General features: G+C 30.4%; 2 protein-coding genes across 2 annotated transcripts; one reads left to right on the top strand and one right to left on the bottom strand.

Moving 5' to 3' along the window:
* Positions 1 to 42,232: 42,232 nt before the first annotated feature.
* Positions 42,233 to 48,151, top strand: LOC108332469 (cyclic nucleotide-gated ion channel 4). The gene is made up of 7 exons (XM_017567746.2): positions 42,233 to 42,859; positions 43,997 to 44,212; positions 45,547 to 45,860; positions 46,665 to 46,773; positions 46,899 to 47,135; positions 47,285 to 47,371; positions 47,506 to 48,151. Exons 1-7 carry the CDS (start codon positions 42,314 to 42,316, stop codon positions 48,019 to 48,021), a joined length of 2,025 nt encoding a protein of 674 aa, XP_017423235.1. The 5' UTR covers positions 42,233 to 42,313; the 3' UTR covers positions 48,022 to 48,151.
* Positions 48,152 to 62,778: 14,627 nt separating this feature from the next.
* Positions 62,779 to 63,473, bottom strand: LOC108333783 (uncharacterized). The gene is made up of 2 exons (XM_017569256.2): positions 63,415 to 63,473; positions 62,779 to 63,344 (listed from the first exon to the last, which is right to left on the bottom strand). Exons 1-2 carry the CDS (start codon positions 63,447 to 63,449, stop codon positions 62,897 to 62,899), a joined length of 483 nt encoding a protein of 160 aa, XP_017424745.1. The 5' UTR covers positions 63,450 to 63,473; the 3' UTR covers positions 62,779 to 62,896.
* Between the last annotated feature and the right edge of the window lie 8,616 nt (positions 63,474 to 72,089).

Here is a 72,089-nt window from a genome sequence, read left to right as displayed (position 1 = left end):
TGTAACTCAGAAAGGAACGTTTAGAGTTTGAGAACTTACCGGTTACAAAACTCTAAAGCGTTCGGTTCCAGTGAGAGCTCACGACGCCGTGAATGATCCTACGGTTTCTGAAATGGAATCGGAGAGGTTGGTGGTGAGTTATCTTAGAGAGAAGATGGAGCGGTTTTAGAGAGAAGGTAGAGAATTTGAAATCAGAAATCAGGGAAGAAGGTGAAGCATGCAGAAAAGTGGAGAAGGGTTTTCCAGAAAACCATTTCCCTTCCCACGCAGGACGAACGTCCATTCTCATCATGCCACTTGTCTTCCACTACCGTTTTTAGAATGATCCAGCCGTGACACTTGGCAAACGCATGCAGAGTGGGTGTGAGAGGGTTTTGACGTGGCACGGCGCATTTAATGGTGATCAGAGTGTGGGATTTGGTGCGTTAAATATTCAGGGTTTCACACAAACAAAATACACAAATTATCTATTTATCTAATAAGAAGTTGTAGAGGAAAGAAATGCAAATATATCCACCCATTCATAACGATAACGAAAACTTTGAAAATACAAATATGCACAAATTTAAAATGATGACAAAGTAGTCAATATCAATAAAAATATTAAATATTAAATTGATCCTACATGATCTATCAAAGAAAATAAACAACATGAATAACAATTAATAAAACATGACAAAACGATTTTATTAATTTAGACAAAATCTCACATGAAAACTTCATTTTAATGTTTAGTTTTTTTTATTATACACTCTTTTTTTCTTGTTAAAAGTACACCAATTTATTTCTTTATTTTTTGCTATTATTTCCGTGCATGAGAGAAATTTAAGGAAGAAAAATAGAATATTATTATCTTAACTTGATATTTATAAAAAACAAATATCATAATTTTTTTAACAAATTACATTATTGCATACTACTTTGCTTAATCTCTTTCTAACATATCTTTTATTCTCTTGCTTTTATGTCCCTCGTCTGTTTCAATCAAACCACACCCATATTTATACAAAGTTGTAGTGGATAACGCTACTTTTAATAAAGCCAGCTAAAAGAGAAAACTAAAGGCCATAAATATCTATGAAAAACATATTAAATAATGAATTATATAATTTATTTATTAAAAATAAAATTTAATATTAATTTAAAATATTAATGGACTGGAGGATTAAAAGTATAAATTAGTTATAATTATCTTGTGGCAAAAGATAGAAGGTCTGCAGTATTTGAAAATTTTATTTGTATGTTTTAAAATTTTCAGTCTCTAATGAAATTAAACTGGTTACAAGATATATACAACATCTCTACACAAAAGTATTCATAAACTTTAGGACCAGTCATTTAAATATTCCTTCATCATTAGAAAATAGACAATAGACGTATTGCTTCGTTTTCAACTAGAAAATAGACTATACAGTAATAAATTCTGTCGATGACAGTTTATAGGATTTTTCATACCTATACCTATAATCATATAAAGATGATTTAGAGATAAAGTAGGTAAAGAATGAGACAGATCGGAAGTTCAATTTCTTCCATTAACAATTTAGAGATCCGTGAATTTGGAAGAAAAAGTTCTGGATTCAATTTTTCCACTATTAATATAAACAAACTAATTACCAATAAAATAATATAAAACAAAATTAAATTTAAATTTTATTTAAATTTAACTTAAAATATAAATTATATTTTCATTTTAATTTTTTACATATAAATAAAAATAATATAATACCTGATTTACTTATATATATAATATTAAATTATCTGTTATTCACTATTTTTAAATATTCGTTTAAATATTCACTTATTAAATGAATTTTATATATAGGTACTTATGGATATAAACATTTTTTTTAGAAGTTTCACGTCGACTAGAAATAAAACCAGTTTATAATATATAAGTGAGGTGCAAACCTTATCTTATAAGCCAGTTTTGTGAAAATGAGTTAGACTTAAAACTCACTTTCTAATATTTTTATCATTTTTGAGAAAATAAATTAAATCTTATAAATATAATCAGTTTACCATTATATATATATATATATATATATATATATATATATATATATATATATATATATATATATATATATATATATATATATATATATATATATATGAGAACAAACTATATTTCATAGGCTTATTTTATAAAATTAAGTTATATTTATAATTCATTTCTTAATATTATTTTAATTGAATACAACACTTTTTTCACAAATTGATTTTAAAAAATTATATTACATTTTTTTTATCATAATTATCAATCGTTTCTAACGATAAAATGGTCAATTAAGATATTTAATTAACACAAATTAAATTATTGAATAAAGAATAGTGAAAGTTGAGTGATTGTACATAACAATGCACAGATATAAACATATATGAGAAGTCTTGTATTATTACAAAGCTACATATTGAAGAGTATGAATGTGACCTTCAACTTGAGCTGGCATATATGAAAAACACTGTTGTTTATAAATTATACAGGGTAATGAGTAGTAGAGTAGGGATGAAAACAACACAACTAATGAAGAAACAAACAAAAGATGAAGTTGCTCCGAACCTCAGTCTGTCGAACTTATCTGTGAATGTGCTCAACCCTTTTCAAACGTAACTACCACTGTCCTTTCATCACTCACAACTTAATTTCTTTCTGGTGGGGTCATTATCCAAAGTTAAATATCCCTTTTTTATTCGCTAATCATTTTTATCTACTTAATAAGATGGAAACACCTCAAGTACTATATGTTTACACTAATTAATATACATATTCCAAATGAGATTGCCATAAACACAGAAAAAACGTGCATAATGTGTTTGCCAACAGTGAAAGATGGTTGCTAGAACTTTCAAACTAGCTTTTTCTGTTTGTTTCCTCTTGATAAGCATTAATTAACCTGATCAGTAAGAAAAGGTTACTATGGAGGATTTTCTCAGTGAAACTGCTACCTCTCTTTTTTATATTCTGAAAAGAAATTATTAGATACAAAGTTTGCAGTTTAGGCAGAACGCTAACTAAATTCAACTCTCATTTTGATGATGGCCAATTATGAACATGATGAAAATGGTAGAGTGATGAATTATTAATGTGGCTGGACCCCTTTGGTAGTAAGAATCTTTTGATTAAACATGTAACTTTTACTTTTTTAAATTATTTGGTGGGGGAGAATGAAAAAATCACAACAGACTTCGAGTGATGATTTTCATGAATTGAAGTGGAAAAAGTTTATTTTGATGGATTCTCATGAACTAATTGGCAGCACTTTTTTGGTCAGGATTTACTTTTAGGGCTGTTCAGTAAAAGTGATGAAACTCTGTTTTTCATCATAAAAAAAAGTTAAGCATGTAATGTAATCAATTATATTACTTAAATAATATATATTTTTAAATATATTCTTATGTAATTAGTTATATATATATATATATATATTTTTTTTCTCTGGTATACTCTAATTTCAAGATACTCATATTTAATATTAACTTTGATATTTAATTGAAGAGAAGCCAAATAAAAACTTAAACATGGTGTTAAAGAACAATAGAATAAGCATGGGGTTGAATAAGTGTGGAATGAAATTGAAAATGAAGTGAAAACAGAACGTGTTAAACAAAGGTAAACAAAAAAGAAGAGAAAAAAAAAAACTATATTGGACGTCTTCATTTTCACTTCCTTTTGAATCTCATCTCATGTTTGTTCTCATTTTGTTATTCAATCTCACGCTTCTTTTTTATTCTTTTAATATTGTATTTAGGTTTTTATATTATTTTTCTCACTATCATAATACAAATCACTTATTATGTTAACCACAAAACTCGTTTCATATTAACAACACAAAATAAAATGTGGAGACAACTAAGGTAATATATATGGCAAGATAATAGTCATATCATCTAGTCAACAAAGAAATTAAAAGATAAATACTCAATTAAAAATATAAATTTTTTAAATACTTAATAGACAAAAAGGAATTAATAAAGACTCAATTAAAAATACTTAAATTTATTAAGAACTTGAAACTTAATTAAACCTTCAATAAACCAAATATATTTTCTATTATTTAATTTAATTTTCCAGATGTAAAAGTGTATTACATATTTTATTTTATATCTACTTAATATTTTTATCTTAAACTTTTATTGACTCAAATGGAAGGTCTTTTGTAGTTGAACTTTTCTTTAGTCTTCAATAATCTAATTGAAGTCTATCTTTAAGGAGTCTACAAAGTTCCGAAAGTAATTTTTATTCTTCTCACACCTCATTTAAATGATTCTTATTTGATAAAAACATTTAGTTCCATCTCACTTATGGTTTTTATTAGAAGTCAAATTACCATTTTTCTTTCTTTCTCAATTAATAACCTAAAAATACAAATACAAAACTTTTTCCTAAAGTAAGGAAATAATCCAAAATTAAATAACAAACATGAAAAAAAAACTTGGGAAAATTATCAAATTTAGGTACAACTCACACAAAAATTAGAGTTTGTTCAACAACATGAGACTAAGGTACATGGTCTACATGACTAGCTAAATGAACTCATTTTTTTATCAACAAACAAAAACTAATAACAATCATTAGAGTCTTGATCCTTGAAAAATCAAGCAATGAATTCGAAGTTTGAGAAGATATTCACACCTAGAAGTAGACCATTGACCACACCGTTGTCCAACTGAAGGAACAATCCACAGCAGTATCAACCCCTTAATAAACAACTTCACAAAGAAAATTATTGATAGGTATTATTCTTTCACTCTCGAGGGCTTGATCATTAACCTTCCACCCAAGTGGAAGTGTCTCAAAATTGAGTTGTACAATGACTCTAAATGTACATTTAAAGGCATAGTTAACCAAGTTCAATCTAATTTTTTGAACCCGTTGTACATTGCATAATCTTTCCAACCACAATAATAGGACTAGCTTTGTAATGGTATTGCACCTTGCTACAAAATTTAATAGATTCATTTGAGATATTATGTGCAATATTTACAACAAAAATTGTAGTTGATAAGCTAATGGAAACTAACATGGTGGCATTGGAAAACAGTAAACAAAAAGAAATAAAGTTACTCTAATAGAAGAAGGACCACTTTGTAATCATCAACCTTCATCTAGCCATCACCACATACACAATACTAACAATCATACGTCAAACTCCTTTCTTGAACAACTTGTTTGCCAACCTACCAAAAGATAAAGACAATATACGAGAATGAGCAATGAGGCACATGACTATAGAAGATAATCTCAAGATGAGAAATAAATTGAGAAAGAATGCCCGATCCCTCTCTTCAAATGCACAAAAATTTGGTAGAGTCAAAACAACAATGAACGATGAGATACAAAATTATTCCACTCAACATAAATTGAGACGCCATCATACAAGAAAAGTTCAACCTTAAGCTACTACCAATTCCTTAAGTCTCCCTTCTCCCATAAATGTCAACTCAACAAGAGATGCAAATGCCATCAAAACATCAAGCACATAACCAAATAATGTTACAAGGTCAGAGATATAATTGCATACACCATGCACTCTAGAGATCTTGTTCATTTTGTACAAAATGGAAACAATGCAGTAGGTTAAGGATAGGGATAATGAAGTAGAAGACATGACATATGGTATAATGTTGGATTATAAGGTAGAAGTTGTAGAAAACATCAAGATGACAATAGGAATAACCCCAACTAAGAGTAGAACCAACATGCTGATCAAATTTACTAAAATCCTAGAGAGTTCAAAGGGGTCCTCAGCAACATATATGATGGATTATGTACGGAGGGGAATTCAAACCTCAAAAGGAGGAGACACCTCCAAAGCAAAAATAAGATCGATCTGGTCACCAATATCTTTTCACTAAATCGCATTTTCAAGTAAATATTTCAATAGTTTTATTATTTTATCCATTACAATATATAATTACTTTTTTATCACCACATATTAAAGGTCTCACAATTTTTTATATAACTATTTAAAATTAGGGGTGTGAAAGTGAGTCAATTCAAACCAACTCCACATGAGTTGGCTCACTATAGATTAGACTAAAAATGAATCAACTCAACCTAACTTAATTTTTGGTAAGTCAAAATTTTGTAACTCACTAGACACACTATAAGTGATGGGTTAATAGATTGACTTACTTAAAAATATTTTGTTCTTTCAATTTATTTAACATATTTATTTTAGTATAATCAAAATGGATTGACTTAACTTATTATTTTCTAACACTACGATTAAAGTGTTTATCTATTTTATCAAACATTATTATAAAGTTAGTAATTTAAAAATTAAAGTCTCAATCTAATAACTTTGACAAATGAATAAATCAAAAATCAAAAAAATATTCAAACGTTATTAAACAATATTTCTGTATTTAAAAAGATTAAATTGTCAATTCATATATTTAAAAATAATAAATAATTATAATAAAAGCTTTTACTGACTAAAAACCATTTAACCTGCAAATTAAATGAATTGGTTGAATTTGACCCACATGTAAATAAAAACTATTTTTCCCCCTTCTAGTTTAAACATGTGATTATTTTTACATCTCTATTTAAAATGCTTTAATATTATTTAACAATCAAGTTTTTAATTTAATATAATAATAAAACTTATTGCCTTTAATATCTTTAATATATAACTTATAATTATTCATATAAAATAATAATGTTAAATTAAAGATCGAACAACTATATCCAAGGGTTTTCTATAACATTTTTGAACTATTATATTTTCTACTCAAATGAAAAATATATAATTTCATACTAATTAAAATACCACTTAAATTTATTTGATTTCTTATACCACACAAAACAATATCTACATATATATATATATATATATATATATATATATATATATATATAGATTTTCAAATTGAATTATTATATATATTTTTCTCATGTTTTAGTGTAATAATTAAGCACATAAATCATTTAATATTTGATGCAAATATCACTAGATGTTTATAGAAGGCCAACAAAATTAATATCTTATATTACATGCAATCAGAGTTGATTGATGATTTTGAAAAAGAAAAATAGATTGATTGATTTAATGCTTTACAAAGATGCTACACCTTTAAACAATGCTTCACACAATCACAAAAGCCAAGAATATCATGTTAAATAATGCTTCACATTCGACAAAAATATATCCTACTCCCAAGTTCAATCTCATAAAGCAAAATATTATCTTCAATCTCATTAACCACACTACAGAACAAACACTTGTATCATCATGGCAAAATCTATTATCACAAAAAAGTACAACCTTCAACACATAAGACAAATTCTTTTTAATTGGGAATAACCTTAAAAGATTTAGGTTGTATCAGCGTATTACTTTTTTTCTAGTTATCATCACCCTCTTCTTGATTGACCAGTGGTTAATAATGAATATTTTATAGTGAAAGTAATTACTTTTTTAGAAAGTGATAAGTGCATGTGATTAGATATATAAATAATTTGATAATAGATTGATAGTAAATAACATCATAGAACCAACCACTCTCATTAATATAGATTCTAATATTATTATATTAAAAAACAAATTTAAACTTTCATTTTCATCTACTCAAAGTCAAAATGAAAATTGTTTTCAATAAATTTATGTTATTGTTAGTTTAATTGTAGCCTTCAACGATCTCTTTTATGCAAGAGATCATTTAGGTATGTTAGGTTAATGATTAATGTGCAACTACGTATTTTTATTTTATTTTTAGAAAAATAGATAAAAGTCTCATGCAACCACGTGTGCACAACAATTCAGTCAAACATTAGTGAATGCTAATATTCTTCTAAACTTTGGTGGTTTTTAATTGTATTTATAAAAAATTGTAAAGTTACTTTTTAGTTTTTACAAAAAGAAAAAATTGTAATTTAAGATGATTTTTGGTTCTAAGAATTAGTTTTTTCTTCTAATTTTAGTTTTAAAATAAATTAGATTCAAGATTCGCTTTCATGTTTGAATTAATTTAATTATATATTGTATAAATGATATAGTGTTAAAAACCATAATAATACTGATGATAGTAATGATCCTGTTTGAAATTATAGGAATAAATAACAATAATATTAACATGATAGTAATAAGATGGGAATAATAAAACTGATAATAGGAGAATGAAAATATTTTTTATTAAATATAGCTAGAGTATTTTTTAACATCCCAAAATATATAGTATAAACTATATAATTAGTAGTCAACATCATAATATGATAGAATAGCTAAAGATTTGCAAATAAGGAGTTAATCTTACAGTCATCCAAAATGACTATAAAATTTAAAATTTTATCTACAATAGAGTATTTCAAAACTATACAAAACAACTAGAAGATCCTCACTAAACTAAACAGCAGCGTCATCACCCTCCAAGGCCTGCTCCAAAGGAACCTCATCTACCTTTGCTCACATCCAAATGGATGATCATTGCAAAAGAAAACACCACACGAGCAACATAGAAACACAAGCAGAAGGGTGAGCTAGATATTCAAAGATCATACAATTATAATAACATATAACATACAAAGTTCACTCCAACAACGTATACTAGTTCACACATCCTAACATGTTATATTTTAGACACGACTCGTCCAGACTTAGAATGATTGTCGAGCTATGGCGGGTCGTGCACTCGTGGTGGTCTCTACTGCTTTGCAAAGCCATTGCCAATGGGTTTCACCCTACCACACTCACGAAGTTAGTCTATTCCGGGCCTTGAGGCATACTGGAAGCCCCCAAGACTAAGACCTCCTGCTACTCTTTACAACATGGTTCAATCCTCTCTACTTGAGAATGATTGACCATTGGAGTTTCAGGATGACCCCCAAGACTGAGCTCCTGCATTCATTCTAAACAACCTAGAATCTCACCAAGAGATTCTACCATGAAACTTACTTTCACCACTTTGAATCACATACTTTTATTTGGAATTGAATTCATAATCATACTCAACTATATACTAACATCCACCTTCAAACATAATTCACAATACATACTACAATTAGTTTAATCAAACTCAATACAAAGTAATTAAATAACAACTGATTTAAACCTTTCGCCCTGCGCACCCAATTCGCAAGGCAAAACCAGGAGTCCCTCACATAGCGACTTGTCTCGCTATGCGAATTAACTCGCAGAGGTACCAGACCTCAACCTCTCGCATAACGGCTCCAAGTCGTCATGCGAAAGTCCAAACAGAGACCAACCTTCCCAACTCACTCGCTATTCGACCTTTTTCGCCCTTCGAATAAAATCAGGAATAACTCCAGACCCCAACCAGGCGCACAACGACCTGATTCGTCATGCGAATCACTAGATAGAGAGTAACTCACCCAACCATTTGCACAACGCCTAAACTCGTTGTGCGGATGTCCAAACAGAGAGCAATCTCTCAAGTCATTCGCACAGCGCACCAACTCGTTGTGCGAATGCCCTTGGCAGAGAGTAGCTCGCCATAGCGACTCGCTATCCGAAACTATTCGCACAACGAGTCTGCATAATCTGCAGAACGTAATTTTGCAGATTTATGCAACTTAAACACCAATTACCTATTCTAACTATTTTCCTCAACTTCTAACACTCCTAGATTGTATTATACACCTAATTAGACTTGTCTAAGTGATTCTAAACATGTCTACCACCTATCTAAAGAGATTATGAACCAATTCCTACTCTAAAACATTCAATTCCACAACTTAGAGACCCAAATTCAATTATACCCCTTTGCACAGGTTTTTGACCATTTACAAGACTCACACAAGTCACAAATGACTTACCCAAAATGCCTAAACAGACCAAATTAACTCCTAATCTCTAATTCTCAAATTCACTACCTCACTTCCTCTAAAATGACCTAAAACACTACCAATTCACTGAACTTTCTCTCTAATAGCTACTATAACAAAATACAATCATCTAACTTACTCAATTACAGTTGCACCACACATCTAATCAATTCACAAACAACATTTCACAGTTTCCTCAATAAACATTTCAAATAATACCTTATTTAAACTACACAAGAACAACGTTTCAACTCAAACAGCAACAAAATGCAGAGTTCATTACACACACCTATCAAACTACTAATTCAAACAGAAATCTAGCTCTCCTTACCTCAAAGATCACAGCACAGCTCACCGGATCACCTCTACAGTACCTTGCACCGCAAGGAAACTCAACAGAACCCTACAAATCACCAATTTGTGATCAAGAACAGCTCTAAGAGCTAGAATTGGATAGAGAATGGACGAGAAAACGCACAAAACACATGCAACCAGCAGAGATTGCATAGATTAGGTTCAGAAACAGCGGAGAAATAGGGATGAACAACTTACCCGCTAGAATTGAGAAATTGATCGGTCAGTTATGAAGCACTCTACGCCGTAGACGTTTGGGCACCTCCTGATCGTCAATCCAACATCTTAGTGAGGAGAAAAGCTAGAGAGAAGGCAGAGAACGGAGGTTGTAGAAAGATGAAGTGATTTAGATAATGAACTGAGCTTTAGTAAGTTATATCTATATTATACGACTATTTTAAAATCAAGAAACTCGTCTCATTATTTTAATCAACTTATATACTCTATTTTCCAGGTTCTTACAATTTTTAAATTAAAAATAAATTATAATCAACACGTATTTTTTTCTATTTCACATTTCACAGTTTTTATTTTTATTTATAGAAATCAATGAATTAAGAACAAATTCATATAAAATACTACATCTTTTATCTAAAACTTTAAATTTATAGATTTTTTTATACATTGTTTACTTTTTCTTTTTTGTTCACCATTTAGATCCTGATATCAAATTTAAAATTAAAATTAATTCTTCCTGCATATTCGACTGACCTATTTGTGGGACTGAGTTAGGATTCTGCCTATAACATGTTTTTCACCTTTTATGTCTATGTGTGCAGCTTTTAAATAGTTTGTTTGATATGTGAGAAATTTATCATTCTTAACTTATTGTATGACATTATCACAAATAATTTGATAGGGAAGTGCAATTGTTATACTTTAGTTAGACAGTTTTTATAAGAAAATTAATATATATAATCTACTACGTAACTCAACATATTCATTTCCACTTTTTTATTATTCTACTATTATTATTCCATTTGAGATTGCTAAAGCATTAATTAATCATTATTTACATGTTTAAGCTTATAATATTTTTGTAAAAATTATTTACTCTTCAATGTGACAAGCAATTCCTATTCCAGTCATTTTCTTTTTGTCTATTGTTATTTAGAATATATTGTAATTTTTTCATTTAAGTTTGTTTAAAAATGGTTGAATGCTAGATGGAATCATCTCAGTTAATTTTTATTTAATTTTTAAATTTTTAAATTTTTATTTTATTTGTTAATAAACCTTTTAGTTAAAAAAATAGTTTTAATTGAATTTATGTTTAATTTGCATAAAATATACATTATTTTATTTCTATTATATTTAAAAAAATCTAATAACATGCCAACCTTAATATTATGGTAATCAAACAGGGAATGTGTTAACGTAAAATCCTAATAACAACATATATGAGTCTATGATTTAGTTATACATATGGATATTGTTCTTGCTTTCGAGAATTTAATGTAAAAAAGTACTTTATATATATATATATATATATATATATATATATATATATATATATATATATATACTTTTTTTTATCTACTTTATATCATAAAATATAATATATAATTTGGAGACGGAAACATTTATTATATAAACATATGAACTATATTACATCAAAGACAAAAATAAAAAAAATTGAGAAGATATATTTAAACGCCTGAGTCTTCAAAACTCCACGTAAAGTAAGTTGGGGATAGGGTTATAGTAGATTTGACCCTTCAAAGCTAAATTAGTGTATTTTTAATTATTCATTTCACATGTTTTATAATAATAGTTTCTGCATGATATTTTTCTAATATTTTTTTAAAATATAAATAGATAAATATTGATTTTATAACAAGCTATTCAAAATAATATTTTAATTATAATCATATTTTAGATATATCATTTCATTATTTTAAAAAGTTGAAAATATAATACATGTTAAATTTTAACCTTAAAATAAGGTAATTTTAAAAGAAAAATATATTTAAAATAAGTTTTTTTTATAAGCCCAAAAATTACTTATATTTGAATACAAGTAAAAACACATTTTCTTTTAAATCTTTTGTTTTAGAAATATTTTATAAATTTATTTTAATAAACTATTTAAAAAAGATTATATATAAATGAACTTTTAACTTATTTTTAGTTTTCACATCTAAAATAATAATAAGTACATTTCATTTTTAAAAAAATGGTTTTTTCTCAAAAGAATCATGAATAAAAAAATATCAAATAAGTTATTATTTTTATAAAACAATGTTAATATAACAAACATTTTTATATATCAAAATTGAATAAAAGTACATACAATTTTATAAAATTAAAAAACATAAGAAACTAAATATTAATACAATTATAAAATTTGATCTAGGAACACATAACTAACGGATATGATTGAGTTACAACATCCACTGGATCAATAGGTTAACTTAATAAATATTATTAGGAATATATTATTAGAAATAAAATAGTCAACATGTTAAAAGAAGGTCCATTTCTAGCGCCTGGCACCCCTTTCCAAGCATTGGGCGTCCTTTTTTAGGTTTTTGGGTTTTTCAATTTTAGATTGTTCAGTGATTTCTGATGCAATATTTTGAATCTTTTGATGTGTGTGTAATGGTTTCATGTGAGTTATATTGTGATACATGAAGATTTATGTGTGTGTATATATATATATATATATATATATATATATATATATATATATATATATATATATATATATATAAGGTCCATTTCTGGCGCCTAGCACCCCTTTCCAAGCATTGGGCGCCCTTTTTTAGGCTTTTTGGGTTTTCCAGTTTTAGATTGTTCAGTGATTTCTGATGCACTATTTTGAATCTTTTGATGTGTGTGTAATGGTTTCATGTGGGTTATGTTGTGAGAGGTTTTTGAGTTCATAGAATATGTTAAAGAACACGCAGAACCAGTGAACGGGGCATATTTTTGCCCTTGTGTTCGTTGTCTCAATCAAGTATATCAAGACTGTGACAACATCCGTGATCATCTGTTCATCTATGGAAGAATGAGAAGTTATACAATTTGGACTTAGCATGGGGAAGTATTACATAAGCAAACAACGTTATGTCAACGAATGGATGAGTGATCATTTAGACAAAATGGTACGTGACGTTGGTGAAGAAAATTTGGGAAGAGCTCATTTATACGATAGTCTTAAGAACAATTTAGAGCAAGAGTTGTATCCAGGATGCATCAAATTTACAAGGTCATCGGCTACTTTGAAATTGTTTTGTTTGAAAGCAAGAAACGAATGAACTGAAAAAAGTTTCATGGAATTGTTGGAGTTGCTGAAGGAGATGCTTCCAGAAAATAACACGTTACCTATTCGTAATTACGACGCGAAGAAAATTGTATGTCCAATGGGTTTGGAATACCAAAAGATACATGCATGTCCCAATGACTGTGTATTGTATAGAGATCAGTATACTTCAATGAAGGTGTGTCCTACGTGTAGTTCGTCACGATTTAAGAAGAAACTTCATGGAAATAACGATGAACACAATGAAGATCCATCGACAAAGGTCATGTGGTATTTACCTATAGTACCTAGGTTGAAACGATTGTTTTCTGTTAAAGAAGATGTGAAGAATCTTATGTGGCACGTTGATGGAAGAAAATGTGATAATCTTCTTTGACACCTAGTTGATTCCCCACAATGGAAGAACATTGATGACACATTTCCAGAATTTAGTGCAGAGCCAAGAAACTTAAGACTTGCACTTGCTACTGATGGTATGAATCCTTATGGAAACTTAAGTAGAAAACATAGTTCATGGCCAGTTATGTTGATGATTTATAATCTATCTCCTATGTTGTGCATGAAGAGAAAATACATTATGTTGTCTATGATGATATCGGGTCCTAGACAACCTTGAAATGACATTGATGTTTATTTTAAACTATTAATTGACGATTTAAAAATGTTGTGAGAAGAGGGCGTCGAGGTCTTCGATTAATATTCAGAAGAAAACTTTCGTTTGCGTGCAATGTTGTTTTGCACCATAAATGATTTCCCAGCATATGGGAACTTGAGTGGTTACAGTGTTAAAGGTCATTTTCCATGTCCGATTCGTGAAGAAAATACTAGTTATCCTCAACGGAAGCATGGGCAAAAAACTGTGTACACAAGACACCGAAGATTCATTCCTCGAAATCACCCTTACCGTAGATTGAAAAACGCGTTTAATGGAAGTCCTGAGGATGATGTAGTGTCTAGACCCCGTAATAGGGAAGAAGTATACAACCAGGTGAGGAACATTGATGTTGTATTCGAAAAACATAAAAAGAAGACCGTTGAGAAAAACATTTGGAAAAAACGATAAATATTCTTTAATCTTCCATATTGGTGTAAACTTGATGTGCGACATTGCATAGACGTGATGCAAGTTGAAAAAAATGTATGTCATAGTGTTGTTGGGACTTTACTAAACGTTAAAAGAAAGACAAAAGATGAAGTGAAAGCACGACAAGACTTGGTTTACATGGGAATCCGTTATGAGTTACATCCGCAATCCATAGGAAGACGCACCTATCTTCCTCCAGCTTGTCACACTCTTTCAAAAAAAGAAAAGTAATTTTTTTTGTCAATGTTTGCATAATGTGAATGTTCCACAAGGTTATTCGTCGAATATTAGTAGTCTTGTTTTTATGAAAGATTTAAATTTAGTTGGTTTAAAGTCTCACGATTGTCATGTCTTAACGCAACAACTTTTATCAGTAGCTATTCGAGCCATATTACCTACCTCTGTTAGAGGTATTCTCACACGTTTAAGTTTGTTTTTCAATGTCATTTGCAAGAAAGTTGTTGATCCTCGATAGTTAGATGATTTGCAAAATGAGGCCATCAGACTATTGTGCCAATTGGAAATGTATTTCCCACCCTCATTTTTTGATATCATGGTTCATTTGATTGTCCATCTTGTAACACCCCAAATAATTTAAAGGGTATTACTGGTAGTAAAGACTAAATTAATTTGATATCTGATATAAACAATCAAACTTTATTTCAATTCTTCCAAAGTACAATTCCAAACTTACACACTTTAAACAATATAGTCTTCACCACTTATCATAAATTCGACATTAAACTTATAAGTCTTACACAACGTATTTTTCCAATACAAATTTATTCTTTTTATAAAAAGCCCTGAAAGTTTTTTCCCGCATCTCTCTCAACATCTCTAAGCTTTTTCAACCGCATCTGCAACATTATCTGCTCACATATAACATGAGTTATATGATCATAGCACAAACAAATAAGGGTAAGCCAACCATATCATACAATCATTAAACTTACTTATAATATAAATGTTTCAATCATGTATTTCTGCAATTTATAAATACCATTATCCTGATGTTATTAATTCATTTTTTTTAACATCTTCAAAATCATCTTTCTCATTTTCATAGACTTTACAAGTATACCATGCTTACTCACGAAGTCTTATGGTCAGACCGCTCTCTACCTGCTTCCTTAAGCCTTACTTGTATACTATGTCTTACTTTATGAAGTCTTATGGTCAGACCTCTCTCTGCCTGCTTCTATAAAACTTACAAATCATATGTTTATGTCAAAGTCTTATGGTCAGACCACTTTCTGCCTGCTTTCATAAAACTTACGAATCATATGTTTATTTCAACACCTTCTGGTCAGACCACTTTCTGTCTGCTTTCATAAACCTCGGGTGTTACTTTGCTCATATCAAGCTCTCATGGTATAAACCAAACATACTACTCCCAGTAGTAAACATCATTTCACAAGTAATGATTTCTTATATCCACTCCAACATTTCATAAAATTAACAATTCATACCCTCTTATCCACCTAACTCAATCATGTTCATTCTTTAATCACAAATTGACAATAACCCATTTTGGTGTCAATAAATTAAACATATTGCCAAATATCATACTTCATATCATAAACTCAATTTTCCCATAACGAGTGTAACTCAACAGATTTTCACCAATCAAAGGTCATATATCAGCCAAAATACATCAACATATCTTAGGAACTACATATTAAAGTTTGGGCTCAATGTAACGGTAAATGAAATATATATGAAGTTTTTACCATGTTAACTCAAGAACAAAAATATAGTGTTCATCACACTTTTCAAAATTTCGAAATTTATTTCTCAACACATAGACTTTTAATTACAAATCCAAACGATCATATTATAGCAATATATCTTAGGAATCATATATAAACTTTTCAGGTTAATCTAACGGTCAAATAGAACAAAATCTATATTTTACCGAGAGGACTCAGTAACACAATAACAGGGGTAATTAATTTACTCAAACATGCAGAACTTATTTCTCCAAGTACAGACTCTTAATTAATGATCCGAACGGTCAAATTATAGAAATATATCTTAGGAATCATATATCAAATTTTCAGCTTAATCTAACGGTCAAATAGAACAGAATCTATATTTTACCGAGACAACTTAGTAACAGAACTACAGGGGTAACTAATTTACTCAAACATGTAGGATTTATTTCTCCAAGTACAGACTTCTATTTTTAAATCCGAACGATCAAAGTGTAGTAATAGGTCTTAGGATTCACATATTAAAATTTTAGCTAAATCCAACGGTGAAAACAATTAATAGAAAATTTTCACCACAGTAACTCAAAAATAAGAATTTATAATCATGAAAACCAAATTTACACAAGTCAATAGATAACTACCATTACCAAAATTTTAACATATTCATACTCATATTCATGATCATAACAAGAAAGGATTAGCTCCCCTACCATCAAAATAATCTTAATATAAAAATTCAGGGGAAACAAGAAGTTGAATCTGGCAGAGCCCGTTAGACAACTTCTCATCCTTCCAGAAAGATGCAATAAAAAAATAGATAAAAAATAAAATTTCTGGGGAAACAAGAAGTTGAATCTGGCAGAGCCGGTTAGACAACTTCTCATCCTTCCAAAAATACAATATAAAGAGATAAGAAACAATAAAAGGTATGGGGAAACAAGAAGTTGAATCTGGCAGAGCCGGTTAGACAACTTCTCATCCTTCCAAAATTGTAAAAGAAATAACTAAATGTTCTAAGTAATAATAACGTACAATTAGCATAACAGAATCAACATCACATTTTACAACCATCAAACTTGGGTCTCATCACAGAAGCATGTTCTCATTCAAAATTCAAGACCATACAGAAACGAAATACTCCATATTCAAGATTTAGGATTAGACAAAAGCAAAATATAAGAGTGGCTTCCCTTACCTCTATTATAGACTTAATCTCCTCGTTCCCCGAAAACTTCCAGAATCTCCCCTTTGCAACTAGAAATTCTTCCAACTCTCTTCTCTCAAAATTTTTCTAAATTTTTGGTGTAAATTTTAAGCCTCCCCCCTTGGCTATTTATAGCAAAAAAATTTACTATTCATTTTTACTATTCATTTTACTATTACAAAAATAATTTTTTATTTACAATTTGATGAATTCTGATCTCTAATGACTCAAGGATACGTGGAATACTTATCCATTTTACTATTCACATTTTACTATTCACTTTTTACTATTCACTTTTTTTTTCTAGTATCTAAATTACAAATATTTTCAAGGGTCTTACACATCTAGTGAGAGAAATTCGAATATGTGGGCCGATTTTCTTGAGGTGGATGTACTTAGTCGAAAGATACATGAAGATCTTAAAGGGATATGTTAATAATCAATTGAGACCGAAAGCTTCGATTATAGAGTGCTACATTGCAGAGGAAGCCATTGAATTATGTTCAAGTTATATGCCAAGTTGTGAACCAATAGGACTTCCAAAGAACAGACATGAACACAGACGTGAAGGAAAGGGAGTTCGAGGAGTGAAGATTGAAACTGTTAGTGGAAAAGAAGTTAATCAAGCTCATTTGTACATTTTAAACAACACAGAGGATGTTATTCCTTACATTTCACAACACATTGATGAAATCAAGTCTGCACATCCACATATGAGCGAAAAGTGAACACTTCATGAACATAACAAATCCTTTTTAGCTTGGTTTAAGAAAAAGATTTACGTGATTCCGAATGTTTCTGAAAATCTATTGAGACTAGCTCGCGGACCTAACACCGATGTGATCACTTTTGGCGGCTATTACATAAACAATTACTTGTTCTATTCAAAGGAGGAAGACAATAAAAGTAGAGTTCAAAATAATGGAGTTACCTTACAAGCTGAGGTTGTACACTTTTCCAGTTCCAAGGATAAGAATCCAATTATAGCATCAATGAGTTATTTTGGAATAATACAAGAAATTTGGGAAGTTGATTATGTCACTTTTAGAGTTCCAGTTTTCAAGTGTAAATGGGTTGATGGTAATTCTGGTGTGGTGACAGAAGACCTCAGATTCACTTTGGTGGATCTTAACAAAATGAGTTACACGGATGAACCATTTATTATGGCTAGTCAAGCAAGACAAATATTATATGTCACTAACCCAGTGAATCACAAATGGTCAATGGTATTGGAAGGTAGAGCCATGCACACAACTGATGATGAAGAATCACTAGATATACTTGAGACAAGCTCCTTCACATCAAGAACCATTGAAAATAAGGTTGATGATGTACCCGATGAAATATATGCAACTCGATGTGATCACAACGAAGGCATATGGGAGAAATATGTGTCTTTATATTGTTTTAATTACTTGTACAATTTATTTATTTTGTCTGTAAACACTATAATTTATTAACACTTTGTAAACAGGTATGACAAGCTCTGGATCAGGTCCGACGAGAGGAGGTGGTAGATCTATGACTCGGATGCCTGATGTCACATCCCGTCGGGTTAATGAGAAACCAATGACGATGGAGTTTGATCCCCGATCATTTGCTCCTATTGGGGCACATGCAACATCGTTTAGGAGTTACTTGGGCGTGTTGGCAAAAACACATGTCCCTATTGTCGCTAACTGTTGGGATGATGTTCCAAGGCTTGATAAAAATATACTATGATAAGATATTTTGGTATGTTTAAGATGTTTTACTTCCATCATTGACTTATTTTTGTTTAACATGCTTTAACATTAATTTTGTTTTTAACAGAAAAATTGGGATATTCCTAATGATGAGAGGATAAGGAAGAAGATTTTATCCCACATTGCAGTCTGATGGAGGGACTTCAAGACGAGAATGACACGTGTATACGTCTTTGGCTCTAAATAGAACGACACTCCTTGTTCAAAATATAAAATAACTGAGGAGGAGTAGGTGCAGTTTAAAGCAACTAGACTTTCTGATGACTGACAGGTATGTTTTTTAATATTTTGCTCTAGTCACACAAGATGTTAATTTGTGATTTATGCTTAATAATTTTAATTTTTTCATAGGTGAAAAGGATAGCCGCCCAATAGAGGCAGAGGCTTAATGATACACCACATGTACTGTCACGTGGTGGTTATGCGTTATTAGAGAAAAGGGATGAGAAAACGTCGTGTTGAGGAGTTAGGTCTTGTGTCAGCTGACCTAGCACCTCCACCAGTTAGACATGAATTGTGGAAGGTTGCACGGACCAAGTCCAATGGCCAGATGACATCCCAGTCTGCTCAGGAGATATCCCAGAGAATTGTAAGTAGAAACTTTTAACTAATTACCATACTTCATAAAAAAATTATGTAACAAACTTTTTTATGTGTCTAACTTCATTATGCAGGATGAGTTGGTTGAGCAACAGACGCAGGGCACATTTGTAGCACAAGGTAGGGAGGACCTCCTAGTAGTAGTCACAGGTCAGCTAGATCGTCCAGGTCGTGTACGTACTGTTGGAGGAGCTACTGGATTGAGGGACTACTTTGGCCCTAAACCAAGAAGCACAGAAGTCGTGAGCCAGGAAGTGCTTAGTAGCCTCAGGCAACAGGTGCAAGTCGAGATAGAGGAGCGTATGAATGAACGCTAAAGAACGCTCGAAGAAAAACTTGCGATGATCTCCAAACAACAACAACAACAACAGGAGGATGTCCCAAAAGATGATCCTACCGCACCTTGTGTGAGCACCAAAGGCTCATGCTCTACTGTAGATCGTACTAATTACACTATTCAGTATGAGTTTTTGGTTGATGAGGATCCTTCGTGCGTAGTGGCCGTGGGACGATAGATTGTAGGAGGCTAGACCATTCATGGTGCTCCTTTATTGCCCACTCACGCGTGGGTAATGATTGATGATGTTAGAGACCCGCAGCTCTCGTGCCAATGCCTACATCTGAAATCCAATTCGTGGGGGAGGCCATAGACACATTTATAGCTTGGCCTAAGGCTATGATCATGTCATATTTTGGCCAACCAGCGGTATTATATTCTTATTTTTATTATATTAAATCTTCAAGTTATAATTAAATGATTCCTAGCTTTTGTAAATGTGACTTGCAGGTCTATCGTCCTAAGAAACAACCAATGCCTCAACCTGTGAATGAGGCTCATGAGAAAGCATAAGACGATGATGATCCTCTATCCATATTGATATCGAGATTAAATAAGTTGAGAAAAGGACCGATAGGGATGGAGTAGGAGTTAAGAACATTTGGCCTTGAGTGCCATATTCCATTGTATATTGCTTTCAATGATGCATTCGAGATCATTGATGGAGAAACAATGTTAAACATTTCATGCATACAACTATGATGTATGTAAGTTTTTTAATTATTATTTTCCAATTTGTATATTAGTATTATTACTTTTTAATAAATATACTTAACTTTATTGTTATAGGTACATAGACACCGTTGTAGTGGAATCAGGTCGGGCGTTAGTTTATGGCTTTCTTGAACCTTAGACCATTCAACCATCTGGAAACACATTAGAGTCCAGAAAATCATATATGCAAACATGGATGATTGAGTCTAATAGAGAGATGTATATCGCGTCATACATTGATGCGTATGTGTTTCCCAATATTGTCAACTTTTATCAAATTTTAATCAATAAACTTACTACTTGTTGGTACATGATGGGGGACATTGGCAACTAATGGTGATCATTCCAAAAAAAGCACAAGTTGTATGGTTTTGTTCTCTTCATTGGAAGATGAAATCGGGGTTGAAGTCCTTGTTACAATCGTAAGTATTACATTCATTTATAACAATTCATGATGATATTAATATATTAACTTATGTTTCTAATGTTTCAAATTTGTTTAGAGTTATGGCTAGGACCAGAGGACAACAAATTGAAATTATATATCCCAAGGTTGGAATTCGTCGATCTTTAACCATTAATTTTTGTAGTCAAATTTAAACCATTACATTTGACTAAGTTCTTTCACATGTTTAGTGTAACAAGCAGAATGATTCATGGGCATGTGGCTACTACATCATGTCATGGATGAAGGCAATCATCCGAGCAGAAATAAGAGGAGATTGGACTGAGGTAGAAATTTACATTTGAAAATCTTACAAATATCAATAAACTTTTCACATTAAAATGAATATAATAGTAAATTTTCCTTAATTTTGCAGCAGTTCAACACTACCTCTACATTGTCAGATGCAGTAATAAAAACAATAAGAGAGGAATGGGCATAATATTTGAATAAATATTTTAAATAATGATGGAAAATCATCAAGAAATCACATTGGACCTCTTACTAGAGCAATGGCTAGGAAGATTCAAGAAGAAGAAGGATCATCTAACATTTTACTTCTATGGAAGGTTACTTATAAAAATCCTTCTTCTCTTAACTAAAGCACTTATATTTTGTTTTGTAGGAATTAATAAATCTTGGAGACTATGATTGAGCCATCCAAGAAGAACCAAGCAAAGGAGCCAAAAAGCAAAGGAGGTGCTTACGACATGCACCAGCATTTTCCACGTGAATTGGCTGATGTGGAAGGAACACACACCTTGCTGGATGAGCTGGAAAGAGGCATGGACTTTGCTTGATCAAAATAAATCTGAATCATTTGAATTTAGGAGGGAATTAGAATTAGAAATTAGGCTCCTCTTCACCTATAAATAAGAGGGCCTTTTCCTTGTATTGATTCACTTTTGAGCTTAATGATATGCTGCAGAATTGGTTTTCCAGCTTTTGTGCTCTTAAGTCACCTTTGAATTACTACTTCTTCTCCTTTCCTCAAGCTTCCTTCCTCTGTAGGAAGGCCCTCTGAGCTGTGAGGCTTCACCCATACACCTTTCCTCCATTAAAACACCTCAAACACTGCATCATTTCAACCATCCGCTGCACAATTATTCATTACTGGTTTCCTCTGGTCTGGAGCCTCTTCCTACTCGTTTCCAGCTGGGAATTGGTTTCCATCAAATAACTATAACTTTAGGTTTTTCCTTTGATGATAGTAGCATTTGCTTAGCTTTTAGTTTTACTTGTGTAGCTTTTTGAATTCATGAATTGATAATAACATCGTTTAAATTGTGAATAGATGAATATTGTGAATAAATGAATGGAAAACTGGATTCTTTTAAGTTTTGATGATAACATTAGTGTCTTTTAGTTTTATTATTTAATTGGAATTGATGATAGCATGGTTTTAATTAATTAATTCTGTGAATATATGAATTGGAAAACTGGTTTCTGTATTTTAGGTTTGGTAAAATGAGCTATAACGAACAAAATTAAAAAAAAAAAATAAAACGTGATGTCTAGCTATACACTATTCGACGTTCATATTGAATCTTAACGTCGAACTATGCACTGATTGACGTTCATATAATACAGTTGATGTAACAATCAAAATGCAACGTTGGGCGAGAAACTCCAGGGCTCAACAGGGTAACGTGAAGCATAAACTAGTTCGACGTTAAACTTATGTCAAGCCTCCTCATGTACGACGTCAAATCTTCATTTAACTATAAATATTTATTCAAATATTAGATGTCCTTTCTCTGCTACTCGACGTGTATATAACGTCGCCCTAAACAAATCGACGTCAACATTACGTCATACATCTTTGTCTTTGACGTCAACTTTACGTCCCCTCCCCATATATTTGACGCCAAATCTTCCATTAAATGTAACTAGTTATTCAGATATTAGACGTTAGTGGATATAAAAGTGTAACGTCGAACGGTGGGTATTTGACGTCAAAATTACGTCTCACAATATGACGTCGAACACGAATATATTGTTAAAAGCCAAAATTATTCGACGTTGTATGTTATTTTTGCACCCGTAAAGTTAATAGACGAAGTTGAGCACAAGTAACATAATATTATATTATTGAATTGTGTGACAATGAAATTGTTTTGCATATTGTAAGTAATATTGTCTTTTATTCACAAACTGTAACATCCCAAAATATAGTAATTACCATAAATTAGAATTAATTACAATTAACAGTTAAAACATGCAGTTTTATACTAATCACGAAAAAAACAAAGCCGAACGTTCCCACGTACAGGGGTAAAATACCATGCAGCAGTATTTCAAAATTTAATGACGAACGGTTTTACAAACTTTAACCGAACGTCCAAAAATCTAGCAGAACATAAAACTACAACTAACGAGCGCTCTAGGGCTCGGCTTTAACCTCTACTTCAACCAGATTGGCGTCCTCCAAATTTTCTTCTTCCAGCGCTTCTTCAAGCAACGCCTCTCCGTCTGCTCACATCCACACGGATGATCATTGCACAGACAAGACGAACGTTCAAGGACGAACGACAACACAAGAAAGGGACACAGGGTAAGCTTAAGTAATTTAATCCATACAACCCATATAACAATTTAACATATGCGATTAACATACACGACAATTAACAATACATCAAAGCATAAAATAAATCATCCAAACTCTCATAAGACCGATCGTCTGGACTGTATGAATCCATGTAACTACAGGCGTTCGTTCACTCGGGTGGTGTGGTAACTGGAAACACTCATCAGTTGCCACCCGAGGTTAGCCCTATCAGTCCAAAGTACTCAGTAGGACTAGGACCTCCTGCCATTCCCACACATGACCTACCCACCTCTAAGTGAGGACGAGCACTCACGGAATATCAGGATGAACAGCCATCAGCAGTTTTACCATGGTCATACTATACAACTTATCATATTCGAATCAGTGAGACGTTCCTCCTTGGAACGCTCGTTAAAATTCCAAAGTCACAGTTTCATCTCATACATGATTCACACCTTTTATAATCCCCTTTAAATCACATTTTCATTCTTAGTTCCACTTTCATAAAAAGACGAACGTTCAGCCCCCTTCGTAATGAGGACGAACATTAATATAGTACAGAGAGAGAGACTCGTTTCTGACAGAAGGAAGACGAACGTCCTTCCAATGGCGGACGTCATGAACACTTGAATCAGTTAAATGACTGAGTCTAGAACGATTCAACTGATACTTAGAATAACTTAAATTTCAAGGACATTAGTTTAAATCTAATTGAATAAAGACATCATAAGACTTTTAGATATTAAAACGGATACGAATTTATAAAAGGTACTACCCGCCAGTCAATGACCGAACGCGGTAGCGGATATAAATTTACTGTTTGGACGAACGCTATTTCCATTCAGGACGAACGCTATTTAAATTCAGGACGAACGCTATTATCGCTCGTTGTAATTTACGGAAAGGACGAGCGTTCGGTCTGAGACCGAACGCCACTTAGGACAAACGCTCGATACAAGACCGAGAGCCCATTTAGACGAACGCTCAGTAGATGACTGAACACTAATTAGAACGAACGCTCAATGTAAGACCGAGCGTTACAAATCTGAGTTCAATTATTTAAAGTCGTTGGACACCACTAGGATGAGCCGAACGCTCAAACCTAGACTTTCACTAGAGGACGCTCGTTCTTAAGCCGAATCCTTTCCAAATGAAAGAACTCTTATTCTAAATCATTTTCAGGAAAAGCCGAACGGTAGAAGACCGTTCGATGACGAGCGTGCATTATCAAAGTAAGGACTATTATATTTTCCAGATTTTTCATCTACAATAACTTCACATTTTTCATACGATTCATATATTATAATTTATCCCCACCATAATCTCATACATTACAGAATTCATATTATCATACATAACTTACAGAAATCATCCATTTTCCAATTCATACGTTTCAGTCTCAACATACAGTTCATACAATATCACTCATACACAACCAGTACAACAGGGTTCGTTCAATCACAGTTAAACATCATGCATTTCATATATCCAGTACAATTCATGCTTTCACACACATTATACAGTATCAATTAAATTACTAAAGCTTTCCTTACCTGGTCTAGCAGTGAACTTCCAAATACAATGGCTTTTGACTCGTCCAACTAGGGTTTTTCTACACTCAATGTGCTTCTCAAATGTTTCACTACTTCTAACCAAAAGAAACGTAGGAGAACTTAGTTTATATTCTAACATGCAGCGGTACCAGGGTCCGCATGTAACTCAGAAAGGAACGTTTAGAGTTTGAGAACTTACCGGTTACAAAACTCTAAAGCGTTCGGTTCCAGTGAGAGCTCACGACGCCGTGAATGATCCTACGGTTTCTGAAATGGAATCGGAGAGGTTGGTGGTGAGTTATCTTAGAGAGAAGATGGAGCGGTTTTAGAGAGAAGGTAGAGAATTTGAAATCAGAAATCAGGGAAGAAGGTGAAGCATGCAGAAAAGTGGAGAAGGGTTTTCCAGAAAACCATTTCCCTTCCCACGCAGGACGAACGTCCATTCTCATCATGCCACTTGTCTTCCACTACCGTTTTTAGAATGATCCAGCCGTGACACTTGGCAAACGCATGCAGAGTGGGTGTGAGAGGGTTTTGACGTGGCACGGCGCATTTAATGGTGATCAGAGTGTGGGATTTGGTGCGTTAAATATTCAGGGTTTCACACAAACAAAATACACAAATTATCTATTTATCTAATAAGAAGTTGTAGAGGAAAGAAATGCAAATATATCCACCCATTCATAACGATAACGAAAACTTTGAAAATACAAATATGCACAAATTTAAAATGATGACAAAGTAGTCAATATCAATAAAAATATTAAATATTAAATTGATCCTACATGATCTATCAAAGAAAATAAACAACATGAATAACAATTAATAAAACATGACAAAACGATTTTATTAATTTAGACAAAATCTCACATGAAAACTTCATTTTAATGTTTAGTTTTTTTTATTATACACTCTTTTTTTCTTGTTAAAAGTACACCAATTTATTTCTTTATTTTTTGCTATTATTTCCGTGCATGAGAGAAATTTAAGGAAGAAAAATAGAATATTATTATCTTAACTTGATATTTATAAAAAACAAATATCATAATTTTTTTAACAAATTACATTATTGCATACTACTTTGCTTAATCTCTTTCTAACATATCTTTTATTCTCTTGCTTTTATGTCCCTCGTCTGTTTCAATCAAACCACACCCATATTTATACAAAGTTGTAGTGGATAACGCTACTTTTAATAAAGCCAGCTAAAAGAGAAAACTAAAGGCCATAAATATCTATGAAAAACATATTAAATAATGAATTATATAATTTATTTATTAAAAATAAAATTTAATATTAATTTAAAATATTAATGGACTGGAGGATTAAAAGTATAAATTAGTTATAATTATCTTGTGGCAAAAGATAGAAGGTCTGCAGTATTTGAAAATTTTATTTGTATGTTTTAAAATTTTCAGTCTCTAATGAAATTAAACTGGTTACAAGATATATACAACATCTCTACACAAAAGTATTCATAAACTTTAGGACCAGTCATTTAAATATTCCTTCATCATTAGAAAATAGACAATAGACGTATTGCTTCGTTTTCAACTAGAAAATAGACTATACAGTAATAAATTCTGTCGATGACAGTTTATAGGATTTTTCATACCTATACCTATAATCATATAAAGATGATTTAGAGATAAAGTAGGTAAAGAATGAGACAGATCGGAAGTTCAATTTCTTCCATTAACAATTTAGAGATCCGTGAATTTGGAAGAAAAAGTTCTGGATTCAATTTTTCCACTATTAATATAAACAAACTAATTACCAATAAAATAATATAAAACAAAATTAAATTTAAATTTTATTTAAATTTAACTTAAAATATAAATTATATTTTCATTTTAATTTTTTACATATAAATAAAAATAATATAATACCTGATTTACTTATATATATAATATTAAATTATCTGTTATTCACTATTTTTAAATATTCGTTTAAATATTCACTTATTAAATGAATTTTATATATAGGTACTTATGGATATAAACATTTTTTTTAGAAGTTTCACGTCGACTAGAAATAAAACCAGTTTATAATATATAAGTGAGGTGCAAACCTTATCTTATAAGCCAGTTTTGTGAAAATGAGTTAGACTTAAAACTCACTTTCTAATATTTTTATCATTTTTGAGAAAATAAATTAAATCTTATAAATATAATCAGTTTACCATTATATATATATATATATATATATATATATATATATATATATATATATATATATATATATATATATATATATATATATATATATATATATGAGAACAAACTATATTTCATAGGCTTATTTTATAAAATTAAGTTATATTTATAATTCATTTCTTAATATTATTTTAATTGAATACAACACTTTTTTCACAAATTGATTTTAAAAAATTATATTACATTTTTTTTATCATAATTATCAATCGTTTCTAACGATAAAATGGTCAATTAAGATATTTAATTAACACAAATTAAATTATTGAATAAAGAATAGTGAAAGTTGAGTGATTGTACATAACAATGCACAGATATAAACATATATGAGAAGTCTTGTATTATTACAAAGCTACATATTGAAGAGTATGAATGTGACCTTCAACTTGAGCTGGCATATATGAAAAACACTGTTGTTTATAAATTATACAGGGTAATGAGTAGTAGAGTAGGGATGAAAACAACACAACTAATGAAGAAACAAACAAAAGATGAAGTTGCTCCGAACCTCAGTCTGTCGAACTTATCTGTGAATGTGCTCAACCCTTTTCAAACGTAACTACCACTGTCCTTTCATCACTCACAACTTAATTTCTTTCTGGTGGGGTCATTATCCAAAGTTAAATATCCCTTTTTTATTCGCTAATCATTTTTATCTACTTAATAAGATGGAAACACCTCAAGTACTATATGTTTACACTAATTAATATACATATTCCAAATGAGATTGCCATAAACACAGAAAAAACGTGCATAATGTGTTTGCCAACAGTGAAAGATGGTTGCTAGAACTTTCAAACTAGCTTTTTCTGTTTGTTTCCTCTTGATAAGCATTAATTAACCTGATCAGTAAGAAAAGGTTACTATGGAGGATTTTCTCAGTGAAACTGCTACCTCTCTTTTTTATATTCTGAAAAGAAATTATTAGATACAAAGTTTGCAGTTTAGGCAGAACGCTAACTAAATTCAACTCTCATTTTGATGATGGCCAATTATGAACATGATGAAAATGGTAGAGTGATGAATTATTAATGTGGCTGGACCCCTTTGGTAGTAAGAATCTTTTGATTAAACATGTAACTTTTACTTTTTTAAATTATTTGGTGGGGGAGAATGAAAAAATCACAACAGACTTCGAGTGATGATTTTCATGAATTGAAGTGGAAAAAGTTTATTTTGATGGATTCTCATGAACTAATTGGCAGCACTTTTTTGGTCAGGATTTACTTTTAGGGCTGTTCAGTAAAAGTGATGAAACTCTGTTTTTCATCATAAAAAAAAGTTAAGCATGTAATGTAATCAATTATATTACTTAAATAATATATATTTTTAAATATATTCTTATGTAATTAGTTATATATATATATATATATATTTTTTTTCTCTGGTATACTCTAATTTCAAGATACTCATATTTAATATTAACTTTGATATTTAATTGAAGAGAAGCCAAATAAAAACTTAAACATGGTGTTAAAGAACAATAGAATAAGCATGGGGTTGAATAAGTGTGGAATGAAATTGAAAATGAAGTGAAAACAGAACGTGTTAAACAAAGGTAAACAAAAAAGAAGAGAAAAAAAAAAACTATATTGGACGTCTTCATTTTCACTTCCTTTTGAATCTCATCTCATGTTTGTTCTCATTTTGTTATTCAATCTCACGCTTCTTTTTTATTCTTTTAATATTGTATTTAGGTTTTTATATTATTTTTCTCACTATCATAATACAAATCACTTATTATGTTAACCACAAAACTCGTTTCATATTAACAACACAAAATAAAATGTGGAGACAACTAAGGTAATATATATGGCAAGATAATAGTCATATCATCTAGTCAACAAAGAAATTAAAAGATAAATACTCAATTAAAAATATAAATTTTTTAAATACTTAATAGACAAAAAGGAATTAATAAAGACTCAATTAAAAATACTTAAATTTATTAAGAACTTGAAACTTAATTAAACCTTCAATAAACCAAATATATTTTCTATTATTTAATTTAATTTTCCAGATGTAAAAGTGTATTACATATTTTATTTTATATCTACTTAATATTTTTATCTTAAACTTTTATTGACTCAAATGGAAGGTCTTTTGTAGTTGAACTTTTCTTTAGTCTTCAATAATCTAATTGAAGTCTATCTTTAAGGAGTCTACAAAGTTCCGAAAGTAATTTTTATTCTTCTCACACCTCATTTAAATGATTCTTATTTGATAAAAACATTTAGTTCCATCTCACTTATGGTTTTTATTAGAAGTCAAATTACCATTTTTCTTTCTTTCTCAATTAATAACCTAAAAATACAAATACAAAACTTTTTCCTAAAGTAAGGAAATAATCCAAAATTAAATAACAAACATGAAAAAAAAACTTGGGAAAATTATCAAATTTAGGTACAACTCACACAAAAATTAGAGTTTGTTCAACAACATGAGACTAAGGTACATGGTCTACATGACTAGCTAAATGAACTCATTTTTTTATCAACAAACAAAAACTAATAACAATCATTAGAGTCTTGATCCTTGAAAAATCAAGCAATGAATTCGAAGTTTGAGAAGATATTCACACCTAGAAGTAGACCATTGACCACACCGTTGTCCAACTGAAGGAACAATCCACAGCAGTATCAACCCCTTAATAAACAACTTCACAAAGAAAATTATTGATAGGTATTATTCTTTCACTCTCGAGGGCTTGATCATTAACCTTCCACCCAAGTGGAAGTGTCTCAAAATTGAGTTGTACAATGACTCTAAATGTACATTTAAAGGCATAGTTAACCAAGTTCAATCTAATTTTTTGAACCCGTTGTACATTGCATAATCTTTCCAACCACAATAATAGGACTAGCTTTGTAATGGTATTGCACCTTGCTACAAAATTTAATAGATTCATTTGAGATATTATGTGCAATATTTACAACAAAAATTGTAGTTGATAAGCTAATGGAAACTAACATGGTGGCATTGGAAAACAGTAAACAAAAAGAAATAAAGTTACTCTAATAGAAGAAGGACCACTTTGTAATCATCAACCTTCATCTAGCCATCACCACATACACAATACTAACAATCATACGTCAAACTCCTTTCTTGAACAACTTGTTTGCCAACCTACCAAAAGATAAAGACAATATACGAGAATGAGCAATGAGGCACATGACTATAGAAGATAATCTCAAGATGAGAAATAAATTGAGAAAGAATGCCCGATCCCTCTCTTCAAATGCACAAAAATTTGGTAGAGTCAAAACAACAATGAACGATGAGATACAAAATTATTCCACTCAACATAAATTGAGACGCCATCATACAAGAAAAGTTCAACCTTAAGCTACTACCAATTCCTTAAGTCTCCCTTCTCCCATAAATGTCAACTCAACAAGAGATGCAAATGCCATCAAAACATCAAGCACATAACCAAATAATGTTACAAGGTCAGAGATATAATTGCATACACCATGCACTCTAGAGATCTTGTTCATTTTGTACAAAATGGAAACAATGCAGTAGGTTAAGGATAGGGATAATGAAGTAGAAGACATGACATATGGTATAATGTTGGATTATAAGGTAGAAGTTGTAGAAAACATCAAGATGACAATAGGAATAACCCCAACTAAGAGTAGAACCAACATGCTGATCAAATTTACTAAAATCCTAGAGAGTTCAAAGGGGTCCTCAGCAACATATATGATGGATTATGTACGGAGGGGAATTCAAACCTCAAAAGGAGGAGACACCTCCAAAGCAAAAATAAGATCGATCTGGTCACCAATATCTTTTCACTAAATCGCATTTTCAAGTAAATATTTCAATAGTTTTATTATTTTATCCATTACAATATATAATTACTTTTTTATCACCACATATTAAAGGTCTCACAATTTTTTATATAACTATTTAAAATTAGGGGTGTGAAAGTGAGTCAATTCAAACCAACTCCACATGAGTTGGCTCACTATAGATTAGACTAAAAATGAATCAACTCAACCTAACTTAATTTTTGGTAAGTCAAAATTTTGTAACTCACTAGACACACTATAAGTGATGGGTTAATAGATTGACTTACTTAAAAATATTTTGTTCTTTCAATTTATTTAACATATTTATTTTAGTATAATCAAAATGGATTGACTTAACTTATTATTTTCTAACACTACGATTAAAGTGTTTATCTATTTTATCAAACATTATTATAAAGTTAGTAATTTAAAAATTAAAGTCTCAATCTAATAACTTTGACAAATGAATAAATCAAAAATCAAAAAAATATTCAAACGTTATTAAACAATATTTCTGTATTTAAAAAGATTAAATTGTCAATTCATATATTTAAAAATAATAAATAATTATAATAAAAGCTTTTACTGACTAAAAACCATTTAACCTGCAAATTAAATGAATTGGTTGAATTTGACCCACATGTAAATAAAAACTATTTTTCCCCCTTCTAGTTTAAACATGTGATTATTTTTACATCTCTATTTAAAATGCTTTAATATTATTTAACAATCAAGTTTTTAATTTAATATAATAATAAAACTTATTGCCTTTAATATCTTTAATATATAACTTATAATTATTCATATAAAATAATAATGTTAAATTAAAGATCGAACAACTATATCCAAGGGTTTTCTATAACATTTTTGAACTATTATATTTTCTACTCAAATGAAAAATATATAATTTCATACTAATTAAAATACCACTTAAATTTATTTGATTTCTTATACCACACAAAACAATATCTACATATATATATATATATATATATATATATATATATATATATATATAGATTTTCAAATTGAATTATTATATATATTTTTCTCATGTTTTAGTGTAATAATTAAGCACATAAATCATTTAATATTTGATGCAAATATCACTAGATGTTTATAGAAGGCCAACAAAATTAATATCTTATATTACATGCAATCAGAGTTGATTGATGATTTTGAAAAAGAAAAATAGATTGATTGATTTAATGCTTTACAAAGATGCTACACCTTTAAACAATGCTTCACACAATCACAAAAGCCAAGAATATCATGTTAAATAATGCTTCACATTCGACAAAAATATATCCTACTCCCAAGTTCAATCTCATAAAGCAAAATATTATCTTCAATCTCATTAACCACACTACAGAACAAACACTTGTATCATCATGGCAAAATCTATTATCACAAAAAAGTACAACCTTCAACACATAAGACAAATTCTTTTTAATTGGGAATAACCTTAAAAGATTTAGGTTGTATCAGCGTATTACTTTTTTTCTAGTTATCATCACCCTCTTCTTGATTGACCAGTGGTTAATAATGAATATTTTATAGTGAAAGTAATTACTTTTTTAGAAAGTGATAAGTGCATGTGATTAGATATATAAATAATTTGATAATAGATTGATAGTAAATAACATCATAGAACCAACCACTCTCATTAATATAGATTCTAATATTATTATATTAAAAAACAAATTTAAACTTTCATTTTCATCTACTCAAAGTCAAAATGAAAATTGTTTTCAATAAATTTATGTTATTGTTAGTTTAATTGTAGCCTTCAACGATCTCTTTTATGCAAGAGATCATTTAGGTATGTTAGGTTAATGATTAATGTGCAACTACGTATTTTTATTTTATTTTTAGAAAAATAGATAAAAGTCTCATGCAACCACGTGTGCACAACAATTCAGTCAAACATTAGTGAATGCTAATATTCTTCTAAACTTTGGTGGTTTTTAATTGTATTTATAAAAAATTGTAAAGTTACTTTTTAGTTTTTACAAAAAGAAAAAATTGTAATTTAAGATGATTTTTGGTTCTAAGAATTAGTTTTTTCTTCTAATTTTAGTTTTAAAATAAATTAGATTCAAGATTCGCTTTCATGTTTGAATTAATTTAATTATATATTGTATAAATGATATAGTGTTAAAAACCATAATAATACTGATGATAGTAATGATCCTGTTTGAAATTATAGGAATAAATAACAATAATATTAACATGATAGTAATAAGATGGGAATAATAAAACTGATAATAGGAGAATGAAAATATTTTTTATTAAATATAGCTAGAGTATTTTTTAACATCCCAAAATATATAGTATAAACTATATAATTAGTAGTCAACATCATAATATGATAGAATAGCTAAAGATTTGCAAATAAGGAGTTAATCTTACAGTCATCCAAAATGACTATAAAATTTAAAATTTTATCTACAATAGAGTATTTCAAAACTATACAAAACAACTAGAAGATCCTCACTAAACTAAACAGCAGCGTCATCACCCTCCAAGGCCTGCTCCAAAGGAACCTCATCTACCTTTGCTCACATCCAAATGGATGATCATTGCAAAAGAAAACACCACACGAGCAACATAGAAACACAAGCAGAAGGGTGAGCTAGATATTCAAAGATCATACAATTATAATAACATATAACATACAAAGTTCACTCCAACAACGTATACTAGTTCACACATCCTAACATGTTATATTTTAGACACGACTCGTCCAGACTTAGAATGATTGTCGAGCTATGGCGGGTCGTGCACTCGTGGTGGTCTCTACTGCTTTGCAAAGCCATTGCCAATGGGTTTCACCCTACCACACTCACGAAGTTAGTCTATTCCGGGCCTTGAGGCATACTGGAAGCCCCCAAGACTAAGACCTCCTGCTACTCTTTACAACATGGTTCAATCCTCTCTACTTGAGAATGATTGACCATTGGAGTTTCAGGATGACCCCCAAGACTGAGCTCCTGCATTCATTCTAAACAACCTAGAATCTCACCAAGAGATTCTACCATGAAACTTACTTTCACCACTTTGAATCACATACTTTTATTTGGAATTGAATTCATAATCATACTCAACTATATACTAACATCCACCTTCAAACATAATTCACAATACATACTACAATTAGTTTAATCAAACTCAATACAAAGTAATTAAATAACAACTGATTTAAACCTTTCGCCCTGCGCACCCAATTCGCAAGGCAAAACCAGGAGTCCCTCACATAGCGACTTGTCTCGCTATGCGAATTAACTCGCAGAGGTACCAGACCTCAACCTCTCGCATAACGGCTCCAAGTCGTCATGCGAAAGTCCAAACAGAGACCAACCTTCCCAACTCACTCGCTATTCGACCTTTTTCGCCCTTCGAATAAAATCAGGAATAACTCCAGACCCCAACCAGGCGCACAACGACCTGATTCGTCATGCGAATCACTAGATAGAGAGTAACTCACCCAACCATTTGCACAACGCCTAAACTCGTTGTGCGGATGTCCAAACAGAGAGCAATCTCTCAAGTCATTCGCACAGCGCACCAACTCGTTGTGCGAATGCCCTTGGCAGAGAGTAGCTCGCCATAGCGACTCGCTATCCGAAACTATTCGCACAACGAGTCTGCATAATCTGCAGAACGTAATTTTGCAGATTTATGCAACTTAAACACCAATTACCTATTCTAACTATTTTCCTCAACTTCTAACACTCCTAGATTGTATTATACACCTAATTAGACTTGTCTAAGTGATTCTAAACATGTCTACCACCTATCTAAAGAGATTATGAACCAATTCCTACTCTAAAACATTCAATTCCACAACTTAGAGACCCAAATTCAATTATACCCCTTTGCACAGGTTTTTGACCATTTACAAGACTCACACAAGTCACAAATGACTTACCCAAAATGCCTAAACAGACCAAATTAACTCCTAATCTCTAATTCTCAAATTCACTACCTCACTTCCTCTAAAATGACCTAAAACACTACCAATTCACTGAACTTTCTCTCTAATAGCTACTATAACAAAATACAATCATCTAACTTACTCAATTACAGTTGCACCACACATCTAATCAATTCACAAACAACATTTCACAGTTTCCTCAATAAACATTTCAAATAATACCTTATTTAAACTACACAAGAACAACGTTTCAACTCAAACAGCAACAAAATGCAGAGTTCATTACACACACCTATCAAACTACTAATTCAAACAGAAATCTAGCTCTCCTTACCTCAAAGATCACAGCACAGCTCACCGGATCACCTCTACAGTACCTTGCACCGCAAGGAAACTCAACAGAACCCTACAAATCACCAATTTGTGATCAAGAACAGCTCTAAGAGCTAGAATTGGATAGAGAATGGACGAGAAAACGCACAAAACACATGCAACCAGCAGAGATTGCATAGATTAGGTTCAGAAACAGCGGAGAAATAGGGATGAACAACTTACCCGCTAGAATTGAGAAATTGATCGGTCAGTTATGAAGCACTCTACGCCGTAGACGTTTGGGCACCTCCTGATCGTCAATCCAACATCTTAGTGAGGAGAAAAGCTAGAGAGAAGGCAGAGAACGGAGGTTGTAGAAAGATGAAGTGATTTAGATAATGAACTGAGCTTTAGTAAGTTATATCTATATTATACGACTATTTTAAAATCAAGAAACTCGTCTCATTATTTTAATCAACTTATATACTCTATTTTCCAGGTTCTTACAATTTTTAAATTAAAAATAAATTATAATCAACACGTATTTTTTTCTATTTCACATTTCACAGTTTTTATTTTTATTTATAGAAATCAATGAATTAAGAACAAATTCATATAAAATACTACATCTTTTATCTAAAACTTTAAATTTATAGATTTTTTTATACATTGTTTACTTTTTCTTTTTTGTTCACCATTTAGATCCTGATATCAAATTTAAAATTAAAATTAATTCTTCCTGCATATTCGACTGACCTATTTGTGGGACTGAGTTAGGATTCTGCCTATAACATGTTTTTCACCTTTTATGTCTATGTGTGCAGCTTTTAAATAGTTTGTTTGATATGTGAGAAATTTATCATTCTTAACTTATTGTATGACATTATCACAAATAATTTGATAGGGAAGTGCAATTGTTATACTTTAGTTAGACAGTTTTTATAAGAAAATTAATATATATAATCTACTACGTAACTCAACATATTCATTTCCACTTTTTTATTATTCTACTATTATTATTCCATTTGAGATTGCTAAAGCATTAATTAATCATTATTTACATGTTTAAGCTTATAATATTTTTGTAAAAATTATTTACTCTTCAATGTGACAAGCAATTCCTATTCCAGTCATTTTCTTTTTGTCTATTGTTATTTAGAATATATTGTAATTTTTTCATTTAAGTTTGTTTAAAAATGGTTGAATGCTAGATGGAATCATCTCAGTTAATTTTTATTTAATTTTTAAATTTTTAAATTTTTATTTTATTTGTTAATAAACCTTTTAGTTAAAAAAATAGTTTTAATTGAATTTATGTTTAATTTGCATAAAATATACATTATTTTATTTCTATTATATTTAAAAAAATCTAATAACATGCCAACCTTAATATTATGGTAATCAAACAGGGAATGTGTTAACGTAAAATCCTAATAACAACATATATGAGTCTATGATTTAGTTATACATATGGATATTGTTCTTGCTTTCGAGAATTTAATGTAAAAAAGTACTTTATATATATATATATATATATATATATATATATATATATATATATATATATATATATATATATATATATATATATATATATATATATATATATATATATATATATATATATATATATATATATATACTTTTTTTTATCTACTTTATATCATAAAATATAATATATAATTTGGAGACGGAAACATTTATTATATAAACATATGAACTATATTACATCAAAGACAAAAATAAAAAAAATTGAGAAGATATATTTAAACGCCTGAGTCTTCAAAACTCCACGTAAAGTAAGTTGGGGATAGGGTTATAGTAGATTTGACCCTTCAAAGCTAAATTAGTGTATTTTTAATTATTCATTTCACATGTTTTATAATAATAGTTTCTGCATGATATTTTTCTAATATTTTTTTAAAATATAAATAGATAAATATTGATTTTATAACAAGCTATTCAAAATAATATTTTAATTATAATCATATTTTAGATATATCATTTCATTATTTTAAAAAGTTGAAAATATAATACATGTTAAATTTTAACCTTAAAATAAGGTAATTTTAAAAGAAAAATATATTTAAAATAAGTTTTTTTTATAAGCCCAAAAATTACTTATATTTGAATACAAGTAAAAACACATTTTCTTTTAAATCTTTTGTTTTAGAAATATTTTATAAATTTATTTTAATAAACTATTTAAAAAAGATTATATATAAATGAACTTTTAACTTATTTTTAGTTTTCACATCTAAAATAATAATAAGTACATTTCATTTTTAAAAAAATGGTTTTTTCTCAAAAGAATCATGAATAAAAAAATATCAAATAAGTTATTATTTTTATAAAACAATGTTAATATAACAAACATTTTTATATATCAAAATTGAATAAAAGTACATACAATTTTATAAAATTAAAAAACATAAGAAACTAAATATTAATACAATTATAAAATTTGATCTAGGAACACATAACTAACGGATATGATTGAGTTACAACATCCACTGGATCAATAGGTTAACTTAATAAATATTATTAGGAATATATTATTAGAAATAAAATAGTCAACATGTTAAAAGAAGGTCCATTTCTAGCGCCTGGCACCCCTTTCCAAGCATTGGGCGTCCTTTTTTAGGTTTTTGGGTTTTTCAATTTTAGATTGTTCAGTGATTTCTGATGCAATATTTTGAATCTTTTGATGTGTGTGTAATGGTTTCATGTGAGTTATATTGTGATACATGAAGATTTATGTGTGTGTATATATATATATATATATATATATATATATATATATATATAAGGTCCATTTCTGGCGCCTAGCACCCCTTTCCAAGCATTGGGCGCCCTTTTTTAGGCTTTTTGGGTTTTCCAGTTTTAGATTGTTCAGTGATTTCTGATGCACTATTTTGAATCTTTTGATGTGTGTGTAATGGTTTCATGTGGGTTATGTTGTGATATATGAAGGTTTATGTGTGTGTGTGTGTCTATATATAGTATTGTTAGTATGAATGTAGGGAGCTTAGTCTTGGGGTTCTCTTGACACTCTAATAATCATTCATTCTCAAGTAGAGAAGATTGACACATGTGGTGATAATAATGCGAGGTCTTAGTCTAGGTGTTTCTAGTATGGCTTAAGACGCGGTACAGATTAACCTTGTGAGTGTGGTAGGATGAAACTCATTGACAATGACTTTGCAAGTAGTAGAGGCCACAACAAGTGCACAACCCGCCATAGTTGAACATTCATACTAAATCCGGATAGTCTAGTCTAGGTCTTGGTATGTTTAAGATGATTGGATTATGATATGTGAATCATGTTAAGTGAGTAAGATGTTAACACTAGTGTAGAAATGGCCTTTAACATCACGCGTATAATGTATGACCACTAAAAATCCAAAGTAAAAAAATGACCGGTAGCATTTTTGCAAATAAAATGTCATTATAGAAGTCGGTTCCTCCAGGGTCAGACGTCAAATCCTCCTATAGACGTCGGCCCCCCAAATCAGACATTTAATCGTTCTTTAGACGTTGGCCCCCTAGATCATACATAAAAAAGGTCCGAAAATATCTTATTTTAAGCGCCAATATTAATTTTTTTTACGACATAGACGTTGGGCCCCCCAGATCAGACGGTAAAAACATCCGAAAATATCTCATTTTAAGCGTCAATATTAATTTTTTTTATGACATAAATGTCGGTGCCCCCCAGATAAGACGTCAAATCCTCTGCCAGAAGCTGCAAAATCAGAATTGAAAGGTCACTTTTGTAGACATTAGATGTCAAACATAGTAGGAGCCGACGTCTAATACACATTAGACATCGGATCCCCCTTCATAGACGTCAATAAGCTACGAAAGTATCCTAAAAGTAGTGTCAAAATGATTTTTTTTTACCAATTAGACGTTGGATCTAGAGGGTGGCCGACGTCAAATACCCTTTCAAACCCCAAACACTAAGAATGCGAGCCTCACTTTCTTTCGCGATTTCATTTGAGTTTTTGCTTCGTTCGCGTTTGCCAGTTACGCGTTTTCTCTCTCGCTGCGTTCATCTTCTTCCTCAGCTTTCTCTCGTTCGCTATTAACGTTCAAGCAAGTTTTCTTCCACTTTGCACCAATTATATTACGTTTGGAACTATTATCTTTCATTTGCATCGATTAAAATTCGTTTTCATTGGCTTTTGGTGTAGTTCTTGGACGCATTCTAGGACAATTGTGGCGGCGGTTTTTGAATCGTTATTGTGCACATTTTTCTCCTCACCCTCACAGTAGCACTTGTCTACTCCCTCACCTTCACGGTGGCAAAATGTTTTTTAAAAAATAAACCTATAAATTAACGTCGGTTGTTCTTACAACAGACATCAATTATCATTTGTTATGAATGCAACAGACTTGAATTGGCGTCTGTTCAAAGACAATTGATGTTAATTTACGCCTCCTGCTATGACGTCGAACATTTAACAGACGTCAAAAGCCTGAAATAATAGACGTTAAAAGTTATTTTCGTGTTAGTGTAATGTATTATATGAATTGTTTTTGTATCACTGGCTTACCCTTTTTGTTTGTGTATTGTTTGTATGTTCTTGTGCTTTGGTCTTGACTATGATCATCTGGTAGGTGTGAGCAGAGGACAATGAGGTGATTGTAGAGCAAGCTTTAGAGAGAGAACCAACATATGTTTAGTTTTCCTTAAAATAACTAAAATGTATAGTTTTTGCTTAGTTGACTTGTGTATAAAGTTTGTTTTATGATTATGTTAGATGATAGTAAATAACTTTATATTTATGTGGATTGACTCTTCTATTTTATTAATTATGTGATAGTTATAATCTAATACTATATAATGGGATGTTATAATATATATATATATATATATATATATATATATATATATATATATATATATATCACATTATGTTAGATTATTTTTTGTTTTATGTTTTATTTATAAATACATGTTCTATGGATAATTGGATGATTCAGATGTTATATTGTTTTTTAATCAATGATTGGATGATTGAGATGCACATTATGCATGTCTGTATGTTGTTAGAAAATGTTATGCAGGTCAGTTTGTGCTGTGAAAAAATGTATACATATTTCTTTGATTTGATAACCAATCCAATTTTGCTTGACATTTGCGTGAAACTTACCGAAGGCTTATACCCTTCGGTAATTACCAAAGCTTTATGCCTTCGGTAATTACCGAAGACTTCTGCCCTTCGGTAATTACCGAAGGCCATAGCTCATCGGTAATGGTTAACGACAACATGTTTACCGACGGTCTAATAGTCGTCACTAAGCCCTTGATAAATTATCATTATCGACAGCTTTTGGATGTTATTGAAGGATTCTCGCCTTCGATAATGTCCTCATTTTTTGTATAATATATATATATATATATATATATATATATATATATATATATATATATATATATATAAAAGTATAAATTATTTAAATTAAAACTTAATTATAAAATTAGAAAGAAAAAAAATATGTAAAGCAATTATTTACATTAATAAAAAAACTAGTAGTAAAACATCTTGATTATAAATTTTTTTATTAAAAGTTATAGATTTCGTTGTAATATTTTATTACTTAATTTTTAATAGATTAATAAATTTTGATATTTTAGTTAAACTTTTATTAAAATATTTAAAATATTTTACTTTTGATTTTTTATCGTCAAATATTATTATTATTTTTAACATTGAATTTAACTTATAATTAAAAATAAATAAATATATAAAATAAAAAATTAAAGAAATTAAAAATATTAATATAATAATACTTCATCCTTTTATAACAACAAGATTTAAGTAATAATATTTAAATAAAATAATAACTATTTTGAACCATTTAACAAAATTATTTGTAGTAAATATTTAATAAAAATATCATTTTTATGAAGCTATTAAAATTTAATTACACTTTTAATTTATTTAACTTAAGTCAATTCATTTTAGGATAACAATAATTTCTAGAGGTTTTTCCGGTTTTCGGACTATATTTAAGAATAATGTTTTTATCAATATACTTTGTTGTTGACAAGATATGAAAATCTGTACTTCACTTCAAGAAAGGAGCCAGACTGGCATCATTATCTTTTTCCGTTTCCTGGGGAAAATACTTTTTCTTTTCTTTAATTACTATTTTTAAAATTTAAATAATTATTCATAATAAAAAATTATTTTAGTTGTATTATTTGAATAATTATATTTTAAATTTAAATTACTATTTATTATAATTTTTATTATTTTAGTAACTATTTTTCTAAATTTAAATAATTACTTACAATAAAAAATTTATTTACACAATATTCTTTATAATATTTTTATTTTTAATAATTAAAATTTATTTTATTTATATCTATATTCTAAGTTTTAAAAATATTCAATTTTCCAATTTTACGCTTTTAATTATTTCTTTTAAATTTTAAATAATTATTTATAATCATACATAAATTTAAATAAATATAACTTAAAAACATCCTAATATAATATTATAATATTTAAATTTTTACACTCCATATAACTGGTTTAATATAATATGAATATAATATGGTTTGTCAAATAGTCACACTTCTCTCTCTTACCCACCTTCCTACTTCAATTATTATTTATGTCTCTTATGCTAATTAAATTCTCTCTCTTTCAAGAGAAACCTCACCTCAGTTCTTCACTTTCTCTCTCCTATGGCCACCTCTCACTATGTTTCAGACTCACGTGTCTCACGCATGCACTACTCCTCCACCGACGACCAAGATGATGATGATGAGGAGGAAGAGGAGGAAGACGATGACTTCAAATTCTACGACATTAATGTTGGTGCCGAAGACGAGCCCAAGAAGCCTGACATCTTTTCCGGCAGCAGTTTCTGGCGGGAGTTCGGGGTGGTGCTGGATCCGCGAGCCAAATGGGTCCAAGAGTGGAACAGGGTGTTCCTCCTGGTGAGCACCACGGGGCTTTTCGTGGACCCGCTGTTCTTCTACGCGCTGTCCATAAGCGACACATGTATGTGCATCTTCATCGACGGCTGGCTCGTGGTCACCGTCACCGTGCTTCGGTGCATGACCGACACGTTGCACGTGTGGAACATGTGGCTCCATTTCAAGATGGCTAAACGCTCTTCTTCTCACGCCAGAGACTCTCACGCCTCTCGCGGTGGCTATGCTCTTCGCTACCTCAAGGCTAAGAGGGGTTTCTTCTTCGACCTCTTCGTCATCTTCCCCATTCCCCAGGTTAGTCCCCTCTTCTTCTTCTCTTCTTCCATGTTTAGCATGGCTGAAGGTTAAACAATGTAGAACTAATTATCACCTTTTATCATATTCTTTTAACTCATAGTTAACAATTTTATGGTTTTACTTTAACAATATGATTGATTATTTTTAAATGTTGTATTTAAATTAACGAAGAGTGTTTTAAGAAAGTGATAATTTCAGAGGGGAGTGAAGTTTGAGGTTTGGGACAGTAGCAAGGGATAGAGGATACGACAAATTGCATGCAACCGCTTGTTGTTTTTATGCATGGCGAATGCGATGGTTACCGGCGTTACACCTCATCATGTGAATGATTTTTCATGTCATGTCTGCACGTGACAGTTTTTAATCTCACAGGTGTTTTTGGTATATCACTGAGACCAGTTTTCCCTGCACCTCCAAATATTCTTTCTGCACCTTTAAAATTCTAATACTACCCCTTTCATTATATGATTAGTGATTCCTCTAATAACTGTACATCCATAGAATTAATTAAAATATGTCTTTCTAAATAAAGACAATGGGTGCCTTGGAAATACAAATTAAACATAATGACTATAGTTGTTAAATTTCGGAGTTAATTTTCTTAGCTGTTATCTTATGTATCTTTGCCTAGTTTGTATTTGTTCCTTCTTTAAAAAAAGTTATATTCTATTTGTAGATATGACTTCACATTACTAATAAATGTTATTTTATTCTGGAATGATTTCTGTGAACGTCCTAATCTAATCATCACGATTTCAATAAATGAATCCACCTAAATGTTCATTAATTATTTTATAATTGCACATAAGAACAACGTATGAGCTGGTTAATAAATCTAAAATGATTAAAATTTATTTTCTAGCATAGTGTAATCACCTACTACGTTAGCACCAAATAGTTGCATGCTTTTTCTCTAGAGGACACGTGGACCTCAAGCTTGCTGCATTAACACTGAGCATGTTTCAGATATTTTTCTGTCCAAAATTTATTTTTACTACATGTGTTATTTAAGGAAGTTCTCACTTGCATTATTAAAGTATATATAAGAATTTGTATATATTTCTTGAAGTTTCGGATAGTGATTATGATTTTCCAAATTAATATATAGTTCCATAATGTTTTTGTGATATGCAGATTGTGTTATGGGTGGTAATTCCGTCTCTTTTGGAGAAAGGATCAATTACGTTAGTGATGACAGTGTTCTTAATCATGTTTCTCTTTCAATATCTTCCCAAAATTTATCACTCCGTTTGCCTCTTGCGTCGCATGCAAAATCTTTCTGGCTACATTTTTGGAACCGTTTGGTGGGGCATCGCCCTCAACATGATCGCGTATTTTGTAGCTTCCCATGTAAGTGTCATGCACCTTAATTTCTTTTCATGCAATGTTTATCTATATATAGTATACAATGTTTTTGCTAGCTTTCGGCCACCTTTTTTATATACTCACAAAATCAAAATCTCTTTCACATCTACCTCACTACTCATCAAAATAGCATTTTTCTTAACTTACATAAGAATAAGCAAACTTTGGTATTATAACAAAAGGTATTTTTTTCAAGTTTTGGAAAAATAAGCTTAAAATATAGCTAAAACATTAAAAAGAGTAGTGTCTTTTAATTTATTTTTGTGAGTTTAGTCATCATAAAACAATTATTTAGCTTGTAGTTAATCAATTTTAAACACTACAAGAAAATTCTTAAATAATTATTAATTTTAGTGACTAAAAATAATTAGTTACTATAATTATTAATTTAAATACCAATTTATATACAAAATTTTATTGTAATTAAAATAATTTTATTATGAATAAAAAAATTATAATTCATTTTTAAATTGGTAACTAAAATAATTTTTAGTATAAATTCTTAATTAGTCACTAACATTAGTTAATAAAGTTTTGACTTCAAAAAAAATAGTTTTTAATTAGAAAATTAGTCTCTAGATTGATTTTTAAACATATTTTTTTATCACCAAAATTAGTTATTATTTAAAAAATTTCTTAAATTTATAGATACGTTTTTTTAAGTATGTAAATCCGTCTTCTTCTTTAAAGAAGCAAGCGTTTTTATATTAAAAAAATTATGTTTCTTATATTTCATTGTGAAATTAATCATCATAATGAAGACCATAAGACCAAAGAACATAAAATATTATTCATCAATTTATATCTTATATCGTTCATGTTTTATTTTAAGAAGCGTTTTAAACGAAGTCTCTATTTTTCTCTATCATATATGTATAAATATTTTGTTTTTATATTTTAATTCTTTTTTGCAGATAAAAAAAATGCTCTACCCCCTTATAATTTTCCAAAAGTTTTACACTTAGAACATTTTCTTAGTAACAATTTTTTTGCTGAAAAAAGGCTTCCACAATACTAGAGGAGTTTACTATTAACTAAATTATCAACAAATAAAAACGAAAATTCACCGAAAAGCAGGGGATATAGAGCTGAGATTAATCACATCTTATTAGATTTTCAACTCCTTGGATTATGTTCCCCATATAGGCCAACAAGCAGATAGCCATTATTTGCAAACAACTATAGAATCAACGTCCAATTGAATATTTATTACCCTTCCAAAGTTCTTCAAACGAAAAAAAAAACTATTATAAAAAAGCATTGCTCTCTTCAGATGCATGGTATTTTTTTCTTAACTAGTTCGAGTTTTGTGTATATAGGCAGCAGGGGCGTGTTGGTACTTGTTAGGGTTGCAAAGGGCAGCAAAGTGTTTGGAAGAACAGTGTGCAAAAACAGTAGGTTGTGGCTTGAGAACACTTTGCTGCAAAAAGCCTATATACTATGGAGGAAGTAGCATTGTAAGGGACAAAACCAGATTGGCATGGGCTGCAAACAGGGAAGCAAGGTCTACTTGTTTGGACACTGCTGATAACTACGACTATGGTGCATACGCATGGTCTGTTCAACTCATCACCAACGATAGCAGATTGGAAAAAATACTTTTCCCTATCTTCTGGGGCCTAATGACTCTCAGGTACCTACCACCATTTTTTTTAATAACAAAATTCTCACACACTTTTACATATAATACAAGAAGAATACTAGAAGAATAAATTGATGATAAAAATGTAAATTTTTATATTTAAAAAAAAACAGAAAGTAAAAAGTAAAAATGTCAAATTATCATTTTTCTTTTTCTTTTTTGGTCCAATCCTCCATCATTTCGCATATGCTTTTTGTTTGTCCTCTTTTGACCATCCTTTTCTTGTTTTTACATACCTTTATCTTCCTCTTTCTCGACTCATCATCACCTCTCAAACTGACACTTCAAATCTTGATTATAAAACAGTTTTTTTGATTAAATATCTATTGTAGTCTCTCAGTTTGAAAGTTTTGGCACTGTAGCTTCTGAATTTAGAGAAATATTCAATAAATTTTCCAAACTGAAATTTGATTGTTACACTAGTTTTTACTAGACGTTTTTAGTTATAAAAAAAATTAGAGGTTGGTATTACAATAGAAATTTATTATCAAAAACTAAAAGTAATATATGTAATATTTTTCCTATTTCAATTATTACCACCCTGTAGTGTGTCACAAATAATAGGGTTCTTATAACAAAAAAACATGTATATTGATGTTGGGGTCACACAATTGTTAGGTATATACGATGATAATATGGTCGACAAAAGAAAACACAGACATTGCACATGGTACATTTATTTCAGCGCAAGAAAGATCAAATCACAGAGAACTATTATCCACGTTGGTGTATAGTTGTTGCTTCATAGTTACTCACTAACATAGAGAACTGAAATTTAATGTTTGATGTGACCAGCACTTTCGGGAACCTAGAGAGCACACCGGAGAGGCTAGAAGTGATTTTCAACATAATTGTGCTGACTAGTGGCCTCCTTCTAGTGACTATGCTGATTGGAAACATCAAGGCACGTTTTAAAACACAATATAAAAACAATTCAACTGTTGATTACTTTATTGTTCATCATGCATGTTTGTTTAATTATTGGTTGGTGATGAGAGAGAGTTGAATGTTTTATCTTTGGGTACGTAGGTGTTTTTGCATGCGACGACATCAAAGAAGCAAGCAATGCAACTGAAGATGAGGAACATTGAATGGTGGATGAGCAAAAGGAAGTTACCACAAAGTTTCAGGCAGCGCGTGAGAAACTATGAGAGGCAGCGTTGGGCTGCCATGCGAGGGGTTGATGAATGCCAAATGATAAAGAATCTCCCCGAGGGACTAAGAAGAGACATCAAGTACCATCTCTGTTTGGATTTGGTGAGGCAGGTTAGCTTCAGAAACCTTTCATCTCATCTTTTCACTTCATTATAAACCATGCTGTCATGCTTTTCACTAGTTACCATGATGTTTTTGCACTGTAATTTATTGCTTTTTAATGTTTTTCTGTCTTTCTCATACTTATAACATTTGCTCAGGTGCCACTGTTTCAGCATATGGACGATTTGGTGCTAGAGAACATTTGTGACCGTGTGAAGTCCCTTGTATTTCCAAAAGGAGAAACAGTGAGTTGTAAAAACCTTTAAATTCTAACATTACTGTACAAATGCTTCTACCATAACCTAGAAAAAAGAGTGTATCAGATGATGTGTTACATAAAAGAAGGAAATTAGGTTATGATTATGCATGGTACATGCAGATAACGAGAGAGGGAGACCCAGTTCAAAGAATGTTATTTGTAGTAAGAGGTCACCTTCAAAGCAGCCAAGTTCTACGAGACGGGGTGAAAAGTTACTGCATGTTAGGGCCAGGGAACTTCAGCGGCGACGAGCTTCTTTCATGGTGTATGAGAAGGCCGTTCATAGAGCGTCTTCCACCGTCATCAAGCACTTTGGTAACACTTGAAGCGACGGAGGCATTTGGGCTAGAAGCAAAGGACGTGAAGTACGTGACGCAGCACTTCAGGTACACATTTGTGAAGGAAAAGGTTAAGAGAAGTGCAAGGTATTACTCACCAGGGTGGAGAACTTGGGCTGCAGTGGCCATTCAATTGGCATGGAGAAGGTATAAGCACCGTTTGACTTTGACATGTTTGTCCTTCATAAGGCCTCGCAGACCTGCCTCAAGGTGCACTTCCATGGAGGAGGATAGACTTCGTCTGTATACGGCATTGTTAACCTCACCAAAGCCTAATCAGGATCACTTTGACTCCTGATCATAACCATGCAAACTGCAATGCAGTTTTATGTACATGGATCTCCACTTAACTTAAATAAGATTAAAGGGCTAATGTATCATGTTTATCTATAACTATTATATATATTTTTATCTTTCTCTTCTTATCACATCATATCATATAACTTGTAAACTAATAATTGTTTTTTTTGTCCGACAAGGTGTAAATACATCTTCGGTGTTCATAAATTAATTGTTTGCTTTAGGGTGTTATTTTTTACTTAAAATATATTTTTTTTAAATTTTAAGAACTTAAATATAAAAATGTCTTAGATATATTATGTTTATCTTTATCTTTTATCTTTAGTTTGTTTTTATTCCTTATTTGTATTTTAAACTTAGTTAATGTTTCTTCTATTATAAATAGAATATATGTGTATATTCAACATAAGAAAGATTAATTTTATACATAATTTTACAATATATTTAACATAGTATCTAGAACCTAAGGTACTTTAGAAAAATATCTATCGCCTTTGCCCACTACAACCACCGCCGCCGTTAAAGCCACCGTCGCCGTTGTTATCGCTGTCGCTGCTATTGTCATCATCGCTAGAGCATTAGTTTCAACTGGTGATCACAATTTTGCGCATCTCGGCCAAGCTACAACAATGCTTTCGAGATTGTTACCATTGGAGTCCAAACACACTTTCACGACATAGTTTGCTTTTGTCATACTTTCTAGCCACTCGTGGGTACATGTGTGTGGTTGTCTCCGATGCCAACCACCTTCGTTGGACTCCTCGCGACCTCTTATCTCGTGCTTGTTTATAGCTTATGACCTCTCTTTAGTCACTAGTATATCTGACTCCGTCACCAATATGTCTGACATGTCCATATATATTATGTCAATGTGCATTTATTTATTGATAAGTTAAATGACACTAATTATGCAACTTGGACATCAAACATTAAATTTTGGCTTAAGAGTCAGGGTATGTTAACCATATTACTCAGAACGTGACAATTATTGGTTTCGTTGCGATTACTCGTTGGTTCAAAACTGATGCTCAGTTATGCATTATTTTCAAAGGTAACCTTCACTCTTCTTTAAAACAAGTTTTTTGTTCCTATGAAACATGTTTTGAAATTTAAGAACACGCCAAATTATTATACACCAATGATCTTTTCAATGTTGTTGTTCCTCAGCATCAGGACTCTATGACTGATTATACGAGTAAAGTTCATGCTATTTTTCATGAATTTAATGAATTAATGTCTCATCCCTCTACTCATGTCCAAGAAATAGAACAACAATCAAAATTATTGATGCCTTTCATCTATTTTTTTTGTAACCATCCCAAAATGTGTTACTGATGCCTTAGCCAATCCTAGTTGGTGTCAAGCCATGCTAGATGAACTAAGTAAGAATAGTGGAAATTGGGAGTTTGTCCCATTACCGTATGAAAAATTTGTTGTTGGTTGCAGGTGGATTTTTCCTATAAAAGTTGGTCCTGATGGAACTATTATTTGCCTCAAAGCTTGTCTTGTGTCCAAAAGTTACACACAAATGTTTTGGTTAGATTATGGTGATACTTTTTATCCAATGGCAAAGATGACATTTTTTCTTTTACTTATAGTCATGGTAACTCTTCAACAATGACCTATTTATCAACCAGATGTCAAAAATGCATTCCTCAATGGGGATTTGCATGAAAAGATTTATTTGGAGCAACCTCAAGGATTTGTTGCTCAGAGAGAGTCTTTTGGGTTGATATGTCATTTTTGTAAATCCTTATATGGCCTAAAACAGTCTCCTAGGGCCTGGTTTGGAAAATTTAGTAACATTGATCAACAATTTTGTATGACTTGGTGTGAGGTAGACCATTCAATCTTTTACCATCACTCGAATGTTGGATGTGTCTACTTGATAGTATATCTTAATTACATTGTTCTTACAAGCAATGACAGTCATGACATTTCTCTAATGAAACAACATCTTTACAGCTATTTTCAGACCATAGATCTTGGCAAACTTAAATATTTATTGGATATTGAGGTGACACAATCCAACTATGGTATCCTTATATCTCAAAAGAAGTATGCATTAGATATTTTGGAGGAAATTAGGTTGATGAATTCAAAATCTGTTGACACACCTATGGATCCTAACATTTCCTTTGCAGGTTGTGGTAAACAATTCCTTAATTATTTGTGTGAAAATCATTGGAATACAATTATTTGTATATTAAACATTAAAGGATCTTCTGGAAAATGGTTGTTATATGGTTCTAATAACCATACAAGAGTGATTTGTTATTCAGATGTTGATTAGGCAAGATCTCTTTATGATAAAAGGTCTACATCTAGATATTGTATCTCCATTGGTAGTAACTTGATCTCTTGGAAAAGTAAGAAATAGAGTGTTGCTGCATATTCTATTGCAAAAGCAAAATATAGAGTTATGACCTCAGTCACTTGTGAGTTTGTTTCGTTTAAGCAATTGCTTAGAGAGTTACAGTTTGGAGATGTCACTCAAATGATGCTTATATGTAATAATCAGACTACTATTCATATTAGTTCTAATTATTTCTTTTGTCAGAGGACCAAACCCATTGAGATTGACTGTCATTTCATTCGAGAGATGATTATATTTGGAGATATCAAGATTGAGTTCTTTAATTCAAGTGATCAGTCAGTAGATATTTTCACTAAGTCTTTACGGGGACTGATAATTGATTATATTTGTAACAAACTTGGTAAATACAATTTGTATACACCAGTTTAAGGGAAGTCTTAGATATATTATCTTTATCTTACCTTTATCCTTTATCTTTAGTTAGTTTGTTATTATTTTTTATTTGTATTTCGTGCTTAACCTATATTTATTCTATTATAAATAGAGTTCCTTATGTATATATTCAATACAAGATAGATTAATATGATGCACAGTTTTTCAATATATTCAACCAGTTGGAAATTATTTGTCAATTTTCATTGTTTTAGTTTTAAGAAAATAAAATTTTTTGACAACTTTTTTTCTTTTAGAAAAATTGACTTTGTTTAAAAGAAGTATCTTGTTCAGTAAAAAAAGTGATTGATGAAAATAAAAATGATTAAATTTATTTATTTTAATGATAACGGAAATAACAAAATATTAAAATCATGTTTTAGAATACAAATATCCTAAAATATTTGTGGTGAAGTTCCAAGTATATAATATATGGAGACAAGTAATAATTTTACGTTGTTTGTATACAAATTGTAAATGAGAAGGAATACTCCATTTGGTTTGTGTTTTAAAGGGTCGATTATTTTTTACAAAGAGTAAACATAACTTAGAAAGTGATCTTTTACTTCCTGCACCTCCACAGTTTCTTCGCGCATTCTCCCTATTTTCAAAATCATCATTTTACCTTTTGAAAAAGTGAATTCTAGATTATATATTGTAGAAACCTTTCAGAATTTACACAACAACATTTTTACAATACGAATTTTGGAATAGAATTTTAAATGCATGAAATACGTTTTGGAATAAGTTTTCTATAATGAGATTTTATTTTGGAATGAATGAATTTTTTTCTGCATTTTCTTTCTCTTTTCACGCAGCGATCTTTGGTCTTCTTCCTCTTTAACAGCGGCGATGATAGCAGCCATGTAGCAATGGCGTGCAGTACAGACATAAAGGAAGTTTGAAGCTTTTTGTTTTATTACAGGGTGCGGTTAGTAATTGTGGGATGCAGAAAATAATAGCTTGCCACGAATTGTAAATTGTTTTTAGACTTAAATCGTTGAGGGTTACTCCCTTCACCACAACATTCTTCTCTCTCCACCACCCCAATTTTTTATTTTTCAAATATACCCTTAGGTAATTAACTTTTACTTTTACCATTAAAATTTTAACTTTTCTTTTGTAAACCTTAATTCTCTTTTAACTTTCCCTTTCACTCTTTAGCCGTGTACATACCACCACAAATCAACATTCTCTCTTTCACTCCTCCACCCTCACACCACATTCTCTCTTTCCCTTCCTTGTTCCTTTCCTTTTTTTTTGTAATTTATTTTCTGTTTTCGGTGCTTCTATCCATCGAGAGGTGAGATGTGTTTTCCTTGAAGATGTGACTTATTCATTTGTAGAGGGTGCAGTCGTTTGAAGCTTTCCTGCTCTGTTCCGTGGCTGGAGATCATGTTGGTTTCTTCTTCTTCTTTAATATTTTGCATGCATTTGGTTGCTGTTGAGGTGCTGTGTGAACATGTTAAATTTATGTTTGTTTGGTTTGCTGTATTTGGAGGTCTATGTGAAAAAAATAGGAGAAGAGATTGTTGAAGACCTTGAACTAATATTGGATATCCGTCCACGGATATGGGTATCCGTTGAAGGGGAAATGGATCCTCATATTCGTTGACCTTCTATATTAATTTTTTTTTTCGTTTATGCAGAAACAATTTTCCGATATGATGCTAAAACGCTTTTTGGAAGACAAATGGATGATTCTTTGACCTTTAGACACTTCAGGAATTCAGATTTTTAGGAAGTGATTCTAGAGGTTGAGGGAAAAACATTGTTGAAATTTACTATGTGTTATGGTTTCCGAAACCTACAGAACATTGTACGAAAACTAAAAACTGGGAAATGTGATTATCATTTCCTAGAAATCATGGCATGCCCTTCAGGTTGCTTAAATGGAGGAGGTCAAATTAAATCAATTTCAGGACAGTCTCCCAAAGAACTGAGTATTTGTTAGAATCAGTTTACATGGAAAATGTTTTGGCAACATCACCATTTGAAAATCCCATTATTAAAGGCTTATATGACAAGTGGCTTGAGCAGCCAAGTTCTGTGAAAGCTAGGAGATACATGCATACCCAATATCATTCCTGTTGGGAAACTTTTCAGTTGCATAATTGATAAGGCATTGAAATTGAATTTTTTCATATTGTTTCCTCTCAAGGTCATTTTATGATAGTATAAGGGGATGATTACTTAAATCCCTGTGCTTTGGCTCCTTATGAATATTTTTGCATACTGGAGTCGTCCAATTTTGGTAGTGAACAAATTTTTTAATGTATATACACCCTTTTGATATGCTCTATTTAGATAGAAAAAAATTACACATTTTGTAATTTACTACATGGACCTCAGCTTTGTTGTTCCAGCAGGTCCTATGTTTCTTTTTATTAGGGTCTACTAGGTTCTCAATAAATTATTTCTTTATGACATGTGTCAGTGTGTGTGATTGATGAGAGGACGTGTGACAATGCCTTTTTAGCACAAACCATATCCGTCATGTGGACATCTATTAACGGAACTCTCATTCCTACAATCACGGTAGTTTAATTTTTACTGAGGGGTATTTGTGGAATGTGGTGATGTAGGAAGAAACATGTGGTGGTGTAAGGAGAAACACTCTAAATCATTTTTATTTTTCAGGAGTTTATTCAATTTAGTTTTAACATGTTCTTTTATTTAATTTGGTTCTAATTTTTATTAATTTTATTTATTTGATTTTTTTAATATTTTCTAAATAATTAACTAATAGTAAATTGCGTATATTCCTTTGTGTTTTTTCTTTTTTCTTTTTTTAAATTTTTTTAAATTTTTTAAAAATGTTCATGTTTAAGTTAATATTGAATCATGGATGAGAAATATAGGGTCAATATTTTTTATATTTAACTTAATCTATATTTTTGTGATCTTTTTGTTCAATTTAGTTTCACTTTTTTAAAATATAAGAATTATTAGTTATTTTTCAAATTGAGATTAAAATTATTTTTTATATAAATATTTGATTAATATTTTTATTAAAATTTATATTTTTATTAAATATTTTTAATTTAGGGTTAGAATTGGTTTAAAATTAGAATAAAAATTTAAAAGTGGAAAGTAATCCCATTGGTTTAAAATTTTTGAAAGGTTAAAAATTATATGTGATTTTTAATAGTTTAAGAGATTAAAAAGTGGAGAGTAATATTATTACTTTATATGACTTTTAACTTAAAATTTTAAATCAACGGTGATAGTTCTTATTCTTAAAATTTTCGTTCTAATTTTAAGTCAACTGTAATCCAAAATAAAAAATATTTAATAAAAATATGAATTTTTATTAAAAATATTTATATAAAAGTTAAATTTAGTGTAATTTGAAGAAGGATAATTTTTTCTATTTTAAAGAAAGTTGGGATTAAATGAAAATAAAAAATAAAAAATATAGAAATCAAATTAAATATAAAACGTCAATCTTGACATACGGTACTGATACGAGCGATACATGAAAGATACAGTTTACTATTTGTTAATTATTTAGACAACATTATCAAAAAAATTAAATTAAATAAAATTGATGAAAATTAAAAGAAAAAACAGTTAAAACTAAATTAAGTAAAAAAACAAAATAATATTTGATGCATATAACTTATTTGATTTAACAAATAGTAAACTGTATTTGATTTAAATAACTTTTTCTTTTCGATGTAGATTTAATTTCATACTTACTTGAATTATATATTATACATTTAAGCCTAAGTGAGTTTATAACATTGTTTGGTCCGTGTTCGTGTTTTAAGTGTATCCACAGTCCAGAACTATGTAATTCAATTAATTGAAATGATATGATTTCTGCATAAAAATTCTACATAAGAGTTGAAATTCATATGAAAATGATAGATAATAAAACATTTATTTTAATTATATTTTATATTTACAATAATAATTTATAAACAAATATTTATTAACATTTTCATTTTTAGTGTTATAAATTATGTATATACAAACCATTATAACCAGGGTGTTACTAATATAAAAGAGGAATTTTAGATTGTTACACTAAGCGTCCTTTGTAATTAACACACCAAGAAATGAACTCATTACAAAAGCACAAAGAGTTGTTCTTTCCACTGCCCCAAAAGCTTCCTATACTTCCTCAAAAAAAATTTAATTATAAAACTATCTTTTTTTTTTTTAACTTTTTTTATCAAGACCCTAAATCCTTATCTCATTTTCACTCATTGTGGCGCAACCCCCACTCCCCCCTCCCTCCAAAACTCTCACTTTCAAATTTTTCTTCTTCTCCATATCTGTTCTGAATCCCTTTTCTCCTCCATATCCATTTCTACCCAACCTTTTTTTTCCATAGCAGTTTCCATTTCATTCGTTCTTTCTTTTCCGGTTTGGTCTCCCGATTGTGCGGTGGTGGTGCTTCGTTTATTTGTGTACATTTTTTCTTTGGTCCACGAGAGAGGTTGGTCATGATAAATATTTCATTTTAATTTTAATGTATTGGAATATGTTGTGTGTTGTAAGTTTGGTCGCTGGCCTGTGTGTTTTTTATGTTTGGTCGTTGTGCTTTTTTTGTGTGTGCAGAGGAAGAGATAACCGGCCAGGCCTCAATAGATGTGGCATATCCGTTTGACCTTGAACAGATTTTGATATCCGTCTATGGATGTTGACATCCATTTAAGACTCCAACGAATACCTACATCCGTTACAGTGATAGGCTTATATATTCAGAAAACCTATGAAGAACGTGGACCAATTTCAACGACCAGACGAAGCTCTCCCACCCCTGCACCTTCTTTTTCTTGCATTACTCTAAAGCTTTTTTGCTACTTCCTCTAATAACTGGAGAACCTTCTTGCACCGCCACGAATCAATGCTAACCAAACACACCACAATATCCCCATGCTACACCACCATAGTTTCTGCAAACAAAAATTAGAGGAAGAAAAAGATCCAAAGAAATTTTATTCAACGGAATCAGCGATTGTTAGGGAGGTGCATTGATAACCATTAACGAAATAGTTGGTTGTTAAGTAACAAAGTAAAAACAAAAATTAAATATTATTGAGGACAAAAAGAAAATGAGGGAGGTGGAGGAAGTGATGCGTGGTGGTGGAGGGAGCAACTCTCAAAAGCACGTAAAAGGTCCAGCAAAGACCCAATACAAAAAAATAGACAAAAACAAGTATAACATCCAAAAACAAAAAAATTACCCAAAAATAACAAAAAAATATCCTATGTTAGCTCTAAGCCCACTTCGCGGTCCTTTAGGAGGTCTTATCCTTTATGTCATCATTGTATTTGAGAATGAATCAAGGATTGAATTTATTGAACTTTCAAAAACTATTTGAAAACTAGTTCTGATACATTTAATTAATTGATTTAAGCTGTTAATAGATTATTCTAAGAAATTAATTTTTAAAGAAGTGTGTTCTATATATTAATAGATTACATTCTCAATTAATCAATTATTTTAAAAAACTAAGAACACTTTACTTGATTATTTAAATATGCTAATCTATTATTTTTGGAGATCGGTTAAAAACACATTTGTTTGTTCTTTATTTTAATCCATTATCAAAACTAATAATTGATTAGTTGATATGGAAACATAACGATAAAAGATTAATCAATTAAATAGAATCTTAATTCATTAATACAAACTTAAAACCTTTTACAACATATTTTAACTTTCAAAAAAAATGTAATGATTGAGGTTATAATCAGGTTGTGTTAAACTAAATTTATTTTGATTTTCTTATGTTTTAGACTCGCAAAAGCATATGCAATAAAAGTTATAACAAGTAATGCAACTTTAGGATCATTTTCTTCAAACATCTCATCAAAATAGTTTTATAATTATAAACTTACATAACTAAATAACAAATTGAGCTTCAAATTTAAAAAGAAAAATTTCATTATCAACAATGGTTATATCAACAACTATAGAATGGATAAATTCATGGATTATGGTGGTTGAAATATCAAAAACAACCTCAAATTCTGTTTGAATAATAAATTGCAAAAATATGGTAATAACCTTAATGAAGTACGTTTTCCGAGAGATGCTCCAAAGTGAAAAGAGAAAAACCTCCATCAAGATAAACAGAGCAAAGAGATGTAAAGAGAACATGCTTAGGGTGAAGAACCACCAAAGATAAGTTTTTGTGACCAATGAAGGAAGAAGAATTTTTTGTCATTTGTTCAAGCTACAACCAAAAAAAAAAGCATGGTTCAAAATTTAAATCTTTTTTTTATTATATGGAAGACTGAGGTTTGATATAAAACTCTATATTTACATCAAGTAGCATCATCCTACGCAAATATACAGTGTAATAATGTTGAAAAAAATCTACAAAATTTCACCGCACTTTGAAGTTTTAGGAATTGTAAACAAAGTAATGTGATTGCGAGATTTTCTGCTAAGATGGAAAGGATCTTCCATATGGTGTTTATAGTTATTTATTCACTACTTCTTACTCGTACATTATGACATGTAATTAAATTTTCATTTTGTTATAGCCTAATAGATAATAAACACAATCATGACTACTATTACTATGTTTACATTAAATGTGAGACATAATTATAGGTCATATAATAAATTCTTGGTCAAAAATAAATTTTGGACACCTTTATTTCTAAAGTTAAGTTTGAGTTTAGGTTTAATTTCATTTTCACAATTGCAAATATTTTGTCTAGGTAAAATTCAATAGATATGTCATGAACCAGGATATAAATTTTTATAGTAGAAATATATAGTTATTTTCAATGATTATATATATATATATATATATATATATATATATATATATATATATTTTGTTTCAAAGGTGCTATAGTTATATATCAAGGTTAGATAACTCTCCTTTTAGCATGAATGAGTAAATCCCAATTTACAAGTTTGGTTCACTACCACAGCTTATAAATATAGAACTTCATTTAACTCTTATAATTAAACATCTTCCTCTATATGAATATAATTCTAGTAGAGTCATACTATACTCAGATCTCCTTCAATACATTACCTAACACAATATCAATGTAGTATTTCTTCCTTGGAAATCCCTACATTATCCATCAAAGCATAAAACTATGCATACAAATATTCTCAATTCATCTACATTACATTCTCATAACATTAATCAGCTATTATTTATTTCAATTAAAATATTAATAATTCATCATTTATTTTCTATTGCATTAGCTTAGTAGATTCATATACACTTAAATCCCCTTCAATACATTACCTAGCACAAGATCGATGTAGTATTTCTTCTTTGAAAATTCTTACATTATCCACTAAAGCATAAAATCATACATAGAATATTCTCAATTCATTTACATTACATGTAGTTCATACATTACATTCTCATAACATCAATCACCTATTATTTATTTCAATTGAAATATTAATAATTCATCCTTTATTTTATATTGCATTAGCTTAACATTCAATTAAAATATTACTAATAATTATATATAAAACTACAAAAAAGCATTTCTCTAACCACATACCACTAATCAAAGATCTTAATGGTGAAAGTAAAGATTCATATGTCTAAAACCAGATGTCAAAATTTTAATTTGATCAAACAATTAATTAAGCGAAAATCGTAATTTTCACAAAATTGCCCAAGGCTTAAAATAGGGTGGTGCCTAGCATCAAATCTCTTGGTGCTCCTTGGATTTTAAAACATGAGTTTCATATGGTCGTCCCTTGGTGGCACCTAACACTAACAAGTTAGCGAGCTCATCCAACTGTCGTATAGATATTCAGTTTCTATTTAAGGCAGGAATACGTTTGACATTATTCAAAGTCCACATACTTCCATTAGAGGTTTTGATGTTAATATTATCTCTTCCCACAATATCAAGAGATTTTCCATCTGCAAGGTAAACCTTCCCAAACTTTCAAGAAACATAGTTAGATAACAATTATAAGGAAGGTGTAGTATGAAATGACGCACCTGAGTCCATAATCCATGAGTAAATGGAACTATCTAAACTGCATAATAGTGCATCTATAATTTCATCTATTACTGCATTTGCTGATTGATCATCATCTTGCTTCTTTTTGTTGTTGTTCTTACTTGAAGCCCAACATTGATTTGTAAAGTGACCATTTTTCTAACAATTCCAACAAGTGATATCATTTCGTACTTTTCTTTGTGGTCTCCTTCTAAGCTTTGATTTGCCTCGGCCTTGATTACGACATTTCTGGCTATTTCTTCCTCTATTTTTAGCACTCAATGCTTAACAAAAGTTAGAACTGAAAGATTCCATTAAACTTCTCCTACCAACATCTTCGCTTAAGATCAAGTCACGAATGTTATCAAACTTCAACTTGTTGTTGCTTGTAGAATTACTAACTGTAGTAACAGTTACACTCCAACTTTCCTGAAAAGACGATAATAAAACTTAGGTCTAGTTCACCTGTTAGGGCTATGTCTAGTTCTTCTCTAAGTTAACTTAGAAGGTTCCATTAGATATTCAATGAATTACAGTTGAGTGTTTTAAACCACTCTTGGTGTTCCTAGTCCTATTGAGTAACCATTGTTACTTATGACTAGTTGAGTTTAACTCACTCTTGATTGCGTAGTATTATTCACCACTCTTGGTATCCTTAGACACTCCTAGTGAAACTGTGATACATCGTCTAGTTTAGTTTCCCTCACTTCTGGTTCTGAAGTATTATTCACCACTTTTGGTATCCTTGATTAGCGAATAACCTATAGTTACCATAGATCAGTTGAGTATTCGCACCATTCCCGGTTTCCCAGTCAACAAGTAGTTGTTAATTACCCTTGACTAGATGAGTATTCGCACCACTCTTGGTACTAAGCAGCCTTGTCTATATTTTCTTGAGTATTCGCACCACTCCTGGTACTAGACGACCTTTCCTAGATTTCTTGAACTCTTTAGAGTTAAGTTGTAAGTGTTTTGATTCTCTCCAAAATTGTAATCAATGGTTGCTTACAAGTCGTTCAGACTATTACTCTTGCAGAAAGGATATAATTACAATACAAAGTAGTCTGAAAACTCGCAGGTGTTTCTCTCTTTTCTCTTTCTCTCATCTTACACAAGTAAGCAAATAATACAATGAAGTACTAGAGGGATGCTTTACTTTGCTCTTTCTTTCTTCTCTCTTGATACAAATACAAGCAGATATATTGCATTGAGGCTTGAGAGATATTTTTCTGTGATTCACTCTTTCACTCTCTCTCTCTTTCTTCAAGTGGATATTCTGATGAAGCTCGAGAATATTCTTCTTTTCTTGAGCTCTTATATCTTTCTCTTTCCTTTGATTAAAGGAGTTTAGCTATAATAGGTCAAAGAGATTTCCTTGCTTAACGGATGATGAAATATCTTCACATCTTTATATTTTCTCTCTTCATCGTCATATTTTTCTTTCTTCTCGTCTTTATTTGTACACCTTGATGATATAACCATTACGACAATGTTTGTTCTGAGATTTGATAATATGACCGTTTAACGAAGCTTATCTTGAGATTTGTTCTTTTTTGGCTATTGATGTAGGTTTCAGTCATAGGATGATGTCTTTTATCGAAGCAGACATGCTTTTCAGATCATTTATCAAAAGCAGTTTTGACTTATCTTTTTGGCACAACTTTTATTGACCTGTTCAACCTTTCTTTTATTTTTTTCTTCCAATGTTCATTTTGATACGTATGAGATAAGATTGATGAATGTTTGTATCAATTGTCTTGCAAAAGATAAAAACATGTATAATAGGTATGTCCTATTTTTGTTTACTTTAGTGTTTTAGAATTTTTTTTATCATTTGTTCATGATTATGTGTTTTCTAATGTTTTTGTGTTTGTGAGATTAAGTAGTATTGTTTAGTCCGTAAGTGACTTCTTGGTTGGTGTTTTACTTATGATTTCATGATTTGTTTTGACATAGGTATTGTGTCACTATTTCCTAAATGTCTTTCATATACCTACTACTGATATGATTGGATTTGATGTACAATCCACTCATCAGATATAACTTTTGTTGTTTTTGAACGTTGAACATTTAATGTCATTTAATGCTTGCTCAAAACAATAAAGTGCTTTTTGATTTCCTACTATTAAGGTAGCATCTGGCAATTAAGCTATTTCTTTAATGATACCAAGCGTTGAGTAAAGACTTCATCGTTGGACGAAGTATTGGTTTAGCTCATGGTATCATTTAGACAAGTAAACGTTTCTTGTGATATAGTCTTTTTAGACATACATCGTTTAGCTTTGTTTGTTTTCTTTTACTGTTTTATGTTTTTAATCTTTTAGTGTGTTTTGTCAAAGACATCGTCTTTACACTGTTTTGTTTTCGGGAGCGAAATTGAATACCTTTTGGGTATGATAAGCTTTAAGCGTTTAACTTTAACTCTCTTAGACGCTTTAGGCGTAATAACCGTTTAACACAACGTCTGAGTGTTTTGGCTTAGATGTGTTTCTATTTCCTAAGAACCTAAGTGTTTTCCTAAGGTTTTTTATGTTGGGGATTTCGGTTCTAAGTCTTGTGTTTTCATCCTAAGTTGCTTTCCTATTTTCTAGAGTCTTGAGTTGTTTGTCTTCAGCTAGTGCTTTGAGTTTTCTTCTTGTCTCGCTTCTCTCCTAAGTTCCTTAGCCTGGTTTGACCTTTTTATGAGTTTCTATGTTCGACTTTTTCCCAGACGATCATCCACATATTTTCTTCTTGATGAATTTGGGTATGATCTTTCTATCTTAGAGTTTTTGCCCTAGTGTTTTAAACACTTTGTTTCTATGTTCTTCTATTTGGTGAGGTTGTGAATCTTATTAGACCTTTCTAGCTTTTATGGTTTTCTAGCCTAGTGTTTTTCTAACTTCACCTAGAGTTTAATGGTTTTAACCTAGCTTTCTAATCTAGTAGTATCTTTGAGTTTTCTATACACAAAGACTTCTTCGTTTCATGTTTTTTAGTTAAACTTCAAAACCAAGGTTTCTATCAAACGAACATGTCTTGTGACGAACTTGTCATATCTTGACACCTTCAACGCCCAAAAACACCCTTCACATGCAACATATTTCTTAAAAGAAAAAAAATGAAAAATATGAACCTACTTTATTCAAGATTTTGATCGAGTTGGATTGTAGACCTCGATGTCAAAAGTCTTATGGTATATTTCAATCTTCAAACAGACGAAGGATGAAGTCAACAATCTAAAGAGAAGGTAGAGGAGAAGTTTAGAAATAAGTTTAGAGAGATGATGGATTTTATAAAAATGAACTTTTGTTGATAAAAAAACCCATTTATAGTTTTAACCTTTTATTATTAAAATATTCTACTGTCATCTTTTAAAAACCACCTTTATTCTTAAACCATTTTCTAGGTTCTCATACACATATTTGCCTTGAACAATAGAAAGTTTTTGCATGCATCACCTTCTACCCAGACGTTGAGACATATTTGTCTTGTATATCTTAACTTACACTAGTGTTTAGAAGAGTATATCTTAGACTAAAGGAAGAAAAAACGTTCAAAAGTGGTTCTCATAGCATCGTTCTAAGATGTATCTTAGTCCTAAAAAACAATTTTGTATAAATATAAAATTGTCAAATTTATCTCGAAAAATAATTTACCCTTTTAATAATTCTTTTGTATAACATATCTTTAATATTTAAAAAATAAAGTGGCATCATTCTTCTTTTAAGACAACCTAATTTCATGGTCTCATTCTTTGAAGTTTGCTGCGTTTTCCATGATTCAATTGGTACCGAGGGAGTAAAAAGTTTTGAGACAAATATTGTACCAAATTTTAATCAACACTTTAATATAGATGTTGGAATGCATCAAGTAGTGTCTGATACACCGTGAAACTGATTTTACAATCGACTTGAAACATGCTTTCTCAAACACAAACAGAGTATTCTGATTGACCCTGTTTTTCACACAAACAATATATTCTTATTGACCTTGTTTTTCATACAAACAAGTGTTACATTGTATCAAAACAGAAAAGAAAAATACATAGTATTTGGTACATCCTGAATATGCAAACAACAACAACAAAAATCGCTGCAACTCCAACATAGTATTTGAGAAACTATCATAAAAAGTGTCAAAGGTATGCTGGTAACCTACAACCATGAAAATGAAGACCATCTTCTTCCTAGACTGGCAACCTCGAACCCTGCATCCTGTAACCATCAATCAAATTCTTGACACAACCCAAAATTGCTCGCACAACCAAACTATAGAGCTCTTGGTAACAGACATAAACAATCAAAGCCAAAACACCAACCCAACCCATGACACTAAGCCAAAGAAGGAGTGAAGGTATAGGTATAGTGGTCAAAACCAAAACTGAAGAAACACTTGCAATCACCACCATGATGCAGACTAAGATTATCATGAAGTTGTCTGGAAGCATTGTTCCCAGCAGCCACATTAAGAAGTAGAGCACAATCATGAAAACCATAACCGTCATCAGATTGGGGTGTTCTGTTACTAAAGCTTCTCCCTTTGGCGTGGCTATGAAAACTGTAACTCCAAACAACCACTTGAACAATTTCTCTAAGATCTCTCGTAACTCCATGAATCGATTCACCTCTTCCTCTCTGAGACACGAAAGAACAATGTTAGAACACCCCATCAGCAGAAAGCAGAAGACTGTGATCAATAACTTACCTTGTCGGAATTGGATTCACAGGACCAGAATTCATGGCTGACGGGTTTTTCCTTGTGCTCTGAACTTTGATACCTGGAAAAGTTTATGTATGCATTGTATATATATATATATTGGAAGTATATGAAACAGGGGAGAGAGAAGCTCTTACGAATTTCATATTAAACGTATTAAACGTATAATACGTATTTAATTAAATAGTCAAATTGGTGACCCCACTTTATCTGATGAAAAAGAAAAGAAAATAATAATAAGAATGTGAAGAAAGAAAAATAAGAAGAGCTTTTAGTTTTGAAGATGGTTGAAACGGTATTAAATTTAGCCAGAAGTATAAAACGCGCTTTGAAATGGAACAGCATTATGTTTTAATTTCTTACTTATGTGTAAGTTGCTTTTACCCGTATTATACTTGAAAGTATAAAACGTGGGTGCATATGAAACATTTGAGCTATTTATTTAAGAAAAATATATTTTAACACATAAATATTTTACACTCAATTGATATTATTTTTTATTTTCTTCTTTTCTTAAAAAAAATACAAAAATTTACTTTTTGATTATTTTATCTTTATACTATATGTTAAATTAATATACAAATATGTCATTTATCATTATTAATTCATTATTAATTTATTTAAGTTTGTGACATAAAAATAGTTAAGTCTGACGAGTATTGTTTGACATAGATTTGATTTAAAAATAAATAAATTTGGTTAATTATAAATTTAAAATATGTCTTATAATTATAACTTATTTTAGGGAAAAATTAAAATATTTATTTGATAGACAACGGGACCTTTCAAAACAGTGTTTTTATTTTCATCAGTAAAAAGCTTGTCTTCTAACTATCATAAGTATGAAACGCTTTTAAAAAAAGAAGAGATGAGAAAAGGGAAGACGAATAGTTAAATTAGAATGTATTATAGCGTGAATATATTTTACATTTTTATTAATCGTAAATTGTCACTGTGAGATTACTATTATTTTTTAAGTATTTAAAATTCATAGATAGAGCCATTTATGATTAATTAATAGTGTAAAAATTATGTACTTTCAAACTATAGTAAAAATAAAGTACACACAATTGCTTTCGATTTCGTTCAATTTAAAACAATGAAAACAATAAGAAAATAAAACATGCAATGTGAGACTCTTAGATGCATATTTCTTATCGATTGAGAAATGAATTACAATAAAATATTGTAAAGAAGCCATTCAAAGAAAAACTCTAATTAAATGAAATTACTCTTATAACTGTTTGATAATATTAAATTTAAGGTAAATATTTTGCTATAAAGTTAGTAATATTGTACACAAAGTAACTATTTAATTTGTATTTCTTCTATTATTTTCAATATACATATATTTAAATATTAGATGTTTTGATAGGGATTAGTTCAGATCGAGAGACTAACCTTTCTGACGTATCCTTCTTGCTTCTGAACGCTTGGATCATCTGAACCGTGTCAGTCTGGACTTGTCAAGTTAGGAGCGGTTTAATAAATTGTTTATCATAGTTGAATATTTGAGTCTCGTAGAGTGTGTATTAAACGTACCTGACTTTTGGTCCTATCATTGTATTTATAAGTGTTTCATAGACCAAATAAAAACAAATTTACTTGGAGATTTGGTTAGTTACTCATAAACGGCTTTATCAATATCTCTAATAAGATATATTTGGTCATTTTAACCGTCTGCTGGACTTTTGGTCCAATAACGATTTAAACAATAATAACTTAAATGTCGACCCAATTATGGCCCAACATTGATGTAGCAGATGGACCGAACGATATTTAGTGTTAACCGTTCGGTCCTGAGCGTATACCATACATTAGAAATTATAAAAATATTACTTACTTTAATAAATGAGCTTATAAAAATTATTATTTCTACTATTTTAATTAAATAAAAATAAAATTATAAAAATATTGTATCATAGTATTATATATATAAATAAATAACTTTTTACGTGAATCGTTGGATAAAAAAATTAGTCCGTATTTTTATACGAAAAGTCCTGGATCGATCCACTTTTTACATATCAAATAGGAATGAACCAAAATGGGAAGGATCGACCTCCATTACCATTTTTATTTTAAAAAAATTATAAAACTTTATGAAGATAATTAGATTACTTGAAATTAGAAAATGTTAAATATCACCTAAGAAAAAGTAAGCTAAAAAAAGTAAGAATGTTAGTATGTTCATATTTTCAAATGTCTTCTATTAGTATTTTCTTCTCAACTTGATTTTGGTTAAAATATTATTGATTTGACTAAAATCAAGATATTGCTAGAATGATTATTTTTTTGTTTGATTAATAATTTGTTGTTGTGGTTGATGAAAAGTTATCTTTTTTATTTATATTATTAAAATAACTTTTGTGGTTATTGTAAATCATTATTATCCATAGTTTAATTTTAATTAGGATTTCTTTGCAATATCGAGGCTAATTTTTTTTGCAAAGAACTGTTTTTTTTATTAATTCGTTTGTTAATGTTTCCAATGATTATATTTTTATCATTAACATTAATATTATTTGTTATTATTGCTTCCTTAACATATTTTTTTCTAACATTGATTGATAAAAGAGTTAACTAACTTTAACTAAGATCATAATGTATGGAAAGTTCATAATTAGCAAAAGAACTTATCTTTCAAAGGTTGTCTATATTCTCTTGGGTGCATTAAACCCCTTTTAGTTGCATTAACCCATATGACTCTCAGTAGCATTTGTTCTCACCGTGTGGAGAGAAAATAATGTGTTAGAAAATTAACATATTTGTAGATTTGATTTTATTATTATTTATTTATAAATACATAATTGAAATTTAACTTAAAGTGTTTTAAGCGAAAATATTATCACTTTTAATTTTAACCACCATAAATATAAGTAAAACTAAGTCTTTAAACTATTGGTAGCCTTCAATTAAATTATATTAAAATGTCCTAATTGTTAATATCTGGCAATTTTTCTTCTTCCATAGCGGAACATCAATACACCTTCAAAGTCCACAGCTTCATAGAAAATAGACGAGGAAGTGCCCCTCTGGCTGTCCGAAAATTGTAAAAAGAAGCAGTGCATGCATTCCCAATACAAGACGGGTGCCACTGTAAGGGAAAAGAGTGGTTTGGAAGGTGAAGATAGAGTATGGAGAAGAGTATGAAAGGAGACGAAGGTGAATGAAAAATGTGAATGGCAGCCCTTCGCCCTCGTGTACATGATGAGATAAGCTCCTTCAAGCTATATATATGACTCAAATTAAAGAGAGATTCCTAAATGGATTGATGGTTGCGGAAGTTTAATAGTGGTGAGAATATTGTACACATGTGATGGTTTAGTGTGGTGAGATGGTAGTTCATCCTCCAAGCTATATGTCTCAAGCATGGGGAGAAGGTATGGTGATGTTTAAATTTTCTCAAAAAAGGTTAAGTCAACTCTTAAGAAATGGTGGTTAGAGCAAACCTAGATAAGGTGTTCTAGTTTTAGTGATATAAGTTGAATAATATTCAATTTAAAAGTGAATTTACAAGAGGAGACATCTCTACTGATAAGTTTAGATAACTCTAAAAATGTTTCTAAACTGTAGGAACAAAACTCTAATATTTTAACTTGGAGACCAAGGTAAAATTCCCTCTATTAGAAGGACGACACATGATCACTACTAAGAAGAAATCATCTCCATTAGAAACATGACACATGACTACTACTAATTAGGAGAAATCCTCTCCATTATGAGCATGTCGCATGACAATAGCATGTGTCTCACACACAAAAAAAAAGTAACTTAGAGACCACTCAAGCCAAAGGCCCATAAGCTTCTAAAAGGTTTGACCTCCAAGTTAGGAATTTTATCCTAAATTCATGTGTCTTCTTAGAGTCAATCTCCTCTATGCTCAAAATGCTACGTTAGAACCCAAGGTCCAAATACAAGGCCCAAAAGAAACCTAATCTACTAAAAACTCACTAATAGCTCATGATGATAATAGTTAATGCCCACCTTCTAAAGATGACTCCAACTCTTCATGAGTATGTTTGGCCATGACTAGGTGTATGTCATCCTTCACTCTCTCTTGAAAAGGATTTGTCTTCAAATCTTCATGTGTTCTTCATTACAATAACCTCTTCTTATTATTGGTCAACTTATGTATCATTACTCCAAGATCAAAGATCCATCTGTAGTAATTAGCAAATATAATTTCAATGGATTTTTGTTTCATAAGAAAAATATATCTCAATAAAAGACTATATGGAGGCCTTAGGTTAATTTTGAGAGACTTTTCTTCAGAATTTTCAAGGCCTATTTCCCAATGTTTTTATCCACTTTGAGTTAATCGTAACCTAGGAGGCAACATTAACTTAAAATGTGATTTTGAAAATTAAAGTTGAAAACTTTTCAAGAGTAAGGTTATAATTAAGAAAGATGGTCTAATAATAAATTGAGAAAAATTCAAAGATTGTAAAACTCCCTTTATCATCTTGGTTTCAACTATTATTGACAGAGTGGTATGTGTCTTTAGTAACACTTCCTCTTCTTCAATTCTCTCAATCTCTTATTTTCTCTCTTTTCTTTTTCATTCCTTTCTCTTATCTTTTTCTCTTCATACTCTTTACTTCTTTCCTCCTCCCTTTCTTTTTTCTTTCTTGCTCCTCTTTCTCCCTTTGTTCTTCCTTCCTTCTCCTATTTTCCTCTCTTCTTCTCTTTTATCCTTTCATTTTTTTTGTTTTAGAATTCTAAGTTCCTTATTTAGAACGGTAAGTTTTGGGTCTCTTTTAATTTTCTCCTTTTCCTTTTGTATAACCTCTTGCTTTCTCTAAATTTTTAATGATTTTAGCTCTTGAGCATTTTAGTTTAAACTTTATGGAGCTTCTTTACTAGAGTCACTATCAATTTTGCAAGAATGTTCAAGTTCACTTTTAGGAAAAAGAGGTGAATCATTAAGGATTACTTAAAAAAGTCTTTTCTTGCCAAATTTCACCTCAAGCCCTATTGCACCAAAATTCTTAAAGGAAATTAAGTTTGAAAGACAAGTGGACACACACAAAAATATAAGTAAATAAAGAAAGCAAATAAGCTAAATTATGCGGTAAGAGTAGAAGGCACTTAGAACCTTCAAAGCACTTACTAACTAAGATGTGCTTTACTATAAGAAATTAAATTTCTAATTAAGAGATGAGATTGAACACCAAAGGCTCCCTTAAGACACCTAATTAGGCCAAGGTTACAAGAAGGAAAACAAGTAAATTACAACTTATAGAAAATAAATATGCAAATACAAACAAAGCAAAGCTACTCTTCTCCAAGTGTCTCTCTCTTCCTTTTCTCCTTCGCCAAAGCTTCAAGTCCACTTTAGGTTTCTACCCCTTAAGATGCTACCTCAAAGGTTGGTTCACCTCAAAAGAGAGCCTACACCAAAAATCGAAAGGAGTCCAAGAAAGAAAGCAAGAAAAGGCTTAAAAAGAATGAAAGTTATACTCTAAAGGAATTTAATATGAAAAAACCAAGAATAACCAAGAAAGAAAATCAAGAAATTAAAGGTTAGAAAAAAGGTTAAGGACACAAAAACAAACACCTAAGGAAAGACACTAGAATAAATGAAAAAAATAAAAAACAACTAGAAATTGAATGTCATGCTTCTTGTTCTCTTTGGTTGATTATTAATGGTGCATATAATCACTATTTTAGCTTAAACGACACAATGCTTGTTGAAAAATATATTTTACTGTACCAAAAAAAGGTTCCAAACTCAAGAAATTGAATCACACAAAAACACTTGGTAGTAGTGGTCATGTGCACATATTTTTCATGTATTTTTCTTACACTTCTTTTCTATTTTTCTTTTAACTCCTCTAAAACTCTTTTAAAAAATTTTCCTACACCAAAATAGTACCATTACTCCACAATATTCACACATTTTTTTCAGAAGAAGTAACTTCAAATGGAAAGAAACCTAATGAAAGCAAAAAGGTAGAATATGAAACTCAACAAAACACAATGAAAAATTAACTCTATGTTAATAAACTAATAACAAGTATGAACTCAATAATTCAAAATAAAAACACTCAAAGGAACATATATGATGCAGTTTTGAAAACACACTTGAACACATTTTTGAGATTTTTTAAAAGCTTGACTAAGAAGTAATGACATATAAAGGACTAGACAAACCGTAGACAACATAGATTAAGTTGAAAACAAAAATGACTTAAACATTTGATATGACTGAATGGAAAATATGAATAAAAAAAAAGATAAGCACATGTAAACATGTTATCCAATACATTTAGAAGAATTTAAAAGGAACAAAATAGTAACCAAAATTACCAAAACAGAACCTGGAAAACGTTGATGACAACATTCTGAAAACTTTAACCTTTAGTGACTATTTTGCTCATAACTTTCTTCATAAAATTCCAAATGTTATTATTTTTATTTTTGTTTTTTTGAAAACTAGACTCAAAGTGATTATAGACATTTTTTTTTTACTTCTGAGCTAGATACATTTTAATTTTGAAAATCGTCAATGTTTATTACAATAACTATTTTTATGTGTAAGGGAGGTTGATTTGAACCATTCCAAGATAGCTACAACAAGACAAGATTAGGAAAACATAAGGACAAACAAAAATAAGCTAAGTTATGATTACTAAATAATGGGATAAGTTCCTCCAAACTATATGACTCAAGCCAAGGGGAGAGTCCAAGTTATATTTACTCTCAAAAGTATAAAAAAGTATATTTAAAAATATTTTTTAATTTGAAAATATATTTCAGAACATCTAATCCGAAGTATAAAAAAAAACTGAATAAATATTCTAAAAGATATTTTTCAAACTAGAAATACATTCTGAAATACTCATTTTAAATTATTATTTATATTTCAAATTGAATGTTCTAAAATATAAAATAATTTTTTGAATGAGTGATCTAGAAAGTATTTCTAACTGTTTCAAAAATTTAGATACTTTTCATATTAGATGTTCCAAAAGCTATTTCCTAGTTCAAAAATACCTTTCAGAACTCTCAATTTTAGATTGAGTGTTTCGAAAGAATTTTTTTCAAATTTGAAAATAGCTTCCCAAAAATCCAATCCAAAAAATATTACAAATAGGAAGTGTGTAGAGATTTTTTTTATAATTTTAATGAAAGATAATTTGAGGACTACTACTTTTATGGGGTGGATGAAAGAGAAAAGGGGAGTGTAGGAAGAAAGATCCCATCTTGGAACTAAGGTTTAGCTTAAACCTGCAATTGGACTTGAATTTGACAAACCCATTAGAAATCATGTTACTGTGGTCGTGGCTTTCATTATCGTTGCACTTTTTAAAAGGAAGAAAGTAAAACGGTAGTTTGGTTCGAAACTTATTCCAAAAATTTTATTGTGTTTCAAAGAGCTAGTTTTAGATTGCATTTCATATGTTCTGGAAAACTAATTCTAAAAATTTGTTCTGACAAAAAAAGTCTCTGTAAAAGATTTTCAAAAGTGATAATCTAGAACGCCTTGTGGTCGTTTAAAAGTTATGAGAGTGCGGTTAGAAGTTCTGGAGGTGCAGAAAAATAGATATATAGATTATCAGAATAGAGATATGGGTCCATAAAAATTGCAGTGGTTCATTAATAAAGGGTGTTACTCCCTCCACCACCACATAATGTTACCTGTACCTTCCCGTTTCTCTTTTTGCCCTTCAACAGTAATATTTAAATGGATATGATTCATAAACGGATGTCAACATCCGAGCATGGATATCAACATCTGTTTAACCATAATAAATCATTGAGAAACTTAAAGTCCTCATCAATTATAACATGGTCTTCAAGAGAGAAAGCTCGTACTAGACAAAACCAACAAGAACCCATCAAAAGAAGCCCTCATCATTACATTAGTTATTAGATGCGTTATTACTCTCTCAACACAGTGGACAATATTATTTTCAAGCATTAGACTAAACATTGTTTTCTCGCGAAAAGCCAAGAGAATTTCACCTTTGTGGCAAGGAAAGAGAGAATTTTGTGTCTTGTTACAATGTTCCAGCCAACTTGGTAGCAGGTTTCAAAGAAGGAGAAGAGTTTGATAGGCATTGTGAACTAACAGAAGCAAAAAGGTGTTTGGTTAGTCCTCCTATGGATTATAAAATTCCCTTCCAGTGGCCAACTAGCAGGGATGTTATATGGAGTGGAAATGTGAAGATAACCAGAAAACAATTTCTTTCGTGTGGAAGTATGACCAAAAGGTACTTCTTTCTCCATGCTAATTACAGGAGTAAAATAGAACCTCTTTGGGCTAAAATACTCATCAGACGAATGTCCATATTCGCGCATGGATTGTGACATTCGTTTAAGAATTCAATATATATATATATTCAATCCATTAATATATTAATTAAGGGCAAACATCCGTTAATATATTAATTAAGGACAAAAAAGGAATTGGGGAGGTGCAGAAGCAGTAGGTGGTGGTGGATGAAGTAACACCCTTCATTAAAATACAAAATCTTAAATCTATTACAATCCAACTTACATTTTCTTTTCAATTTTCATTTTCCTGAAATTTTTGTTGTGTTTCTTAAAAGAACGTTTTAATTGACTTAAAATATTTTCTCTTAAATTGTTTTAAAAACTATAATAAAAAGGTAAATTTAAAAAAGTTTAAAAATTTATTTGTACTAGAATTAGAT

The sequence above is a fragment of the Vigna angularis genome, chromosome 11 (genome assembly GCF_016808095.1).
Source record: "Vigna angularis cultivar LongXiaoDou No.4 chromosome 11, ASM1680809v1, whole genome shotgun sequence".
Classification (NCBI taxonomy): Eukaryota; Viridiplantae; Streptophyta; class Magnoliopsida; order Fabales; family Fabaceae; genus Vigna; species Vigna angularis.
This window is presented reverse-complemented; position numbering and strand designations above follow the sequence as displayed.

Coding starts and splice junctions, on each gene's coding strand:
- LOC108332469 (XM_017567746.2), top strand. CDS start 42,314: ATGGCCACCTCTCACTATGTTTCAGACTCACGTGTCTCACGCATGCAC. Junction 42,860..43,996: donor TCATCTTCCCCATTCCCCAG/GTTAGTCCCCTC, acceptor TGTGATATGCAG/ATTGTGTTATGGGTGGTAAT. Junction 47,372..47,505: donor TATTTCCAAAAGGAGAAACA/GTGAGTTGTAAA, acceptor TGGTACATGCAG/ATAACGAGAGAGGGAGACCC.
- LOC108333783 (XM_017569256.2), bottom strand. CDS start 63,449: ATGAATTCTGGTCCTGTGAATCCAATTCCGACAAG. Junction 63,345..63,414: donor GTGAATCCAATTCCGACAAG/GTAAGTTATTGA, acceptor TTCGTGTCTCAG/AGAGGAAGAGGTGAATCGAT.